General features: G+C 31.8%; 3 protein-coding genes across 3 annotated transcripts; 1 reads left to right on the top strand and 2 right to left on the bottom strand.

Moving 5' to 3' along the window:
* The first annotated feature begins 11,294 nt into the window (after positions 1 to 11,294).
* LOC120088775 (putative respiratory burst oxidase homolog protein H) lies at positions 11,295 to 18,893 on the top strand. Its single transcript, XM_039046212.1, has 13 exons — positions 11,295 to 11,565; positions 11,659 to 11,824; positions 12,970 to 13,132; positions 13,421 to 14,188; positions 14,526 to 14,621; positions 14,792 to 14,910; positions 14,991 to 15,093; positions 16,074 to 16,147; positions 16,240 to 16,405; positions 16,525 to 16,662; positions 17,146 to 17,271; positions 18,432 to 18,510; positions 18,625 to 18,893. The coding sequence occupies exons 1-13, from the start codon at positions 11,376 to 11,378 to the stop codon at positions 18,726 to 18,728; spliced, it is 2,292 nt and encodes a 763-aa protein (XP_038902140.1). The 5' UTR covers positions 11,295 to 11,375; the 3' UTR covers positions 18,729 to 18,893.
* Positions 18,894 to 20,079: 1,186 nt separating this feature from the next.
* Positions 20,080 to 21,773, bottom strand: LOC120089363 (WUSCHEL-related homeobox 3-like). Its single transcript, XM_039046803.1, has 2 exons — positions 21,187 to 21,773; positions 20,080 to 20,552 (listed from the first exon to the last, which is right to left on the bottom strand). Exons 1-2 carry the CDS (start codon positions 21,535 to 21,537, stop codon positions 20,346 to 20,348), a joined length of 558 nt encoding a protein of 185 aa, XP_038902731.1. The 5' UTR covers positions 21,538 to 21,773; the 3' UTR covers positions 20,080 to 20,345.
* A 10,514-nt stretch (positions 21,774 to 32,287) lies between these two features.
* Positions 32,288 to 34,728, bottom strand: LOC120088818 (embryo-specific protein ATS3A-like). The gene is made up of 2 exons (XM_039046260.1): positions 34,533 to 34,728; positions 32,288 to 32,900 (listed from the first exon to the last, which is right to left on the bottom strand). Exons 1-2 carry the CDS (start codon positions 34,629 to 34,631, stop codon positions 32,454 to 32,456), a joined length of 546 nt encoding a protein of 181 aa, XP_038902188.1. The 5' UTR covers positions 34,632 to 34,728; the 3' UTR covers positions 32,288 to 32,453.
* Positions 34,729 to 64,233: the final 29,505 nt, after the last annotated feature.

Below are 64,233 nucleotides of genomic sequence, written 5' to 3'. Positions count from 1 at the left end.
AGGGTAAATCCAAATGATACAACAAATCTCACTTAAAAATATAAACTCGCTAACTAATAAATTGTTCTTTTTAGTATTTTAATTACTGAATGGTGTATTATATTATTTGTTGTTAGGAAGGGAAAAAAACAACTCTCATTATATATACGTTGCCTACATCGTATATCTTGATTTATATATCATATAACATAATGCCACGATAAGTAGAAAAAATCAACTGTAAAAATTAAAAACCAAGACCCTACAATCTCAGTACTATATTATCTTTATTAGGACAATTCTCTCAAGACTTTTTTTCATTTCTCTGAATATATTAACTCACTCAGCACATTTGCATTTACGAGATTCTCTCTGATATGATATCTTCCAAATTCTTATACAAATCTGTCAAATATACATTCTTTCCACTAAAATAATATGAATCTGTTAGTACCTATAAATAATTAGTAAGTTTAAAATTAACTATTAACATTCTTAAAATAAAACAAACAACTCTGAAAAACAAATATATTCATATACTTCGCTAAACCTATTGATTCGATACTATTAATTTAAAATAAAAATCTACTACCGAAAAGTTATTATAAATATCGATTTAAATTGTAATTTAACATTTTAATCATATTTAATCACTTCTTTTTAGTTTAATAACGTGTGTGGTTGGAGATTTAAACATTTGACATCTTGATCGATAATATATATTTACCATTTGAGTTATGTTTAGACTGACATTATTTAATAATTTTTTAAAACAAAACATAACACTTTTTTTCTTTCTTCCTTTCTTTTTTTTTATTTTTTTATTTTAAGAAAGCAACAACAATCCAACCAACTACAAAATTACACTAAGAGAAACCAACAAAGTAAACTCTCCAGATTATATATGGAAAAGAAAAAAAAAACTTGCTCTTCTAATGCCTTAAACTACAAAAATAGGACACTTTAAATCTACAAATAAAAGGTTGGTAACTATATTTGTAAAGTTTTTGTCCAAAATAGTAGAGTTGAACTAAAGAAAGGTTAGATTTCAAATATTTTAATATTAGATTCACAAAACAAAGGTATAAAAAGTGGGCTTTTATCTTTGATCCAGCCCAAATAAGGCCCATTGTTAACCAAACTCATGTAGCCCAATGTAACATTTGTCTCGTTCATCCTCCCTAGAATCGTAAATTAGGGAATGAAATTATATTTAGTTATTCCACCGGATACTAGTTTAATATAAACCTTTAATTAATTTTTAACTTGTTTTATATTAAAATTTTTGTATAATTTTATTTTATAAAAAAATAATTGAGTTTATAACATGAAATAGTATAATTGTTATTGTGTTTATCATTTTTAACATAATATGCATTTTAAAATTTTGAGTTCAAAATTTGGATACACTAAACATAGAAAAGTTGTTTTTCGAAATTTGCACTGTTTGGATCATAAAATTCGAAAACATTTTTGGAAACATAATTCAGACGGCTAACAACTTTCAACTTTGTGAATCTTGAAAACATAAAACAGAATCTGAGTTGTCTATCAAAAAGTCTTTAGTAACCACAAAATTTGTGATTTAAATCTCTCTGTCCCATTGTACTAAAAAAATTCGAAAAACGATTGTGTCGTTGTTGATCAGTCGACAACCTTTCATCGACTATCAAATATATGATATTTTTATTACTCATAATTAGGACGATCAAATTTGTCGACATATTGATATTTCTCATTCTTATGAGTTCAACATTAACATAAGAAGTAAATCCTCATCGGATTGCCATTTTGGGCACCAAATGTAGCTTTGTTCGCAAAACCATCTGGTACACAACTTTTTTCAACGTTCTTAACCTTGGGTCCGTTTTTCAACGTTTTCGCCCGCCGGAAAGTTTGCGCACAAAAATTAGGGTCCGGGGCTAGCCCCGCAAGGTTCGATGCCATTTGGGGCACCAAATGAGCTCCGTTCGCAAAATCTGTCTGATACACGGTCTTTTTTAAATCTCCCTGGTCTTTTTTGCGTTTCGCCCGCCGCAAACTTCGCACACAAATTGGGCCCCGGGGCAGCCCCGCCGGGCCCGATAGCCATTTGGGGCACAAATATGAACTTCGTTCACAATACCATCTGGTGCATGACTTTTTTTCATCTTTCTTAACCCCTGGGTTCGTTTTCGCATTTTCGATCTGCCCGGAAAATTCGCACACAAATTTTGCCCTAGGCAGCCCCGCTGGACCCGATAGCCATTTAGGCACCAAATGAGCTCCGTCCAAAAAAATTGTCTGGCGCACGGCTTTTTTTCATCGTTCTTAAACCCTGAGTCCGTTTTCGCGTTTTTCGCCTGCCGAGAAGTTCGCACACAAAAATCGGGCCCCAGTATAGCCCCGCCAAGCGGCCGATAGCCATTTAGGGCACTAAATGAGCTCCGTTCGCAAAATCTTCTGACGCACGGCATTTTTTTTATAGTTCTTAACCCTAGGTCTGTTTTTCGCATTTTTCGCCCGCTGGAAAGTTGCGCACAAAAATTGGGCCTCGAGGCAGCCCCGCTAGGCCATATAGCCATTTAGAGCACCAAATGAGCATCATTCGCACAACCGTCTGGCGCACGACTTTTTTTTCATCGTTCTTAACCACTAGCTCCGTTTCGTATTTTCGCACACCGGATGTGAGTGCAAAAAAATCAAGCTTCGGGCCAACCCCGTCAGACCCGATAGCCATTTGGGGCACAAAATGACCTTCGTTCGCAAAATCGTCTAGCGCACGGCTTTTTTTTATCGTTCTTAACCCCTAGGTCCATTTTCGCATTTTCGCCCGCCGGAAAGTTCACGCACAAAAATTGGGCCTCAGGGCACCAACGCCGGGCCCGATAGCTATTTGGGCACCAAATGAGCATCATTCACAAAACCATCTGGCGCACGACTTTCTTTCATCGTTCTTAACCCCTAGGTCCGTTTCCGCCTTTTCGCCCGCCGAAAAGTGAATGCACAAAAATTGGGCCCCGGGGCAGCCCCGTCAGACCGATAGCCATTTGGGGCACCAAATGAGCTCCGTTGGTAAAACCGTCTGGCGCACGGCCTTTTTTCATCAATTTTAACCATTGAATTCATTTTCACGTTTTCGCCCTCCGGAAAGTTCGCGAACAAAAATTGGGCCCCAGGGCACCCCCGCTGGGCTGATAGCCATTTGGGGCACCAAATGACCTCCATTCGCAAAACCAACTGGCACACGAGTTTATTCATCGTTCTTAACCACTGGGTCCGTTTTCATCTGCCGAAAAGTTCGCGCAAAAAAATTAGGCCCAGGGCAGCCCTCCCGAGCACGATAGGCATTTCGGGCACCAAATGCGCTTCGTTCGCAAAACCAACTAGCACACGGATTTTTTTCATCGTTTCTCAACCCCTGGGTCCGTTTTCGCGCGCCTTCGGAAAGTTCGAGCACTAAAATTAGGCCCCGGGGCAACCTCGCTGGGCCCGATAGCCATTCGGAGCACCAAATGAGCTTCACTCACAAAATGTCTGGTTTACAACTTTTTTTCATCGTTCTTGGCCCTTCGGTCCGTTTTCGTCTGTCAAAAAGTTCGTGCACAAAACTTTGGCCCTAAGGCAGCCCCGCCGGGCTAGATAGCCATTTGGGGCACCAAATGAGCTCCATTGGCAAAATCGTCTAGCCCATGGCTTTTTTCATCATTCTTAACCCCTAGGTCCGTTTTCGTGTTTTTGCTCTCAAAAAGTTTGCGCACAAAAATTGGGCACAAGGCAGCCCTATCGGGTCGGATAGCCATTTGGGGCACCAAATGAGCTCCGTTCGCAAAACCGTCTGGCACGCGGCTTCTTTTCATCACTCTTAACCTTTGGGTCCGTTTTCGCCAGCCGAAAAGTTCGCACACAAAAATTGGGTCCCAGGGCAGCCCCGCCGTGCCGATAGCCACGAGTCTAGCCTTAAAGGTTTGCACCTTTCCATCTATACCTCTCTTTCGTTATAAATCCACTTACAATCAATAGGTCTTACCCCCATCAGGTGGATCAACAAGCTCCCAGATGTTATTGAAGTACATAGACTTCATTTCTTGGTTCATGGCCTTAACCCATTCGTCTTTGTCAACATCCTCCATTGCTTTGCTAAAATACAACAGATCCTCAATCCCATCATTGGTAATGACGTTATGGGCTTCAGTCAACAAACCCATGTAGCGATCCAGTGGGTTCATAACCCTCTAACTACATCGAGGCAATCTCAACTCTGAGCTGGTTGACTAGACGTTCCGACCTCAACAACTCTTGTTGATCTGTCGACCTGTTCAACAACTTTTGTTGAACCCTCAGCAGTCTCAGTCTCACTAGAGATCTCATGTAAAACAAGCTTACTTCATGGCTTATTATCCCTCATTTGCTCTTGTACCAAAAAGATAGCATTAGTGGAAACAAACACTTTGTTCTCACTCGAATCATAGAAGTATCCTCCTCTTGTTTCCTTGTGGTAGCCTACAAATAGGCAAACCTTCGAACGCAGTTCCAACTTCTTTGGGTTAGTCGCTAGCACATGTTCCAAAATACCCCAAATCCTAAAGTGGCATAAACTACCTTTACGACCTCTGCATAACTCAAAAGGTGTTTCAGAAACACTTTTTGAGGGAACATTGTTCAGGATATAACATGCAATCTGCACTACATAACCCTGAAATGAGTCTGGAAGATGAGCATAACTCATCATAGACCGAACCATGTCCAACAAGGTCCTATTTCTCCTTTCTGATACACCATTCTGCTGAGGTGTACTAGGGACTGAGAGTTGGGATGCAATCCCATGTTCTATCATATATTTCTAGAATTGAAGGTCCATATACTCTCCACAACGATCAGATCATAGTGTTTTTATCTTCTTGCCTAAAAGTTTTCAACTTCAGCCTTATACTCCTTGAACTTGTCAAGGACTTCAGACTTACGTTGCATTAGAAAGAGATACCCAAACCTTGAATAATCAATCATCTATGAAAGAGATGAAATATTCATACCCTCCTCAAGCTCTAACATTCATCGGACCACAGAGGTCTGAATGTACAAGCTCCAAGGCTTCTTTGGGTCTGTAACCTTTTCCAGTAAAAGGTCGTTTGGTCATCTTACCTTCGAGGCATAATTCACATACCGACAAGGAGTTTTCTTCTAACCTCTTTAGAAGTTCACTTTGCACCAACTTCTCAATCCTATTGAGGTTGATGTGACCTAACCTAAGATGCCAAAGATGGGCATTTTCCTTTGGAGAAACCTTTGGTCTTTTAGCTGTTGTTGTCATACTGAACATTTCAGTGTTAAATAAGGCTTTTATGACTAACGACCTTAGTACATATAAGTTATTTTCCATTGAACCATAACCAATCTCCATTCCATTTTTGAAAATAAACACTTTATTCTCAGAAAAGGAGACAGTATAGCCTTGTTCAATGAGACAAGAATCCGAGATTAAGTTCCTCTTAATATGAGGAACTACAAAAACATTATCCAGTAACAGATAACGTTTCTTGTTAACAAATAACTTCAACCTGCCTACAGCAACAACTGAAATAACCTCACCAGTACCAACTCGAAGAGTCATTTCACCCTGTGGCAACGTTGCCTAAGAACTGAATCCTTGGTAAGAGGAACTGACATGATTGGTAGCACCTGAATCGAGGATCCAGGCAGAATCATCATTCTCTACCAGACATGTCTCCAAGACCAATAAATCATATTTACTATCTTGTCTCCTCTTTTGGAGAGGAGTAGGATGGAGATCGTTTGCCACGAAATTCGTTTCACACGAAACTCGTTAGGTTTTAAGCAAATACCCATTGTAAAACAAAACAACATCCAATAAGGTTTTAGCAAAACTAACATGAACACCTTGTGACATCTAGTTTTGCAATGACGCTTCAAATGTTTAGGACAAAAGCCGTCGAAGGGAGGTCAGTTATCCCTCCTCTAAATTGAGAAGTTCTCAACCAGTCATTAATACCAGAACAACTCTTGTTCCTATGTCGAGTTGAGTATAACACCACCAACAAGGCTACCTTGGTATAGTGTGAAAATCCAAAGGGTGGGCTCTATTCAGACTTGGTATGAGGTAGACGAAGGAGGAAACACCGATCGTGTACACGACTGGGCAAGTGGGAGATGGCGGAGACCTATCGTATAGGTTGATGCCCAATCGTTTAGATAAAGCTAAGCGATCGTCTAGCAAAAGCTCTGTGATCGTTTAGCTCGGTCTGTCGCCTACATACTCTACACAATCGTTTACTTTGGGGCAAGAATTCGTCTAGTAAGACTATGCGATCATTCAGTAAATATTGCACGATCGTTTAGCTCGCCAGTGCACGATCGTTTAGCTTGTCCAGTCGTCGTTTAGTAAATCGGTATTTACTTGACGACTACGTGAGTTTCTTTTGTGTGCGAGAGAAAACTCAAAAACCTTTTTCAATCGTTTGTAAAACCTTCTTTTTAAAATAGGAAAACAACTTTCCTTTTAAACTCACAGTTACCATGAATCCAATAACCACCCACTCAATTGGTTATTAAAGAAAAATGAATTCATTATCCAATAATTAATATTATTATAAATATAAATGATAACCAACTTATCTTACTATATTTATAACCTATAATTTTAATATTTCATCTCATGAAACATATAAACCATAATTCTTTTTCTATTCCATGGTATTTAATGTAAATCTCATTTACATCAATCCTCCACTAGATGTATCTCATACATCATCCCGATTATATCATATATAATCAAAATACCTCTTGTCAATTTGAACATTTCAAATCAACACCAAGAACTGATCCTCAACTGAATCCATTGAGCTACCAAGTGGACCACATGGACCTGTAGCTCAAAGCTCCAACGGTACGTGAATAATTGAATAAACTTTTTAGTCACGAGATCCACCATCTGTTAACTACCAGGCACTCCACTAAAGACCGAGAACTAACTCTCCTTACCACAGATATATTATGTGTCCATCTTAACCAATCAGTAGTGCGACAACCCTTCACAGATTTCTCGTAAATACAGCTGGGCCAATAACAGTTATGCCCCTATAGTTACATCTGTCTCCTTAAGTACCACCGATCCCTCTAATGAACATAAGTCATAGTCTACTATGACTAAGTCTTCTCTTCCAAAGAGAAGTTGTGGCCACTATGTTCAAGCCCCAGAATCATCCCTTAAGGGAGCAATCTCTCTACTTATCCCTACTTCGGAAAATGAGTGAATTTCATCTTGTGGATTGAGTTCCCAGCTCCCAGATCAGACAAGTCCCCAAAAAGGTAGGCATGTTGAGTTGGCAATCTGGCCACTCTCACCCATACTAATCAAAGGACTGCCCTCAAAGGCAAGATTCAAAACACTCAAGATTGAGGTCGTGTCACCTAAGGTCGTTTAGGTGAGATGTAAGTCTCTAGTTATCAACGGCGTATATTACAGAGTCTAGTATCTCGTGGTCCTGGTCTTATAAACTCTTTGTGTAGGACACCCCGCTCGCACGTCTCCATATGAATGGTCAAGATCTACTATCTGTAATAGTTTACAACACTTGTGAATCTCTATAAAGTGGGTCGTATCCGTAGTGTCACCAGAATCAGGTATCCCACCTTAATCCTTATACTACAGACCTATTTAGGTTATCACTTAAGGTATGATCAACTTGTATATCACATATATATGCTTCAGTTCATATTAAGAATAACCAAGAAGCTTTGTTTTATTGGATATGAAGTAAATGCTAGAATTAAATAACACATATTTTTATTCATAAAACAATGTGTATTTTAAAACAACGAGACTTCGAGAGAATGAGGACATCAATCCAACAATAGCCATTTGAGGCAACCAAATGAGCTCCATCCGCAAAACCGTCTAGCGCACGACTTTTTCATCGTTCTTAACCCTGGTCCGTTTTCGGCGTTTTCGCACCGCCGAAAGTTTGCGCACAAAAATTGGCCCGAGGCAGCCCCGTAGGGCTGATAGCCTTTGGGCACAAATGAGCTCCGTTTGCAAAAACCGTCTAGCGCACGGCTTTTTTTCATCGTTCTTAACCCTGGTCCTTTTTCGATTTTCGCCCGCCGAAAAGTTTTCACACAAAAATTGGGCCACGGGGCAGCCCCGCTGGGCCTGATAGGCCATTTGGCGGCACCAATTTAGCTATGTTCGCAAAACCGTCTAGCACACGACTTTTTTTCATCGTTTTTAACTCTTGGGTCTGTTTTCGCGTTTGCCGCTGGAAAGTTTACAACAAATTGGGCCCCGAGGCAGCCCCGTCAGGCCGATAGCCATTTGGGCACCAAATGAGCCTTCATTTCCCAAAACTGTTGGCGTACAGCTTTTTGTCATCGTTCTTAACCCTGGGTCCGCTTTTCGCGTTTTCACCAACTGGAAAGTTTCGCTACAAAAATTTGGGCTCAGGGTAGCTCCACCGGGCTCGATAGCCATTTGGGACATCAAATGATTTCCGTACGCAAAACCGTGTGGTGCACGATTTCTTTCATCGTTCTTAACCCTGGGTCTGCTTTCGCATTTTCGCTCGCCGGAAAGTCGCGCACAAAAATTAGGGCCCTAAGCAGCCCCTCGAGCCCAATAGCATTTGGGACACCAATGAGCTCCGTTCATAAAAACCATCTGCGTGGACGATTTTTTTTTCATCTCTTTAACCCCTTGAGACATTTTCACGTTTTTCGCTGCCGGAAAGTTTGCGCACAAAATTGGGCCTTAGGGCAGTCCCACCGGGTCCGATAGCCATTTGGGGAACCAAATGATCTCCATTACAAAACTGTCTGGCGCACGGCTTTTTTTTTCATCATTCTTAACCCTTGGGTCCACTTTTGCGTTTTTGCCCGCAGAAGTTCTTCACAAAAAAATGGGCCTCGGGTAGCCTCGCCAGGCCCGATAGCCATTTAGAGCCCCAAATGAGCTGTTGTTCGCAAAACCGTCTAGGGCACGACTTTTTTTCATCGTTCTTAACCCCTGGGTTCGTTTTCATCCGTCGAAAGTTTCGCGCAATTTAGGCCACGGGGCATCCCTGTCCGGGCCCGATAGCCATTTGTGGCACCAAATGAGCTTCGTTCGTAAATAGTCTGGCGCACGACTTTTTTTGTCATTCTTACCCCTGGGTGCCGTTTTCGCATTTTTTACCCGCCCGAAAAGTTCGCGCCAACGAGATTGGGCCCTCAGGCAGCCCCACTGGGCCCAATAACCATTTAGGGCACCAAATTTGCTCCGTTCGCAAAACCGTCTGGCACACTGCTTTTTTTCATCTCTTTTTTAACCCCTGACTCCATTTTTACGTTTTCAACCGTCAGAAAGTTCGCATACAAAAATTGAGCCCTGGGGCCGGGGCCCGATAGCCATTTGAGGCACCAAATGAGCTACGTTCGTAAAACCGTTGGAGCACGACTTTTTTCATTGTTCTTAACATTGGGTCTTTTTGCATTTTCGCACGCCAGAAAGTTCTGCGCACAAAATTAGATCCCGGGGCAGCCCCACAAGCTGCCTGATAGCCATTTGGTGCACCAAATGTGGCTTCGTTCGCAAAATGTCTGGCACACGGTTTTTTTCATCTTTCTTAACCTCTGGGTCCGTTTCCACGTTTTTGCTCGCCAGAAAGTTCGCGCACAAAAATTGGACCTCGGGGTAGCTCCGTAGGGCCTGATAGTTATTTATGGGCACCAAATGAGCTCCGTTCGCAAAACTGTCTAGCGCAGACTATTTTTCATCGTTCTTAACCCTTGGGTCCATTTTCACATTTTCGCCCGCCGGAAAGTTCGCTCACAAAAATTGGGCCCCGGGGTAGCCCTGCTGGGCCTGATAGCCATTTGGGGCACCAAATGAGCTCCATTCGCAAAATCTGTCTGGCGCCCAGCTTTTTTTCATCGTTCTTAACCCTTGGGTCCGTGTTCGAATTTTCATCGCTAGAAGTTCGCGCACAAAATTGGCCGGCAGCCCCGCCGGGCCTGATAGCCATTTGAGGTACCAAATGAGCTCCGATTCGCAAAAACCGTTCTGGCGCACAGCTTTTTTTCATTGTTCTCAAACCCTGGATCCGTTTTCGCGTTTTTCCTGCTGGAAAGTTCGCGCACAAAAATTGGGCCTCAGTAGGCACCAATGAGCTCCGTTCGCAAACCATTTAGCGCCACGGCTTTTTTTCATCGTTCTTAACCTTTGGGTCCGTTTTCGCGTTTTCACCCGCTGGAAAGTTTGTGTACAAAAATTGGGCCCAGGGCGGTCCCATGGGGGTCGGTTGCCATTTGGGGTACCAAATGAGCTCCGTTTGCAAAACCGTCTTACGCACGACTGTTTTTCATCGTTCTTAACCCCTGGGTCCATTTTCGCGTTTTCACCTGCCGAAAAGTTCGCGCATAAAAATTAGGTCTTATGAACCTATAGATTGAAGCTAACAAAGAGACCTTATGAATCTATAGATTATGGCTCCAATAATACTTGATTAATTCATTAAACTCTTTAATCAAATTAATCAACCTTCATTAACAACTGATTACTCCATTATAGATCAAAAGTTGCACTCTTCGCACTATAGATATAATTCTATCCGTTGGAAATAACCAATCAAAAGTGCATTGACCCTTCATAAATTGCACAAAGTACATCTCGGTCAAAAATACCATTTTACCCCTATAGTTACGTTTAACTCTTAAGTACCATTAATCTCTCTAATGAAAAATTCAAATAAATCAATCTTGAATTGACTCTATAGTAGTAAGAATGTCATATTGAGAAAACTCAAGAAGTGTATGCAATTTAGGAATGAGATGTTGAATGTCTTTAGGAAATATCTATGATCTAAATTAGGGTTAATTGACCAATTTAGGTTAATTGGCTAATTAGGGCTTAGCTTTAATGGACTATGGAACAAATGAGTTACATGAAATCAATCAAGTCTATGATAGAATTAGGTTAATCTACACAAATTCCTAACATTATTTTTCCATTAAAATTCTTACATAATTTCTTTGACACTATCTCTCATTAATCTCGTTACCAAAATCCCATATCAATTTTTGTTTTACTTTTACTTCGTTTCTTAAAATCAACAACCCAAACAAAAAACCGACAAGAATGGAGATAGAATGTGTTTATCGAATACAAAGGGGAATGTTGCTTTGCTTAGTTGCAACTGCTACCCATACAACTAAAAGTTACAATGCTCACAACCAAAAGAATACATTCTTCTCTTAAAATTTTGCTGTCCTTTAATAATTTCATCAATCAAGAACTAAGCAAGTAAGCAATATTCCTAGAAAACAATCCAAGTTTGGTATAACAATTATTATGATTTAAGCTCACATTTAACGCTTCAATTCATCATCATCTTCCAACACTTTGAAACTGAAGCCCTGATATCAAAATGGCGAAAGAAAATCCAGTAGCACAGCCTTCTCCACCCATTGTTGGGAATAAAACAGAGCATAAACACTTTAACATTTTGAGCTTTCTGAATGGTTCCATTGCCAAATCATGGAAGGAAGTTGAGAAGCAATTTCACAAGCAAGCGGGCAATGGAAAACTTTTTAAGGACAAATTTGGAGCCTGCATTGGTGAAAAATGAAATTCTTTATTTCTTTCTTTGATTAATCTCCATTTATTTACCAATATTGTAGAATTTTCTGTTTGTTGTCTCTGTTCTTTAGGCCTGGATGAGAACTCCAAATTTTTTGCCGATGAATTGTTTGATGTATTGTCAAAGAGAAAAAGGATTTACCATGAGGAAGGAATTACTCTGCAACAATTGAAAGAGTTTTGGGAAGAATTGAGAAAAGATGATCAGGACACCAGGCTTCAGATTTTCTTGGACTTGTAAGCTTTCTCTTATGTAAATCTTTCTTGAATTCTCCCCAAATCGGCCATAATATTTTGAATGTCATTATAGTATGAAAATTTGTAATTTGAGAGTGATTTTAAAATAGTTAAAATATTTTTTGCTATATTTAAGATAGGATTGGTAGCGAGGTGGGGCAGGGCTGTGAGGGCATTCCCCATCCCATCTTGAGAAATTAATTACTCCTCATTCCCTCCTCTATCCTTGCCAATTGAAGGCAGGGATGTAATTTGGAAATTAATCTCCAACTCCTATCCAATTAAACTTTTGAGTGTTAAAGTGTTTGGAATTTCATTTGGGGTATGTAATTTAGTAGGAATTTTAAAATGGTTGAAATTAATTTTACTATGTCTAAGATTGTTAGTTGCAAACTATGTCTTACATTGGTTAGGAAAATTAGAGATCCATGATACATAAATGAGATAGAAGTTCCGTTTCCCTAACCATTGTAGAGATGGGTGGAAGTTTTGTTGCCCTGGTCAATTAGTATATCAAAGCCATGGTCTAAAACTAGTGGTGAATGAGACCCTCAGCGATTTCAAACAAAAGTAGTAAGTCTTGTGGATGAATTCTCAAATCAGACAAAAAGTGTTTAAGATGTGGCAAACAAGTGCTCTCTCAAATTAGGTGGGTTTGGATGGAGAATAGATTTATCATATCAGATAGACTAGTAAGAGTATATCTTTTCTCAAGGGGAGGAGATTAAGGATGCGACTGGTGGTCTACACCAAACACAAAAATGATCAGAGGCTCTATTTGATTTTGCTCTAGACATTGATAAGAACGGTCATTGTAGGCAGTTGAGAGTGGACGGATGGGGGGATTTAAGGTGCTACTTTGTTTGAGGGGAGGATTGTTAGGTGCAAAAAAGTTCCACATTGATTTGGTAAAGGGAGGATCGGGTTTAACGTTATTTTCATATAACTAAAATTGATTTTGAATAACTAAGAACATGTTTTGGGATATTTTTTAATATAATAAAAATGATTTTAATCCTTTCAAAGTCACTCCCTTCTTCTTCTATTTCTTTTGATAAACACTTATTTGAGTCCAAATGAGAAAAAAATGTTAGCTTTTGGATTTAGAGAAGATTTTAAGTCCTCGAAAACAAATTTGTTTTAAGGTGTGACAAGAATGATGACAATAAGATCTCAAAGGAAGAGGTGAAGACCGTACTGAAGTGGACTGCTTCTGCAAACAATTTGAAAAATATTGAAAACCAAATTGAATACTACGCATCTCTGATCGTAAAAGAGCTGGATCCAGACGGCAATGGGTTTATTGAGGTACTATAATGAAAATAGTAAAAATAATAATGAAATAATAACGGTTAACTTTCATTTTTGTTTCACTGTTTCTAAACTCTTAGATTTGTTTCATTTTAGTTTCTGAAGTTTTAACCTATCTATTTTTTTTATTTGAGAGTTCAATTTTAACACTAGTAGAAGTTTGAAGGCTAATCTTTATAATTGATTATTTGAGGTGTAATTACAACTAAAGAATAGTTTTTGCAATTGCCTACACTTTTATTTTTCACTTATAAATTGATCCGAAAGAATTGATGCCTTCAACAGATTGAGCACTTGGAACTTTTAGTCAAAGAACTGTGGAATTCTGAAGAAGCCAAAATGTTGCGGAGGCAAGATGCATCAGCCAGCACTTTTGTGAGAGAAACAATAGAAATTATCAAAGAGAACAGGAACAAAATCTGGGTTTTGACACTGTGGTTAGCCATAAATTTGGGTCTGTTTATTTGGAAATTCATGGAATACAAGGAGAAACAGGCATTTGAACTGATGGGTTACTGCATTGGTACTGCAAAGGGATCAGCTGAGACTCTGAAATTCAATATGGGTCTGATTCTGCTTCTTGTTTGCAGAGGCACTTTAACCAAACTTAGATCCACATTTCTCAGCTCAATATTCCCTTTTGATGATCATATTTTCTTTCACATGGTGGTTGGATTAGCCATTTCATTGGCCACTTTTATTCATATGATTATGCATTTAGGATGTGGGTTTCCAATATTGTCCACATGCCTAAGCTACAAACTCAAGGAAATTCTTGGGCCAAGTTTTGAGTCCAAGCAAGGAAGTTATTTTGATTTGGTTTTAAGTGTTCCTGGTGTTACTGGAATCCTCATGGTCATTATAATGACCTACTCCTTCACACTGGCAATTCCTTCACTTAGGAAGAGTAAGAAGGATTTACAGAAATCCTTTCACCATTTGATAGGTTTCAATGCCTTTTGGTATGCACATCATTTGCTTTTTCTGGTCTATGTCTTACTGATTCTTCATGGCTACTTCAAATCCCTAGCTTGGGACTGGTTGAACAGAACGGTATGTATATCACTCCCTCGTCCTCTTAATCTAAACTTATTATATCTTCATTAAATCTTATTTCTTTTAGTTTAGTGATCTCAAAAGAAGAAATATATGTCAAGTACCATAGAGTTAAGCACACTTTGACAAATTTAAAATGGACATATATGTTGGTTAAATGACGAAGTTCTAAATAATATAAATCACTCTAAATTTGGCTTGTTTAAGAGCTCAATATTACAATTGTTAAATTACACATTTATTTCCTATACTTTCACGTAAGTGTTAAACCAAGTCTCTCAATATTAAAAAGTATCTAATAAATCTCAAAACTTTATAATCTCTTTGTATGCAGACGTGGATGTATATTGCATTTCCAATACTTCTATATGCAAGTGAGCGACTTGATACAATATGCAACGAACGAAAACATGAAGTCAAAGTAAAAAAAGTATGAAGACAATCTTCTCTTAGAAGTTCATTGGAAACTATTAGATAATATGAGGCTCTATCTTAAAATCAATGGACTACGAGAAGAGTAACCTGTGTATCATTTCAATGTAAGATCCTAAAAAATATGACTTTTTTTTTCCTGCGTTTGTGTTTTCTCGGATTGTGCAGGCAGTAGTATATAGTAGAAATGCTCTAGTAGCACTATATTTCACAAAACCTGAAGGATTCAAGTACGAAAGTGGAAGTTATGTGTATGTGAAGTGCAAGGATATATCAAAATTTGAATGGTACTAATATAAGTTGGAAGTTTAATTTGATTGAGTTGAATAATTGGGATGTTTTTTTTTCACTGGATGATACTGTGCAGGCATCCGTTTTCTATCACTTCTGCCCCTGGAGATGACTATTTAAGTCTTCATATACGTAAAGCAGGAGATTGGACAGAAGAGCTCGTGAATAGATTTGAAAAGGTACATTTACATTTATTTCTTCTTTGTTAACAATTACATTCCAAATTCGGACTTAGCGTGTGTTAAAAGAGGATATAATGCTTTATCCAGTTGGAGGTATAGACAGTATAACACTAATTCTTCTACAAGGTTCTTGGAGGCAATATGTATCCTACATTACTTACTCTCTTGCAATATCTTGGAGTTGCTGATATATTAAATGTATGTATTTTTTAAGTTCCACGTTAGCTAGATAAGAGGAAGATTCATGGTATATGAGTAAGGACAACGATCTCCCATGATATGATACATTTTGGGTGAAACAAAAAACAAAATCATGAATGCTTATGACCAGAGTGAATAATATCATTCCATTGTATAGACAAAGACTTGTATATTGTCTGTGACAAGTGGTATCAGAACCATGCCCTTTACACTTAGTCGTGTTGATGTGCCTTGATGACATAATCACTGTAATCCATGATGGAGCTAATCATATAGGAATGAGCTTTGGTGAAGAGGAGCTGGCTTGGTTAAAAATGTTTGCTCAAAAGTAAACATATATGGATGACTATTTGAGGAGAGACTTTTCTAGTCCTGCATTCGAGGGGAAGATTGTTTGAATACGAGTGAAGTTTTAGAATATTTATGGTAAATAAGTGAAGACAACTATTTTTGATAAGATAAGATTTTTTTGAATGAAACCAAAAGTAAAGTCATGATAGTAAAGTGAGATAATATTATATCATTATGGAGATAGGTACAAATTTATTGTCCATGACAATGTTAAGGATATTTTATATTGACATACGAGGCACGTGAACAAAGCTACCAAAAAATGAGAAAAGTAAATGAGATTTTGAGAGAATGATTAAAGGGTCTTCTCTTAAAAGTGTTTATTTTTTGTACTTTCTTAATACAAGTTCTCTGTCTTATGTTTTTATCTCCTCCTTTGGGTTACTATCCATTTGTACACACTAAATTCAGTGGAAATAATGCAGGCATGTGAAGATGAAGAGAAAACAAAAAGAGGTGGAATAATTAGACAAGTAAGCAAAAATGTCTGGGGATCAAGGTGAGTAAAAAGAAAACTATGTGTGTGTTCTAAGAGAAACGAAATTCCATAAATGCTTAATGTAATGAAATTGGCTGGTTTTGTATTTGCAGTGATAAATATCCTCAAATTTTGATCAAAGGACCATATGGAGCCCCATCACAAAATTACAAGAAGTATGACATTCTCTTGCTCATAGGCTTTGGAGTTGGGGCTACTCCAATGATCAGCATTTTGAAAGATGTATTATACCACATCAAAACAAATGCCCCTCAAAATGTAGGCAGAAACAGATCCTACTATTAACAATAAAAGCATTTTTTAGAGAAGTTTTTTCATATGCTTTAACAAGTTTTATATATATTGGGTTCGAACGTCATTTCAAACTTATCTTGCAGGCAGGAAAGAATTCACCACATACCAACCCTGCTCCAAAGGTCCCAAAGAAAGCATATTTCTATTGGGTGACAAAAACACAAGAATCATTTGAATGGTTTAAAGGGGTCATGAATGACGTGGCAGAATACGATAATAGAGTACGTTGGAGATCATCATTAAGAGGGTGTTTGGGATAAGGAGTGGAATAGTGAGGAGTAAGAAGTTATGAAATCTACGGAGTTGTGAACTCCTAAGACCCACAGACTAAGAAATTGATAAGATATAAAATTGATGTTTTTAATAGTGGGATCTACCAACTCCTTAGGCCAAACAAGGAGTAGAGTTCACAAAATCTTGCATCCTTACTCCTACTTTCCAATTCCTTGAACCAAACACACCCTAATTAATAGGGTGTTTGGAATAGCTTACAAAGAATCTAAAATAATTATTAATTTTTTCAAAGATAGTTTTGTTAACATAAAAAGAGATGATTTTGTTTTATTTTTTTTAACACAACTTTTCCACAAACACACTATAAACAAACCAAGAAGAAAAAAGAAAAAAAAAATGTCACTGAATTTTTATATTTTCTATTTTAACTGATATATATATATATATATATATATATTAACCATTTTCAGAAAGAGAAAGTGATTGAAATGCACAACCATTTAAGTTGCATACAAAAGGAAGGAGATGCAAGATCCATCTTCCTTACCATTTTGCAAAATATACAAAGTGAAACTGATATCATCTCTGGAAGCCGGGTAATTTTCAACTGCAAACTTTTCTTTCTTCTTTTTAATAAATAAAAAATAAAGATTATTAGTCATGTTTGTATCATAATATAGGTTTCTAAAATTTAAAATATGTATAATGCATCGTGAAATTTCAATTTTATGTTTAATAGAAATTCTTAAACATGCAAAACATTGAATATTGGTCTTGAGACTATCAACTTTGTGTTAACATGTTTTTTTTTCTTTTTCATATTGAATGTATTTTTAAAGTCAAACGTATCTAAGATTGAATTATGTATTTATAATTAGTGAATTCTGAGAAATGTAATTTAAAAATTGAAAGTTGGAAGATTTATTAAACACAAAATTTAAAGTTTAGAGAGTTATAACTTACACTTTTTGAAGTTGGTTACTTATTTGACACAAATTAAGTCATAACCGTTTTGTTTAAAATTTTTCTTTTTCCTTTTCTTTTTAAATTATGCTTAGTTCTTGTTTATTTTACTATTACTAGTATTTTGCACACTTTTCATCCTACTTAAAATTACATTTGTATTACAAGCCAAATTTAAAAAACAAATTAAGTTTCTAAAAATTACTATCATGTTTAGTAAATATTTGGTTTTTTATTTTTGAAAATTATGTTTATTTTCTTATAATTTCTTACTTATAGTTTTTAAATTTTCTAGGTAAATATTTGAATTATTAGCCAATTTCCAAAAACAAAAACAAGACTTTTAAAAACTACGTACCCCTTTGGAAACCATTTAGTTTTTTGTTTTTTGTTTTTAAAAATTAAGTCTATAGACACTATTTCCACCTCTAATTAACTTCTTTTATTATTTATTTTTTACCAAATGGTTTAAAAAATCAAGCCAAATTTTAGTTTTTGTTTTTGAAATTTGGCTAAAAATACAAATATTATACTTAAAGATGCAAATCGTTGTAAGAAATATGGATGAAATAGACTTAATTTTAGAAAAATAAAAACAAAAAATCAAATGGTTACCAAACGATGCCTAAATTAGTCAGAATAGTATAACTAGAAAAAGTAATTATAAATATAATTAATTTTCCAAAGTAATAGGAATAAAAAAATTAATTATTATTAAATGAAGGAATTTAAGAATTAAACTTGGGATTTAACCATTTTAATTTGAGTTAAAACTCATTACTATTTGTGACAGATAAGGGCTCGCTATGGCAAACCGGACTGGGAAAAGGTTTTCTCAGATTTGAAAACTAAACACGAAAATTGTAACATAGGTGAGAATTAATTAAAATAATACCTAATCTAAACTCAAATAAAATTAAATTAAATTAACTTCATTTTATTATTATTCAAAATAACATATAATTTTTTACTTTGATGCTTTGCAGGTGTATTTTACTGTGGCCCACCTTCTTTTAACATATTACCTAATATTTGCAGAAAATATAGCCATGGTTCTACAAAATTTCACTTCCACAAGGAAAACATTTAGCAACTTCAATTCTCTCACCCAAAAAAAAAAAAAAATATATCAAATTATTATCCAATGTCTCCCAATAAAAACAAATTTCAACTTATTAATAATAATACTAATAATAAAAAGTGTGCATGCATGTATGTGTGTATATAAAATAGAATATAGACAACTTTTTTCTAAGTGACTTGTGCGGCCGTACGCGTAAAATCAATCATTTTCTACAAGTAAATACGAGAATCATATTTTAAATTAAACTTCTCCCAAGTGACCATTAGTAGAAAAATGTAAATAATAGAGAATCGACACAAAAATATATATAATTCATTGACAGTGTGTTAATTACGTCTACGAACAGAGGAAGAGAGCAGCTTATTATTGGAGAGGATAATTCAAATTATAAATCAGAGACGCTTCTAAAGTTAGAGAGTTTATATAGCGTGTTTCTCTAAACTGTAGGGTCAAAATTACAAACAATATAAATATGATAAATACGAATGCAACTTAGGTTGTTTGAAGCGTTAGATATCATATTTAAAGTATTCTAACATCTTCAATTTCAGTTTTAAGAGACCAAAATAGTTACTTTTTGTAAAGCCATGTTATTATTTGTAAATGGAAGGCATGTTTTTATTTGTAAAGACACATTGACTTTAAGCTTAGCCCTCTGAAAGATTCTAAGTCTACTTCAATAGACATAGACAGGCCTTAGCTAAGCTCTCTGTTGCTGTTTTCTACACCCTTCATTTATCACTTTTCTCAAATCTCACTCAATCACTTCTTCACAGCTCTTATATATATTTTTTTATTTATGTTGAGGATCTTTCTTGTTCGGACTGAAAAAAAAAGGTTCTTTTGCTATTAATTAATTTCTAAATATTGAAGGTTTTCTAACTGCCCAATGAAGTTGTTTAGTTAGTTTGGTTGACATGATATATTTTATTACAGGTATACTTTATGTGGAATGGTTTTTTTAAACCAAAGTTAAAAAAGTGCCTTTTGTTAGGTTTAGAAGTACTAATGATCAACTGTATTTGAAATTAACATAAGATTGTTTAAAATGTGCATCGATGCACAATTATCGAGGTTCGTGTTTGAACTTATCGATTAAAAGAAGTATAGTAGTGAAGAGTCGTTCACTTGATTAAAGAGATTGCTCAAAAAGTAATAGATAGTTTATTAATTGAGTGGAACCTTGATGGTCCTTTGTTCGAGGAATTTATGGGTGAAAATACAAAATCAAACTTATACCTTAACTCTCTTAGAAATAAAAACAATTTTATTATTAATTTAAATAAAATTTAGAAATTCTTTGATTTATAAAAATATCCATATATTCATAAAATTAAATTTTCAATTTATGCGCATTTATATTTTAATCCTTAGAAAAGGCCACACCATACACAAATGACAAAGACACCATAGAGAGAAATACAGAAATTTGTTAAAAGGCGGGGGGCAGAATGTGAATAAATGGAAAAAGTGAAACGGCAAATCGGATTTTTTTTCTCCCATAATTTTTACAATATTGATTATGACACCCAATTTTAAAACCCTACGTACTCACTACTTACCCTACGCCTACGCCCTACCCTATTTTTTCCCTTTAATTTTTATTTTATTTATTATTTTTCATTAATTCATCCATCCGCCGTTTCCACTCGTGCCTTCTTCTTCCTTCATCCAACTCGCTCTCACCGGAAACAGCTCCAACGTCCTTAAAGTCCCATTACGACATGTCGTCTCTCCATCTTCTTCCGCCACCGTCGTGCCCTCATCGCCACCAAACCACGTCGTCCTACCACCCTCCACCTCCGTCGCCGGCTCCTCTTCACCCTCCTTCTGCTTAAACAAAAACTCGTTAATTCACTACACCCAACTAAAAAAATAGCATTCACATAATAAATACAATAAATAAATATTTATATATTCTCATCAAAATTTTGAATTTTTACCTTAGATAGCACAATTCAAACCCAACCAAAAAAAAACCCCATATTTATACTATATTTTATATTAGTATTAGAAAAATACTTGGTGCTGCGTACTTAATCACAAGATTTCAATGAAAAATTTATTTTAAAAAAAGATATATATATATATATAGACATAAATATTTGTTTAATATTGGGTGCAACTTGACTTCACTCCAGTATTACCCTTTATTATGGTCTATGGAATGAAGTTTTATTCCACCCTACTGGTAACATGGAACAAATCAACTAGTTCGGTCAATATTCAATGAGATTGTATCACGTGTATAATTTTTTAAAAATGACTTTTTTTAAAAAAATTTGTGTGAGTAAAAGAAATAGGAAGTATAATCTAATCATTCCCACTCACATTTATTGTATTAAAAAAAATATTAATCCTTAGAAAGATGAGGTATAATTACAATAATTAGGCTTATATTGGATAAAGTAAAAAAGAAAAAGAAAGAAATTAGGATGCAGGATAAGATAGGAAAGGGAAGTACCTGATGAGAAGGAGATGGAAACGGGAGTAGTTGCGGCACATGCTGGGGAAGGAAGTAGTGAAAGAACTGAGTATGCTCATCAAAACGGTGACGTTTCATCAAAAAATGATGTTGTTGAAGCTGTTTATAGAGCTTCCTTCTTAGCTTTTGGCGATCTCTAGCCTTGTGATTTTGAAACCAATAGAACACATTTTTGCCTTCGATTTTACCATAGAAAGAAAGATGAGAAGTAATATGCTGAATTTGAGTGGCATTGGGAGTTTTAAGCCCATTTCTATAAATTTCCTCCAAAATCATCACTTGTTCTGGTGTTGGACACCATCTTGAAGGAGTAATACCTGATGGGGACATAATTTTTTTTTTTTTTTTTATTTGTGGAATTTGGAGGGGATGGGTTGGGAGTTTGTGTGTGTATATATAGAAAGATTTGTTGACAAAAAAAAAATCCAATGGATAAAAGAGGGGGAGAGGGACAAGGAGGAAGGATGATGATAAAAGTTTAAAAATATATATAAAGGAAAGGGCTAAAAAGTCATAAATTTTAGAGGAAAAGAAAAAAGGGAGTGATGAAGGAGTGTCATGCTATGTTTCCTTTGGAGGGGCATTCATCTCTAGATTTCAGCCCCTACGTACATACAACAGAACAGACGTTATAAAAGCCAAATATATTATTTTTATAAAATTACTCCATAAAAAAATATTGATATAATATTAAATTTACTCGTTTTAAGTTTTTGGATCTTTCCTCATTCACTCTTTTCAGCCTAACAATAAAAACTAAATAGATTATGTTTCTTCTAAGCAATTCTATCTCAAACTAATTAGTATTAGCATGGGCAATTCATCAATCTATATCTATAGTAACTTTTTTTGTTCATTTTTTCAAACTTGGATTTCAATTTTTTGGACCAGATGACCGTTTATGAGTGTCATGAATTTTGATACCATATTAATTAAAGTTGAGGTTTCAACTCATAACTAATTAACAATGTAATTTTAGAATCCTAATACAGTTTTTCATTTAAGTATCTTGTATGGAAAAAATAACTTATTTACCTTATAAGGAGTATAAGGTGTCTTTACTTTTTTTTCAAATAGAATCTTCACAAAAGATGAAGAAATTTGGATAAATACATTTTAGAAAGTATAATACTCAAGTGCAACTACACATATACATAACTTTTATAAAATTATATAAAATTATTTTTTTACAAAAAAAAAGTTTTACCTACAACAACTTGTAATTGGACACTTGAATTGAACTGCACAAAACAACTTTGATTACACCTAAGCACCTTTTTAAGAGAAGGGAAGGGAAAATATATATAGAGAGAGAAAGGAGGGATAAAGAGCAAAAAGTGAAAAGATATAAGTAATATAAAGCTATAGAGAGAAAATGTTATACTTGTGTCTTGTGATCGATATATATATATATATATATATATAATTAAAAAAATCGTACACATCGGTTCATGTTAACTAATAATTTTTATATGCATACAAGACTTTTTTTAAAATGCAAGAATTAGTATACACGAAACAGATTTGTGAGAAGAAAGAGAGTAATTAACAAAACTTCATTAAACTAGAGCTGTTTTTTAATTTATACGTACGTACTTCTCTGTTTTTAAAAAATAAAAAATAAAAAACTGAGATAATTTATCAATTTTAAATTGATTTACTCATAAAAATTTAAGAAGTATTTGGGATATTAAATTGAGTTTTAAAATAAATAAATTGGAATTAGAAACTTTGTATTTGAGGTGTGAAAAAAAGGAAAAACAAAGAGGGAGTAAGAAGATGATTATGTCATCATCACCTCGTAATATGACCACGACGACGACTACTACTTTCTCAAACGGAATCAACAAGACGGTCAGTCGCTTTGGACTTCCCCCTTTTCCTCTACTGTCAATCACTCAACCTCTTCACCAATCAAAACACGCCAACTCAGATACCTTGCCAATTCATCATTTATTCATATTCCACCTCATCATATCTTTTATTTTATTTTTTTCCCCACTGGAAAACGTCGCGTATTAGATATGGATAAAGCGGTGCATCGCAAAGTTCATAAATGCGGTGGGGGTCAACAGTTAAACAGCGATCTCTGTCTGTCGAATAATCTCAATCGTCCGTTTGTCGCCACTTCACGACGATCGTCAAACTTAAAATTTGTGTGGTGGCCTGCCCCTTTTTTTTTTTAACTCCATAAAAGGACGGTAAATATTTTTTGAACACTGCAAAAAGAAGTAGAAGCAAAACGACATCGCAGAGTACATTATCTTTCTCTTCTTCTTCTTCTTTTCCTTTTTCTTTCTTTTTTCTTTTTACTGCGGATTTTTTTTTTTTTTTTTAATTTTCTTTTTTCAAACAGACATTGGTCGGCCTGGCTTCTGGAAAACGACAAAGACAGAAATTCAAATCAATTAGGGCAGAACGGTAATTTCACTCTACTGAACTCTAGACAATGATCCTGGTCGAATTGCGTGGGTCCGGGCCCGGGCCCGCTCATCCGATTCCGTGGGCCCCGCAAAACCTACCCTTTTGTATGTCTCACAAGGTGGATTAAATGTGCGTGTTTTTTCGAAGTTCAAATATATATGGTTTTTTCAAATATTTTTTTTCCCTCATTTTTTCCATCTTATTTTAAAATTTTGTGTACTTTTAAAAAATAAATATGAAAATAACATAAAAATTGAAACTCCAAACTTTTGGGAAAAAAAACCATAGACCAAAAATTTTTCACTATGTAAAAATTAATTACAATCACACAGAAATCTCTCATCAACCCTAATTACATAATTACTCTTTGAAAACTTTTGACTACTCACAAATTTTTTTTCCACTATCAACTAAAGAATACAAAAAAAAAAAAAAAAAAAAAAAAAAAACTAGAGTTAACATACTTAAGTTGGTAAAATTTGAAATAAAAAACATAGACTTTTTTTATAATGCTTAGAGCATATTGTTTTTTTTAAAATTTTTCGATAGGATACAACTGAATTTCTAATAAAAAAAAAAACCCAACGAGTTAAAAGTACAATAACTAAAATGAACATTTTGAAAGTGTGGAAACCAAAATGAATAAAATTTATGGTATAAGAACCAAAGTAGTAATCAGACATTTGTATTAATAAAATAGGCCTAAATTATAATTTTAGTCCCTATAATAAAGAGAAGTTAAATTTAATTCCTATAAGTTTAAAAGTTAAAATTTAGCGGTCCTTACCATTCGATAAACTTTTTCATAATAGCTCCTACTATTTAAGAGAATTTTATCGAATCGTAGAAATTAAATTCCAATGATAAACATAGTATTAAAAAAAATTCTAATGATAAATCAAAGATTATAGTTACTAAAAAATCACCAATCTCCCAATTATAAGTGAATTTAACCATCAGTTTAAAAGGGATTTTAAAAATAGATTCCTAAATGAGAATTAATTTAATGAAGAAAAAAAAAGATTAAGAGAGAGATGAAGAATTAAAATACGACGACGTATGGTCTAATCAAAATGAAGCGGGGGTCGTGTGTTTTGCATGGAACTGAATTGCGTGATTGGACGGTTCCTTATGTCAATCAGGCTGTGGTCATCTCTTTCTGACCACTACCAATCCCCCTACACCGTCATCATTTCATAATTATATAGTCTTCTATTCTTTTTTTATTTATAATTATATTATTCCAATAAAAAAAATTGAGCGAATGAATGTAGCAATTTAAACTTTGTACTTTTGCTATGCCATATTTATCAAACGGTAATAAAAATTAGTATAGTTGAAATGAGATTTCATTAATAAATGAATCTTAATAGGCTTGAATCACAAACACAATTAGATTAATTTTTATCACGTTTATCTAAAATCATGAATTTGTCACAACAATAAATGTGACAAATTGATAATTTTCATATTGTTACAGTAACAATATCTGTGATGATAACGATAACTGTAATGGTAAAGATATTGGATCTCATGGAAATTTTCAACCACGATCTGATTTAACACTTTTTGTTCCTTAATCATATTACACGATTTTATTACAAATACCAAGGAGAGTCCCACATCTCATTACGATTATGGAAAGCGGGTAAACAACAATGAACGTAATCAACTAGGGCCCTCTTTTTATATTACTATTAATGAATTACTTTTTAACTAGTGTAAAAATGGTTTTAGTGTATTAATATACACCCTACATTTTGTCTCATTTGAGAGAAACCTCGTGAAACTTATTATAAGTGAATTCATTAAACCCATAAACTTTTAGAAATGTATTAATTTAAACTTTTAGTCATAACTTTATTTGATAATCGTTAATACATTTCCTCTGATCATCTATTTTGTAAAATCGATAATTGAATAAGTCTACACACGTTTTAAGATCCAAGCATTGATGAATTTCAAAGATAATTATAATAAAACGTCTTAATTGAATTGCTTATGAAAATTTAGGAGTTTAGCTAACTTGAATCATAAGTTTCACATATATTAATATAAAGGAGGTTGTAAATTGATACAATTATAAAAATTCATAATTTAAATTAATATGATTATCAGTTTAATGTTTTAATCGACACATCCCAAAATTTAGAGTATAAATTAATATTTATCGAAAATAATAATATATTTGACCCAATTGAGAAACTACCAATATTAAATATTTTTTTATTAAATTAATATATGTTATGAAGTTTGAAAATGTGCACGTTGATAAATTCTCCAGTGTGGTGAATAAAATTAATAAAAATCCAAAGAGGGAAATTAAAACCAACATATCGTACAAAGTATTTACGTAACATGTCATGTCATGTTAGATTGAGAAGAACAAGAGAGAGAGAGACCTGATCAACATTTTGTTAATAATATGTGTGACCTAATTTGTAGCTTATATTATCTTCACCACAATGTCTAAATTAAAAAATATAGGGAATATTTTATTTTTAATTCCTAGATTTTGGGTCTAATTTCTATTTAGTTTTTAAAATGTTACACATTAAGTCATTAAGATTTGAGTTTAGTTTAAATTTCGTTTTTAAGTTTCAAAATGTTATAATTTTATCCTTAATATTTGAATTTTGTTTCATCTTGGTCCCTAAATTTCAAAATTTACACGATCACCTTAAATTTTATCCTTAATATGATATTACCAATAACGATGTAGGTAATTAATTTGTTCTCAGAAGTTCACAATCACCTTAAGTGGTTTTTTGCGGTTGGTCACCATTTGATTTTTGGTTTTTTTTTTTTTTTTTTTTTTGAAAATTAAGCATATAAACATCCCTTCCACATCCAGATTCATTGGATTAGTATTTTTTTTTTTTTTTACCAATGTTTTAAAAAGTTTGAATGGTCAAGAATTCAATGCTTTTACGTCTGAATGGTGCATCCATGGGTTTAGACGTTTTATTGTCTATATTTTAGGAGTGTTTTAAAAATCAAAGCCAATATTTAAAAACTACAAAAAAAAATATTTTTGAAACTTTTAATTTTTTCTTTGGAAATTATCTAATTATTCAAATATTTACGTAGAAAATATAAAACCAGCGAGAAAGAAATTTAGAAAAAACAAGCATAGATTTCAAAAACTAAATAATTATCAAATGAAGACTTAATAACAAGATTACGCATAGTAAAAAAGTTAACATATAAAATCTATCGGAATATAACTAAGTTGATAAGACATCCATTATTATTTAAAAAGTCAATGTGACTTTATATTCATACCCTAGAATCAAGGTTTAATGTGTGAACGTCGATGAAAATATCAAGTTCTTAATTTTACAGTAAATTCAATGAAAATATCAATAAATTGTCGGTTTCAATAGATATTTTTGAAAAAGCTATAAAAAATTAAATTAATAAATAATCATTTTATGGTTTTCAAACAAGTTAACATGTTTATTGTTGATATTATATTTATAATAATAATATATAATGCTTATTCTTCGTATTTCGTAGATTTTTATGCGATATAATAAAAATATCGATCCACCTAATATATGGATGTGTCGAAGAAAATTGAATACTACGTGTGGAATTGATTAATTGAAAATGAAAAATAATAAGAAGAAAGAAATGGGATTAAGAAATAAAAAGTATGAAAAAGCAATAAAGTTGAGGTGGGCATGCAAGGAGTGATTGATTGGGCAGGACGGAAAAACAAGCGGGTCAGATCAATCAAACAGAGCCGTACTTCGGTCATGCCAAACCCATGCTTACCGCTCCCTATACCATTAGCCTCTACCTCTCTAAACCTTCAATCACACCTACTTTAGGATACATAAACTAATTATGTTTTTTATATATATCTTATATAAAATTCAACTTTTATTCAATTACTTCTTTATTCTCTTTAAAAAAAAATTATTTATACCCTATTTGATAGAGATCTTAAAAATAGATATGGTTGAATTTCATGTTTTTAAATATGTGGTTGATAATAGATTTAGAAATTAAATTATCATTTAAATAATTATTGTAAATACAATACTATATATTTATAAACGATGAAATTAGTTGAAGTTACTCATTAATATTTAGTTGACAGTAAACTGTTATTAGTTTATTTATGAATGTTATTTATATTTAAAAAAAATCGTATAATTATTATTTTATAATATTATATAATTTATAAAATATTGCATTTCACTTATTTTAATTTTAACAAAAACTATACAAATTTACAATATCAAATTCAATATTTTTATTAATTTTTTTAATNAAAAAAAAAATGAGTTGCGTTTATTACCTGACATACTATATTTCTAAATATTTTTATCTGTATCTAATATAATTTTAAATTTTAAATTAAAAATTTGGATAGAATGTTGTTTTCAGAATTGATATTATTTGGATTGAAGTAGTTTTTAGAAACAGAATCTGGGTTATCTGTCAAACACATATTAGTTGAAGTCGGTGCATTTGAAAATGTAAAACAAAATCCAAATTCTATACCAAACAGGCCCTTAAAGTTTGTGGAGTCTTCATACTTTTCAAGATCTCTTGTTCTAAAGATTGTAAGAATACATGAGATTTCATCTTTTTAGATGTTAAATTCTCAACATATCTCTTTAAGATGTGTGTCTTTGGGTTTATTATTTTTATTTTTTCTTTTAGTCAAATCTCCATTTGAGTTTTACAGACTCTAATATTATATTAGATAAGTATGATATTAAAGCAAGAGATTTAGAACTCGAATTCCTATAAAGTCATGTACTATGGGATTCTCTTAGAATCTTTGTATGATATATGAGTTGTTATTGAAATCGATAAACAAAGAAAACAAAAAACATAAAGAGTAAAGTAATCGACATGCAGATTTACGTGGTTCACTAATAATGTGTTAATTACATCCATGCATAGAAGGAAGTGCAGTTTATGTTAGAGAGAAAATATCAGATTACATATTCATATGCGTCATTAGATTTAGACAACTTATATAGCGCACTTCTATGATTTATAGGGCCAAAATCATAAGTAACGTAAATAACATATATACGAATACAACTTAGGTTGTATGGAGCATCATATAACAAATTCAATGCATTCCAACATGAGTTATTCATTGTTTCATTGCCAATGATTTTGAGATGGAATCCATTTTTATCTACTAGGTATTTCTTCATTTAATTGATTGTCATATTATGTGAGATCTAACAATATTGAATAGTTTTACCCTATCTATGTTGCTACGACGGTCCAAGAACACGCTCATTCTTCAGCTATAGAGAGACTTTTGAATTGCAAGATACCATTATGAGCTTAATATATATGACTGTTATTCCGTGAAATAACTCGAATTTCAAATCATTCACTTGCTTTAACTACTCATGCTATGGATGTGGGAGCATCAACTCCATTCCTATGGGCCTTTGAGGAGGGCAAGAAATTGTTGAAATTTTATGAAAGTCATCTACTTGCAAAGTCGATGGAGTTCCACGCTTCGCAACGTGTTTAATGATACATCTATATAATAGTCTACACATAGGTCCAAAAAAGGACGCACTACGCATGGCCTCTTTTCCGTGGATGAGATTAGGATGAAAGGGCTTGCTTTCATTTGCATTTAGTGAAGAAGAATGAGGTTGTGAAAGTTTTCTTTTTTCTTTTTCCTTTTGGGTGAACATAACGAGTAGGTAGCACAAAAATACTATAAAATTTTCGTATAATAGAAGCTAACTTTTTTCCCCCATTTTATAAGTTCAAGTTTAATGTCAAGAAATGAATTACAATTTATCTTAAGTAAAGCAGATTAAATTAGTTGGGTAGATTAGAAGTCCTCGATATTCCAGGTCAATTAATCAATTTTTAAGAATAATATAGGAGAAGTTGTAAATACAACAATTAAACTCAAAGTATTAGTAAATATAGTACACCATAAAAAAAATTTACAAATATAGCAAAATTTAGATCCAACTCTCATAGTCTTATCGATAATAAACCATATTGCTAATAGGAGTCCATGAATGATAAAATCTATCACTAATAGGAGTGTATCAACAATAGAATGTATTATTATAGATTTTATTATATTTGAAATTCCTTAAAAATAGTTCTCTACACTTAATTAATAACTCTAAAATATTCCATTGCAATTATTCTTAGGATTGATTGGATCACGGATATTGTTCAATGAATAAGGATATTAAATATCTGAAATAATAAATGTCTGTATTTGAATGTGTAGTATAACTAATGTCTGGAAGTTAAAGGTTCGTGTTTGTTTTTGTTGATTAATTTTGTACATAAAAACTAAAATTAGATGATTAAATATAAACTTTTGAAATAATATTAATAATTATTTAATATTTAAAATATTAATCAATAATGTTAGGGGTTTGGGAGAGGAGAGATTAAATTTTTCTGACGCAGCGTTTTTTCTCTCTCATGCACATGTCCAAAGAACAAGAAGAAATTCATCCAATAATTAATACCTTGTAAAAACACACATCTTACAAAAGGTTAAATTTTTCTCATGCGGTTTGAGGGTGTGTTTATAATACATTTTTAAGTATTTAATTTAAAAAATAAGTTATTTTAGATAAAAAAAATTGAGTATTTGACAACCATTTAAAATAGATTTTAAAGTGCATTTTAAATAATTTTTATAAAAAATATTTAAATATAAATTAACGTTTTGAAAAACATTTTTTTTCTCTAGTCCATCTAAATATGTCCTAATTTAATTGCATCAGTTTATCCATTGTAATTTCATACATTAATTCAACATATCCACTCATAAATTTCAAAGCTTGTACTAATTTCACATTGCATGATATGAACTAAATAGCTTGAGTGACTCTAAATAGACCATTAAGATATTATGAAATTAAAGTTACAAAAGTACACTACAATAGTGTTAATACCAAGCGCTAAATTAGAGTGTTGAAGGCGATTTTGGATTGAAGAGTGTAATTGACATTTGGTATAAATAGTAACGAAAAAAATCAAGAAGAAACAAAATACGGACTAAAAGTGGCAACTAAAGACCAAAATAGGCTTAAGAAGGTCCAAACCAATGTGCTGGACCTCGACCATGGCCGAGACCAAACCTTGCCAAATGCCCAATAGGACATGCTTTTCACATGTCCCGGTCCAAGAGATCACTCTAGGCTCATAATATAATGTAAGTAAGATGCTTGTCCTCGGCCAACATCATTATAACTTTCTCTATAAATACATCATTATAACTTCATATAAGATAACTTGAGTCATACTTTCAAACTCTCTAGCTTCCACAATCTCACTCATTGACTTATGTACCAGAGTCTATGTCATAAGCACCACATCAGTATGCAGTTTTTTCTTTCACTCTGAAGTTCTAAAGTCTGAAGCTCTTAAGTTTTGAAATTTTGAAGGTCGAAGCTTTCGATATCTAAGAACTGAAGATCGAGAGACACTCAAAATCTAAAGAACTAAACTCTGAAGCTCTCAAGATCTGAAGATCGAAGATTTAGGAGACTAAGACTTTGCCCACCAAAGACTTCGAAACTGAAGCTACAAAAAAATTTAGAAGACTTAAAATTCTTGTAATATTCGAGATTATATCAAAAGAATATACTATAGATGATACTTTTTTATACAACAAATTAATATAAATACAAAGTTAAAGTTCAACCAATCAAATTTCTCCCAAAATCTCGTCCAACAAATACAAGTTTGATTTTAATTAAAAGTTGATATGGTTTAAATATGTATAATTTTATTTTAAAATGGACAGAAAATAAGGGAGACAAAGGGAATTAATGATCAGTCACATCTAGGTACCAATACAACAAAAGTAGTAAATATTCTGAATGCAACTTTCCATCATCGTTTCACCAAATCTCTGTAATCGTCTGTCTGTTTTTCTCTGTTCTCGTTTTTGACAAAAACCATTTCCTTGTTTTCTTACATTGAATTGAAGTTGATAATAAATACCCATCCACTTCCATTATTTCCCCCCTCATCTGTTTTCTATTTATTGTGATGCTATTTTCAAAAGTTCCCAACTTCCCATTTAAATTTATTGATTTTATTAAGTTTTATTGATGAAGACATGAAAGATTAGGGAACTGAAATCATGATTAGTACTAGCTCAAATCGTTTAAAGTGAATAATATTATATCACGGAAGATAGAGAATGTTTTGTTATTTTTATCTATTGATAATGATATCAAAATTATGGTCTAAACATAGATGTATGGTTGAGATCCTCAATATTGATAACAAAAGTAATGAGTCATGTAGATAAAACTCTAGATCGACAAAAAGTGATTGGCCATACAACAATTGAGTAGAGAGTTCTATCAATTCAGATGGATTTGGATGAATAGTAGATCTATTGAGTTGGGTAGATTGATAGAAGGAGATTAAGTGTGCGACAAGTTGGTCAACACCATCAAATATATTCCACAAAAATATTTCATAGTTGTGCTATATCTAGCTTTGCTCTAGACATTGATAAGAGCAAATTCTCAAGAGGGTTAGGAGCGGATGGATGGGAGGAGACTCATTATTCGATGTTATATTTTGTTTGAGAGGAGAATTGTTAGATGAAAAAAATAATTATATGGCAATTATATGATACCATTTTGGAGTTGTTCCAAAACAAAGTCATAAGGTTTACTCAGTTGTCTTTATCAATAGAATGTATTTGTGATCTCGAAGTTAGAGGGTCGATTAAAAAAAAAAAAAAACCAATAGGTACATTATTTATTTAAAATAAAATTGTTGGATATGGAGATTGTAAGAAATTGGTAAATCTATTCAACAATGGTAAATTAAACTTTTCTATTGCGTTTGATGCCAAAAGGAGTGACTTCACCCGGGCACGTGTCAAATCCATGCCAAACGTGCCGAGGCAATACCCGTCGGAAATAGAAATAATTTGAGCTAAGATGTGGGCCCTCCAGCGACCGGACTTGGACGAATCCCGGCCGCCAGTCGTCGGCGCCGACAAGTTTAAGGTAGAGATAACAAATTGGTGACGTCACGCATTTTCCGGTCACTTGGAACTGGTCCACCATACAAGCTTGAAACGGCTTTCTCGACATGTCGTCCAGAACTTGAGGTTGTAAAGGATCCACCCTTCTCACTTGCTTCGAATTCAAACGTCTTACGACAATATCGTTCGAATTCGTGTCGCCGAATCTCAGGCTGACGTGGTTCGATGTGTCGGCACCTTTCGTGCAAGTTGTTTCCACGGTGACGGCGTACATACAATTTTTCTGTATTTTCAATTATTATAAGAAAAGAAGGTCAAATTACAATTATGGTTCCAAAATTAGAGCTAAAAAAAGGAGTTTCATAATTTTGGAAGTATTAATTTAGGTCAGAGTTTTAATTTGATTTTTATGATTTTAATCTTGTTTCAATTTCATCTCTATAGTCTAAGATACCTATAGTTTAGTTGAATTACACACATCATCTTTGTTGTGCGCATGTATATAGACAAAAATAAAAAAAAATGAAAGAGTTATATTATTAATAAATATAAAAAATGAGATAACTCTAAAAGTTTTGATATTAATTTTCACTTTACATTTAGAATAAAAATCATTCCAAATTTAAAACAAAAATTGAGACTTAAAACAACGTAACGACTTATATTTTCATTCTAGGTTAGTATCACAAAATCTTAGGTCTCAAATTTTTTTGGTCCAAAATTCAAAATGATTTCCATCCTTATAAAAAAAGTGCTGAAATGTTTATAAAATGTCAAAAGTAAAATTTAAAAATTTTGAAAGAATAAGAGTACTTTTTTAAACCAAGTTCAAAGTTAATCAAGAATGTTTTCCTTAAATTCACCATCGGACTCAAATGCTTAAACTTGTAGATAAAGAAAAATTTAATTATATATCACCAATTATTTCCCTTCACTTGTGGACTTGAAATATGAAGAAGGCCCAGCAAATAAAAATCAGGACATCTTTAACCAACTTGCTCTAATATCATCTTAAATCATCAATTAACACAAATGCTTAAACTTGTGGGTAAAAGATATATTTAATTATATATCAATAACAATTTTTAATAATTTTCTTTAGTACAGTCGAAGCTTTTCAAAGACTACAGCCTTTCCGCTTTTTCCCTCAATTTATCAGCTTTTGTTTCTTCTCTTTGGGCTTTCCTCTAACTTTCTACCATGTCTGTTTTGCCCTTAATATTGGCTTCTTTTGCCCTTGTATCTATTGATTATTTTAATGAATAGGATGAGATATGATGAGGGTATTAGGATGTGTCAACAGATATTTTGGTGCGCCTACTGATCTACGTACATATATTTTTTGAAAAAAAAAATTGGAAATAGGGAGATTTGGACTACATAATTTGTGGTTACTAACATACTCGTATACCAAATTGAACATAACAATGTTTTTAATAATTTAGCAAAAGAAAAAAATGAGATGAATATTTTTAACTGACTACATTAATGGATAATACTAGAATTGAGAGCTAAAGGAAGAAACGAATTTGTCCAAAGACAATCCAACACAATGAAGAGAATTTGAAACATTTAACCAAACGTCAAAACAAATTAAAACTAAAGCCCAAACTCGAAAAACCAAATTGAAATTGGACTAAATTAAAACTTATAAACTATAGCTATCAAGTTAAAAACGAATGTTCAAATTATAGGAGCCAAATCTATAATATGACGCAACCAACTAAATGAGAATTTAAAAAGAAAACATCAATTCATATTTTAAATTTTTAATAATTAAAATATTAAACTAATTATATCATTTTAAACAATAGTATATATTAATAAAATTTATAAAATCTTCCGTAAACGAAATAAATTGTTATTCATGTATCAATTTTAATAGTTGATTTTAGTTGTTAAAAAAATCGATTACCTTATCATCGGGAACGAAACAATGAGTGGTGGACAATAAAGAAAATAGAAGAAGAAGAAGAACGTAAAACGTCGACGATGTTCCGCCGGAATCAGCCATGGGAAGGCTCTCTGATGTTAGGAATGGGAGAAGGCAGAAGCAAATAGATTATGGTTAAATTGTGTAATATTGTTAGATAAAGAAGAGAGAAGTAGCTAGATTGGTGCCATTCTTTTCTTGGGAACATAGAAAAGTGGAGATATTCCCCATTTTATGCTTTTTCAATCCCAAATTTCTCTTTATTACAGCAAAGCATCTTTTCATTACCTTAAATTACTGATTTATTCTTATTTAATAGATTGGTGGATGTATTAATACTATTTTTAATCACTTACTATTCTACATGTAATTCTTCAACTACCTTATTAAAAAAGAAAATACAAATTTGAAGTTATTAGTAGTCTTTTATAATAGTTTGATATTTGTAGAAGTATTTTATGTACATAGAGAAAAGTTCTAGGGTGCAAGAAAAGAAAATGAAAAAGAAATCCAACTAAATCAACTTAAACTTTTGTTGGCTCAAGTTGAAATCAAATTGGCTTTCTGGCTCAAGTTAAAGTATCTAAAAATCGAATATATATAGAAATACTAAGCTGAATAAACCTGAACCAACCATTAGTATATATTCATATTAAAATATATGTTTTATATCATGAGTTCTGAATTAATATAGATTGTAATAATTGTGGTTCTCTCCAACGGTTCAATACAACCTAGTGACCCATTAATCAAGCGACTAACTTTTCAACCGAACTGTTGGTTTTCATTTTGAGAAGTTCAGTTATGTAAATGTGATGATTTGATTAAGTTTTTAAGTTTTTTTTTTTTTTTTTTTTTTTAATTTTTCTTTATGCATTTAGTGATTCATATTTGGTTTGACTCTCAAAACAATCTAACTCGAAGAACTGGCTACATTCTTAGAGCAAATCAGAACAAATTTATATATAAAAATATTTTTGAAAAAAATGTAATTGTATTTTTCTCGAAATAATATAGAAAACAACCAATTTTATAAAAAGTATTTAAAAGATAAAACACATCTTTTAGAAACATTTTTTTCACGGTAATCCAATCAAGCTGTAAATCACATATTACAAATTTAAGTTTTAGTAGTTTAGAGTTGAGAGCACAAAATTGTCTTTCAACAAAATCAAAATGTAATTGTGTATAATTTATTTATCATAATGTTGTAATTAGTTTATCAAGAACAATATTAATTGTAGACAATGGGCCTCAACAAAGCCCAATATATTAGGCCCATTTTCTGCCATTGAAGAGTACATGAATTCATGATTCATCGGACAGCCGTTTGAATAGAAACCTCATAGCAATGGAGGTTTTTTCTTTTTTTCTTTTTTTTTTTTTTTGGTATTTTAATAATAATTATTATTTTTGGAAAGGTATTACAACAAAGATAAAGGATCTCAAACCTTGAGATAAAAATACAATCAAATTGAGTCTTACTATTGTTGACAATTTTGAAGAGATTTATTTGATTTGCACATAGTTCAACCGTAAATATATTGAAGTAGGAAAAAATTGACCGACAAATTAAAAAATTTTAGACATCAATGTGTTGTTACAGCTCTTACAATATCTAAGATATAGCACATGCTTGAGTCAAACTATAGTTTTTAGAACGTATAAAGAGTTTAAATAATTTAAAGAAGTTGAAGTTGAACTTAACTCTCTAGAAATTGCAATAATGTATTTTTCTTCCACAACAACTATTAATATTCAATAAATCAATCCGAATATTTGAATTGATTAAGAAACTATTAAATCTCTTAATGTCTAATTTAACCTACTCTAAGTATTTGTTACGCTAAAAAAAGAAAGAAAAATTTCCATATTTCAAATTAAAATGAATAATCCTTATCAAATAATGAACCTAAGTTAATCATGAAATATTTGGATTGAGATCTAGATCATTTATTTAAATTTTTATTCTAAAAGTAAATAAAATGTTAATATAAAAAATTTATTTACCATACCGATTGAATTAGGTGAATTGAGTAACAACCTCTACCTCTAACCTTTTGATAAATTATGTCAACCTATATTTAATGAAATTGAAACTTTTTAAGTGGTTAATCCAACAATATTTTGTGTTATACTTGATTTGATTTGATTGGTAGAAATTAATGAGCTTGGTGACTTCTTCGAAAATTGGACATATGGTAAAATTTGCAACATTTATTATTTGTTTACATTTTAATTTGAAATGTGAGAGCTCTATTTTCTAATTTTTTATTTTATTTTATTTGCTAAAAGGTATTTTGAAATACCTTAACGATTAGACACCATTTATTATTATTATTATCATCATCATTTCCCTTCTCCATACCTAAACAGATCGAACTCGCGACCTGTGGAAGGCATTGAGTCTGCCTAACTCTGCTTTCCACCAAGCCAACAAGCTACGACTTGTTTTGGTGCTTCATAGCCTACAATGAAATTATTTTATCTAAATTTTGTAATTATTATTTTTTTTAAAGATTTATAGTTCATTAAATAAAAAGGTTTTACGTACTAAAAAATATAAATATAAAGTTGTAAATTTTTAACTTTTAGGTTGGGATAGGTTTAGGTATTTAAATTCTAAAACATTACTCATAAGTGTTTAATGTTTTGATAATTTTAAAAATGTATTCATTTGTTAAATTGAATTTTATGTATAATAAGCCTCTAATTTTTTAATTTTATGTATTTAATACATTCGTAAATATTGATATTATTTTAATATGTCAATAGTATATTAAATACAAGATTGAATATTTAAAGGCATATCAAATACTTTTTATATTTGACCTTTGGAAACAAAATTAGAAGTTCCACAACTTATTAAAGATGATTTTTAAAATTCATTGGCCTAACTATTAAACATAGTTCTACAAGCCCAGATAAGTATAGTTTGTTGGGTTTATACCCTAAACCCTCGTAGTTATTTAATGATTATTTAATTTAATTATTAAATATGCAATATTAAATTATCTATTGCAGTAAAAATCTAAGGTTATTAAATGTAATCTTGAATAGTATGTAATTGACATACATGTTGATCATGTTTAAGTAATAACCTAAAGGGTCTATAGTATATGGACAAAGTTGGCTACCTTATTCTGATAACACTATAGATATGACCCACTTTGTAATTGTTACAAATGGTTTGTCAAATCCTTCATGTGGAGACATGTGAGTGAGGGTATCTTACCTAAAGAGTTTGTACAAGATTGGACTAAAAAAGTATTTAATCTTTCTTTGCAAATCCGTTAATTGAAGAGATTAATATTTCACAAGATGATCATATATGACTCAATCTTAATCCTGAGGGAGTTATAGAATCTTGTCTGTAAGGGTTCTTCCTTTGATTTATATGAGTAAGAGTGGTATGAGTCATCGACTCAATATGCCTACCATCTCGGGGGCTTGACCAAATAGGAAGCTGGAAACGTAATTTCACAAGATAGAATTCACTTATTTGCATATAGAGAAAATAGATGAATAGTTTCCTTAAGTGAGGATTTCAGGATTTGAACGAGTGACCCCACCCTCTCATTGGCCTGAGAGGGACTTGGTTTATGGTTAGATCATAAACAATATATTTATTAGAGGATCAGTAGTACTTAAAGGAAAAATAGGCAATTACAGGAGTAAAACAAACTTTGACCCAGCTGTATTTACGAACAACTCATGAAAGATCGACTTATTTGTGATAGTTATATCCATGGGTGCAACTTGTTTTACAGTGCATAAGAGTGCAATTATAGGTCTATAGTGGTTTGCCCTATAATTAATTAATGGAGATTAATAAATTAAAGAATTTAGTTAATTATTCTTATTAGTGGAGCTTATAATACATAGGTCTACGAGGTCCCCTTGATAACTTACAACGGACCAACATGGATCAAAGGTATTGAAAGAATAATTTGAAATGTTCAAATTTATGTATTAAATTAAGGAAACATATTTAATTTTATTAGAAACAATTAATATAAGTATTAATGAAGTTAGGTACATTATTACATAGTTAATTTGAATGAAATTTGAATTAAAATTATATAATATGAGAGAATTAATGTATTTGAACATGATTCAAATACATTATCCATTTAATATGAATGAGATTCAAATTAAAACTATAGAATATGTGAGCATTAATGCGTTTGAATATGATTCAAATAATTAATTATTTTAATATAAGATATTAAAATTGATTAATTAAAGTAACCTTATTAGGTCCTATAAATAGGACCAAGAAAAACCCTGAAGGAATGTTTGGTGCACAAGTTTGGAATCTTAAGTTTGAGAATATTAAGTTTGGGGGTTAGACTAAGAGGTTTAGGTAGCCTAGGTTTAAGAAAACTGTGTTTGGAGTGCAAGTTCTGGAAGTCTGAGTTTAAGAAGCTCGTGTTTGAAGTGCAAGCTTAGAAAATCTGAGAATGAAGTGCAGATTTATAAATATGGAGTTTGTGAAATATTTTCATGTATTTAATCGGTGATTAGATTTTAGATTAGTTTAAACTTGTTATCTTAATTATTTTAATATAGTTAAATTTAAAATAAACTAAAAAAAATGTAGAAGAATATTTGTTTTTCTTTTAAAAAAATAGAGATGTGATTAAATTTATAATTTTATTTATTTTATTATTTTAATAATTTGGTATTTCGATTTTACTAAGTTTTGAGATAAAACTTCAGACTTTTGTTACTTTAAACTAATTTGAAAATGATCCCCATCCAATTCCAACCCTTAAATGTGTTTTCACGTATTTTGCTCTACCTCTCTTAAAAAACATAGAGAATAGTTCTCTTAAATTTTTTTCTTTTATAATTCTTTATTTTCTTTCAAGAAGGCTCCTGAAAGATCATTGTCAGAGATATAGGGAGGAAGATCTTGTGGAAGAGACTCATCAATTGAATAAAAAATTGTTGGTAACCGTTCAACAAATGTCAATTTCTAGATATGCTTATCCCTTTTTCTTTTTTTCTTTTTTTAATTCTATTAAGAACCAAATCATGAGATTCCATCATTTCCGTTACGGGATTGAAGCATTTGATTTCTTCATAACTCTTTTAGCATTATACACTCAGCCACGAGGGTAGAGATTTGAATCATAAATCATATTCGCGATTAATGGGTCACATTATATACTTGCCCATCATGCATCTATATTTACAATATTGCCTACACGTTTTATTTCAATCCAGAGGCAGTTGAACCAATGACTAAAACAAAATAGTATTTTTGAAGAGGATCGAATGGGTTTTTCTTTGATAAATGCCTAAACGAAAAATTACATATTTTTTATAAATAAAATACCAGACAGGTATACCCTAATTGCTAAATCTATAAAATTATGAGGTATTTCAATTAACAAATTATTTAAATAATATATCGATTTGGTTCTTGGTCCACATTGAAATTAAACATCTTTGCTTCTTTCATTTTATCTTTTTCTAAATAACAAACATGCATGCACCATAATAGTTAAAATATTAAAAGGGAGTTGAGATTAGAGTTTGACTAGATTGCTTCTATAAAAAAAATTAATTTTAACGAATAATTTTTGTTATCTCCAAAAAGAAATTAAGATGTCAGATTTTATACTAAAAAATCAAAAGAAACCAATTGAGTGGCTTGATTTAGTGTGACTTCTCGATTTTTTTTTTTTTTAACAATATGTAGATTATGAAAATCAAATATCCAATTTCGAAATTAATAGTATGTACAAAATAGTAACTCAATTGAACTATGTTCCTTTAATACTAACTTTCCATTTTTTTTTTTACTCTAAAATTGAAGTGTATATTTATTGTTTCTTACATTTTTCTAGAAAAAAACATTTTTTTAATTACAATTTAAGTTTGAAATTTGGCACCTTTCATTTTTTTTAATTATTATTTTTGTAGAAAAAGGTATTTTAAAATACCTCAAATATTGGGTCGTAACTTAATTCCCTTTCTTCTATCTACCGAAACGAATCGAACCTGTGACGAATGATAGCACTGACGCCTCACTTAGCCAACAGGCTACGAAATGTTTCGGTACTTCAAAATCTATTCCAAAATTTGAATTATTTTTTTAGTACAATTTTTTGCTCTTATTTTCTATTTTATAAAAGTATCTTGTTTTTAATTTAGATATTATTGAATTAAAATTTGTAGGCCTCCTTTGATAACCATTTGACTTTTAAATTTTGTTTTTGAAAATTAAGCCTATTTCATCTACATTTCTTATAATGATTTACATTTTTCTTAAGTATAATGATTGAATTCTTAGCTAAATTCTAAAAACAAAAAACAATACTTTGAAAGCTACTTTTATTGTTCTTAAATTTTGGCTTGATTTTTTAAATTATTGACAAAAGGTAGATGACAAATGAAAAAATTTGAAAGTGGAAGTAGTGTCCACATGCTTAATTTTTAAAAACAAAAATAAAGCGATTACCAAATGAGGCCTTAGTTTTTCAAATTTTAACTTCGTATAGATACCTATACTTTTAAATATAACTAAATAAGTCTTAAGACACTACACTTTTTGTAACGACCCGACCCCCTAGGATTTAAGTTAGGTCGTTACTAAATACATGCATGCATAAAACTCAAAACGACACTCAGTTATGGTGTAAGTTCAAAAGTCTTTCATTAAATTCAAATACTAAATCAATAGTAGGGTACCCGTAAATCATAATGGATAATAAATAAGTCTGAAAAACGATTCTTAAATGTAAGTTTTAAACATCAAAACTAAAAATTACGAGAAACATGAAAAGAACTCTAAATCTCATGATGCGAAAGCATAAAAACTAGTCCCAGTGGCTCGATCACGAATTCCGCTTGTCCATCGCCGGTGCATCTCTACCCTTACCTGAAATAACAACATGAGAAAAAATAAGTATAAAATACTCAGTAAGTAACCGGCTGGGCATCTATGTCCTCTAGATACCCACCTCTGGTGAACACATATAAACTGCTCTAGTTCTCATGGGACTCATACATGCATGAAAAACTTATTTCTATCCTACTGTAGTTAAGTATGTCCACTACCTCTAAGTCCCGTAGGACCTACAACCTCTAGTGAATCCCAAAGGAAACACAATCTCTTACATACACATGGTTATGCATACACCTCTTTCGTATATACATAACCCACTTAATGTGTACCTCTTTCGTACACATGGTTACGTATACACCTATTTTGTATACACATAATCCACTTAATATGTACCTCTTTCGTACATCTAGTTATGTATACATCTCTTTCGTATACACATAACCCACTGAGTATGTACATCTCTTTCGTATACACATAACCCACCGAGTATGTACCTTTTTTGTACACCCCAGATCCTCTCTATAAAGGTAGGGATGAGTACCTCTTTCGTACACATGGTTAGGCATACACCTCTTTTGTATACACATAACCCAGTGAGTATGTACCTCTTTCGTACACCCCAGTACCCTCTGGGTATGTATCACTTTCATACACACCAGCCCTAGTACATCTCTTTCATGTACTAGTGCCTTTGGACGTGCATCACTTTCATGCAGTCACATAGTCTGGAAAGGAAAAGAGATTGTATGTAATTTCATATTACATATAACATTCACCTAATCATGAATCCTCTAAAATCTCATGATCAAGGTCAGGCTAGTTAACCTCAACATACGTAATTAATCTAGTATTAATGGATCCACTCTAGTACACCACTTTCACGCACTAACTCATGTAACAATCAAACATTTGAAATTTCATAATACATTATATACTCACGTACTTTCATAATAAATCACATCAATAAGGACATCAACAAAATGCTCCAACTTTTACCTAACTTTAAGACGTTTCCATAGTGGTGTCGCTTAAATCATAATTTAGGGTCATGCCCAATCGTCCTTTTAATTTATTTCATAAAATTCTAAATCATACTCATACATTAACTCATAAAATTCTAAATCATACTCATTCATTAACGTGCTTCAGTCATATTATCACATGCTCATATATCTTTTCTAAACAGTCTATTAAATCTCAGAACAGTCAAAATTATCCTTGTAACTAGTCTTACAATCCTCAACGTCAACAGATCAAATACAACTATATGGAATCACATACCATCTCATGCTAGCATTCAAGTATCTATGTACATAAATAAATAATTCATATATCGTACCAAAATATACTTTGATCATATTATACTATCAGTCTATCATGCTATCATCCTGCCAGAACATTCATTTATCATGCTAGCATACATCTAATGTCTGGCCCGTGGGCAGTTCCAGTAGTAAGATTACTTACCTCTAATCACAAACTCTAGAAACTAGAAGCTCAACCTCTTCCTTGCCCAATGGAACTTTGAATCAAATAAACATGCAAAATAACTTTAATCCTTGTTGGTGGTTGTTCGAAATTTGAAACTATTAAGAAGTGGGTAACTCAAATCTAATGTCGAATATGCAAAATAACTTTAATCGTTGTTGGTTGTTATTCGAAATTTGGAACCATTTAGAAGTAGGTAACTCAAAGGGGAAAAACGTGATGCTGCTTAAAGTTGCTATTTTTTGTTACATGTTTTTTTAGAAAATATTATTTATTACAATTTAAAAAGGTATTTTATAATATATTGAACTCGTAACATTATTTGCTGTAATTACTATTCTCTCTCAAGCGAAATGGATCGAACCTGCAACGAGGGGAAAGCACCGACGCCCCACTTAGCCAACAAGCTACCATTTCAAACTTTATACCGAAGGTTTTTCCGTACCAACTTCTTCTACCTATACCATGGAAGTACCTAAAAGTGAATGTATTTTTGGCCTTATTTAATATCATTTTTAAAAGTATAATTTCTGACCTTATTTTATATTTCATAAAAGTATAACTTATTTTTAATTTATATTTTATTAAAATAAATTTTTTAGTTTATCAATTTTTAAGTTGGTAGGGGTACCTATACTTTCAAATATGACTAATAAGTAACAAGACACTATACTTTTAATTTATTAATTTTAAATTTGACTGTTGTGTTTGATATAACATGGATGAAGGTTAATCAATTCCAAAAGTTAGTTTAACCTTCTAATAATCTATTAAATATAAAATTAAACATTCAAGAATATATATGATTCAAATATAAATTTTGTGATGGTAGCAAAAATGTAATTACATTTTTGAAACATAGATGATTACATTGATCTTTAGAATTATAGTTAATTACACCTTTTAGTAAGTCCTACAAATTATATTGTATAAGCCAACATAAATAAACCTCAACTTATTTATGTATCTTACACTCAACAAGGAGGTCAAAATTTTGAATCATAAATTCTTGTGTGACGATTTCATAGATCATCGTATATACTTGTCTATTGTGCATCCATATTTAACATACTCTCGACATTTTTTATTTTAATTTCAGGACATTTAGACAAATGACTAAAACAAAATAAGTGTTTTTGAAGAATGATTAAATGTGTTTTTCTTCAAAAAATCACATATTATTTTAAATAAAATATTGGACAAAAATACCCCTACACTCCTTAAAATAGAATTATTTTGATACTTAGATTCCAATTCCAAAATTTTGTATTAGGACTGTTTTGAGGCTATTAATTTCATCTATCAGCTGGGTGTAGAAGATTTGGGATTTTGCAAATTAGTCCTTTGAGTTTATTTCTTTCTCTTTTATTCCCATGTATTGTAATTTATTAGGTATATAGTATTGCTAAAAGTGTGAGGCTAAATAGCTTGACAAATGTAAGTTAGGAGTCTGTCTGCTAAAAACTTTTCAAAATTTTCCCTTGTAGTTTAATCAAAATTTAGGATAAATTTTCGTAAGTATATCAATTTACACCATCCTTCAGGTTTCGTTAGACCAATATTGTGTAAAACTTATAATTTAAGTCAATTAAATTTCTAAATTATCTTAGGTTAATCAATTTAGACCAATTATGATTATCTTTGAAGATCATCCATACATTGATTTTAAAAAATATGTAGACTTCTTTAAATGTTGATTGTCCAAAATGGACGATTAAAAATAAGTGCTTGAACGATTTTCAAATGAAATTATTATTAAAAATATAAATTAAATCAAAAGGTATTATAGAATACCTCAAATATTTAACCGTAACCATGATGATTTGGTTTGTTGTTTCTTTCTTTGTACCAATCGGATCGAACCTGTGACGGATGAAATAAACTGAGCTGGCTCAGCCATCCAACTTAACCAACAAGCTACGAATTGATTTGGTACTTTGGAAATCATAATTAACTATTTTCTTACCTTATTTTCTAATTTATCAACGTATTTTTATTTATATATTATTACATTAAAAGTTTTAGTTTTACCACTTTTAGGATTGAATAGATATACGTTTAGCAAAAAAGAGTTCAATTCAATTGATAAGGATCAAGAGTTCCGTATTTCTAAAATATATATACGTTATATTTTCAAACATAGACTAATGAGTTACTATATACGTTATATTTTCAAACATAGACTAATGATTAATAAAACATCAACTTTGTATTTAATAGATGTATGAATTTTAAAATTTTATTATGTCGACAATCTATTAAGTACAAAGTTGAATATTTACACCATATTAAATTGAAATTGAAAAATTATGATAGATAGTTAAAATACAATATTTTTGAATTATAGCTAATTCTATTATTGTTTAAAAATAAGGTTGTTTTCAAATATAGAATGAGTCAACTTATTTACAAATATAACAAATTTACCATTTAAATTATTAGCACATTATCTCTAAGATTTTTATTTTTTTTTATTTTTTTATGTTTTACATTTTGTGTATCACATTATCTTTAGATTCTATACTTTTTGTTGGGTTGTTTTCAAATATAGAAAAATGAGTCAATTTAGTTATAAATATAGTAAAATTTTACTATCTATTGGTGATAGATAGAAGTCTATCACGGTCTATCATTGATAGACAATAACATTTTATTATACTTAAAAATATTTTTAATAGTTGAATAAGATATAGATCATTTGATTTGAATCTAGAAAGATGAGAACCTTTTACTTTTTTTAACGTCATAAACTAGCAACGATTTTTTTTTTTTCTATTTATGTTACACTATTGTGGCAAAATTTAATTTTCTCATTTAGTTAAACTGAATCTTTCATATTTCTATTTCTATGTATCAAGAATTAGAGCAAGTTTTTCGAGGTAAAACTTAACTTTACATTTCTGAACATTTTAAAACGTCCTTGTCCATTTTTTTTTTCCTTTATTGTTATGAGGAGCTTATTTATCAAAGTTCATTTTTCAATTTCAAAAGTATTGATTGCTTATATTATAGATTTCCAAATGCTAAATCTTTATATATAAAGTTTTTCAGCTCAATGGTGTTGCCATTTCTTCTAAAATCATTCATTAATCCAAAAACTTAAGGTGATGGGTTATAATAATTTAATTGTATCATTACTTCAATACTCTCATCACATGTGGCTTTGAAAATTTATAGAATTTTCAACAAAAGTTCGAATACGATACTTTTTGTTCTGATACTATGTTAAATCACCAATCAACTCAAAAACATAAATATTCAAATATATGTATTAATTAAATTAAAGAAACATATATTTATTGTATTAGAAACCATTAATATAAGCACTAATGTATATAGATACATTATCATATAGTTAATTTGAATGAAATTCTTGAGAATCCTACATTGGAAAAATCAAGGGAACTCACAATCAAACATGGTATCAGAGCCCATAAAGCCCAAACGGGTAATGTTGTTCCAATAAGAAGAAATTGTGATCCGACCAAGATTGGTGAACCCAAAAGAGGCATCATCTTAAAGGGATATGTTGAGAATCCCACATTGGAAAAATCAAGGTAAATTTTTTTAATATGTTTATACTTTTTTTTAAAAAAATTTACTGATTTTAATTCTATTAAGAATCAAAGGATGTGATTCCACCGATTCCGTTGTGGGATCGAAATACTCAATCTCTTCATAGCTCAACTAATTTAAGCATAATACACTCAACCACATAGGTAGAGATTTGAATCATGGATCATATCTACTATTAATGGGTCACATTATATAATTGGCCATCACAGTCAGTATTCATCTCATATCTACGAATATAATGTGACCAATTAATGTGACCATCTCACATTATTGCCGCACTATAATGTGACCAATTTAACTTAAAATTAAACCTAATTTAATTTAAATAAGTTAAATAAACAAATAATCAAATTAAGTTTTGTTAATTTTTAAATTAGATAATATTTCTCTACAAAATGTAAGAAATAATAAATATACACTATAGTTAATAATAAATATACACTATAGTTTTAGAGTGCAACAAAAAAAATTAAAAAGTTAGTTTCAAATGAACATAATTCAACTAGCATAGTACTAGGAATATAAATTGGTCAGATCCAATTAAGCATAATACACTCAACCACATAGTCAATATTCATCTCATATCTATGAATAATTGGTCACATTATAGTGCGACAAGAGGATTTAACTCCCCTCACGTATTATTTTAAAACCATAACAAATTGAATAGAAATCTCTCTTCCTCTCACAACAGAAAGTATAAAGAAGAGTTCTTCACCAAGAATCAAAAGCTCCCACAAGCTTCCTTATTCCCAAGAGGATAACAGAGAAGACTGGTGATCGTGTCTTACTCGTTTTTCGATTGTGCTGTCATTTACAGTGGATTGGGAGAAGATTCGAAGAATAGGTTCTACAAAGGTATTTCTCTTTTCTTTAATTTTGTAGAACTAATGTTTAGCCTAATTCTTTTGTTTATGTCATATAGTTTTTCCTGTAACATGTAATTTTTCCTGTAACACAATTAGGGCAAAGTGACAAATCACTTTCGCATTGGGATTCAATGCCTTCATAGGGATTGGTCGAATCCGATGATGCTTTGAAATTGGATTGTGGAGAATTTCAAACAGGACGAGATTGCCACAATTATTCTGATTTGGTGGAGAATCTGGACGTGCAGAAACCATTGGCAAAAAACATTGTTTTGGATTTGTTGACCGATATTGTTCAAGTGTGCAAGCTGATCGGCCGGGCAGTGCAAGAAACAAATTTTTATTACGAACATCTGGCTGTCCCAAAGTTTAGGAGCCTATCAAATCATGAGTTTTGGAAGCCGCCCCCTGCGGGATGGAAGATGAATATTGACACTTCTTTGAGTGATGAGTTTGGTGTAGGTGGTGTGGGTCGGGTGGTTCACTAGTCTATTGGATATTTGATTGGAATGAAAGCGATTAAGGAAGGGTTGAGTTCTCTGCTTTCCAGATTCGGGATCTTGATCCCTTTATTAATTATTGAGTTGGATTTTTTCAAGGTGATTACTTCGTTGAAGGATATCGATTGTGATCTTGCTACAATTAAAAGTGTGACCTTGTCGGAAGTTAGTTGAACTCTTAGGAACATTTCTTCTCATATGTTCTAAGAACTGTAATTGGGAAGTGCACTCGCTGGCTAGATCGGTTTGGTCCCTTTTTTATATTCTTTTGTGTTTTAGGGAGTCTGAGGAATCAAATTCCATAGTGGAAGCGTGTGAACGTGTGTGCTTTCGAAATCCATTTTGAAAATCAAGGAAAAATAGATAAGCATACAATATCCATGATAAACATAAAACTCATGAACATGTTGTACAAAGTATAAAGAGATTAGAAGAACTAACCTTTGAAGACCGTCTTCAAAGTAATTCTTCTTTGCAACTCACGAACAACCATGAACTCCTCTGCAAAGACTTCCTCCTCGAACTCAACGTATAAGAACATCAACAAGACATCACCCTTGGACCTTCCTTACTATTCTCCAGCAAGAATTGAGATGGTGGGATCTTGTTGTTTGGAGAATAGAAAGCTAACTTTTTTTAGAGATAAAGAGAATGATATGTTGAGAGGAAATTGAGTGAGATGCTTGTCCAGAAGAACTATTCTTTTGTCTCTTTAACCTCACGAAACTCTTCTTCTGTCTCTTTAACCTCACAGAACTCTTCTTCTATGAATTAGACATGTGCAGGGAGAGATAACTCCCCTCAATCTCCCATTACCTCTCTTGCTAATTGCAGAGGAGTTAACTTTTATATTAAATTAAATTAAATCTTATTTAATTAAAATAATATTAATTAATCTAATTAATTAATATCAATTAACTAAATATCAATATTAATTAACATCGCATTTAGATCATATTCAGATGTATTTCCTCTCATATACTATAGTTTTAATATGAATCTCATTCACATTAAACTTAATCTATAGTTTTAATATGAATCTCATTCATATTAAATTTACCCTATAGTTTAAAGGAAACTCGACATGAGCAGATCCTTGAGCAGAACTGGATCGTCTAAATTTCATTAAGTATTAAAAACATAATTTACAGTAAACATACAATAGATATGCATTTATAATAAACTACAACATGCTTTTTACAAGAAAACAAGTTCAAGAGATATCACCTTTGAAGAACCTTTCTTCACGAATCCCTCAAATAATCATGAACGGAACTCCTTCCTCGCGAATCTCCCTTCTTCTCGCTCGGACACTACCAGTCGAGAACCTTCTGTATTCTCTTCTGGGATTAAAGAATTCAAGTAGGAGTTGTGGGTTTTGCTTGAATCCTTGGTAGAGGGAAGAAGAAGGAGAGGATAAGATTTTTCTTAAAGAACTCTTCTCTTAGATTGAGAACACTTGTAGAAGATGATCTCTCTAACCAATTTTAAAAACACATTAGTTATTGAGAGAATATGGGAAGGAAGTTATAACTTCTTCCCTTTTATTAATTTTAAATAAATTAATAAAATAGAATATATAATAACTACTTTATTATATATACATTATATGTTATATCAAATATAACATATAGCCTATAGTTTTATATTGCATCAAATACAACATAAATTATAATTTTTATTCTCTCTCAACTATACATGACATTTAATATAAATCACATTTATATTAAATCCACTTATATGAATCTCGTTCATATAAATGATATTTGAATCATATCCAAATATTTTATTCCTCTCAATGTAAATCATATTTATATTTAATTACATGAATCTTATTCATATAATTGGTATTTGAATCATATTCAAATTCCTCTCATAATATATCAAATACATTATAATTAATTATATCATATATAATTAATTCCCCCAATTAATTTGAACACTTCAAATTAATCCAAAGATTAAATCCCTGCTGTGCTATAATGGGAGCCTTATGGATTTGTAGATTGAAGCTCCAACGGTACTCGGATAAATAATTAAACTCTTTAATTAAATTACCCAACATCCGTTAACTGCTGGTCACTCCACTAAAAATCGACAGCTGCACTCTTCGCACTACAGATATATTTCTGTGTCCATTGGATATAATCAATCAATAGTGCGATGACCCTTCACAAATTACTTGTAAGTACAACTGGGCCAAAATACCGTTTTACCTCTGTAGTTACATCTAACTCATTAAGTACCATGATTCCTCTAATGAATAATAAGTCATAGTCCCATTAGGAGCAAGTCCTCTCGGGCCAAGAGAGGGTGTGACTACTATGTTTGTGACTTGGAATCAACCCTTAAGGGAGCAATTTATCTACTTGCCTTTACATCGGGGAAGGAGTGAATTCCATCTTGTATAGCTGAGTTCTCAGCTCCCCAGTCAGACGAATCCCCAAAATGGTATGTTGAGTTGGCAACTTGGTCACTCTCACCCATACAAATCAAAAGACCGCCTTCATGAGCAGGAGTTCACAAGTCACTCAAGATTCAGGTCATATCACCTATGGTCATCCTAGATAAATGTAAGTCTCTAGTATTAACGGTATTATATAAAGAGACTAAACATTTCGTGGTCCGGTCTTATACAAACCCTTTGTATAGGATACCCCCGCTCGCATGACTCCACATGAATGATCAAAATCAAATCATTTGTAGCACTTTACAACACTTGTAATACTTACAAGGTAGGTTGTATCCGTAGTATCACGAGGATATGGTACCCAACCTTAGTCATCTACTATAGACCATTTAGATTATTATTTAAACAAGATCCACTTGTATGTCTCTACTTGTTTAAATTACATGAAATAACCTCGGATCTTAGTTTTTTGGATTGGGTATATGCTTATAAAATAATACTTATTTTATTAACAACAATATGTTTATACAGAGTTTACAAACTACAAGATTACAAGGAGATTTAGGACACCATTCCCAATATAGTTATAATATGAATCTCATTCATATTATTTATTTGAATCTTATTCAAATACATTGTTGTCTCATATAATCTATAATTTTAATATGAGTCATATTTATATTAATTTTAACTTAAAGTTTTATATGAATCTCATTCATATAATTAATATTTGAATCTTACTAAAAAATTTATCTCTCTTATATAATAAAGTATAATTTTGAATCTTATTCAAAATTAACTTTATATTATAATGTCTCTATATACATTATATTAATTGTATCTTAAATAATTAATTCTCTTATTTAATTTGAACAATTCAATTAATTTAAAAGTAGTTGACTCTTGTTTTTACCATTAGTGAGCTAGCAAAAGGACCTTGTGGACTTATAGATTAGAAAGTCCAACAATACGAGATTAATTAATTAAACTCTTTAATTAATTCATTAATTGCAGATCATTCCATTAAAAACCCACCGTTACACGATTCGCACTGTAGATATATTTTGTGTCCATGGATATAACCAATCAAAAGTAAGTCGACTTTTCACGAATCACTCGTAACTACAGTTAGGTCAAATTACCATTTTACTCCTGTAGTTATATCTAACTCCTTAAGTACCACCAATCCCTCTAATGAACAAACAATTTATAGTTCAACTATAAACTAATCCCTCTCGTATCAGTGAGAGGGTGGGGTCTCATTATTCAAGATTCGAAATCAGCCTTTAAAGGAGAAATTCATCTATTTACCCTAAAAACGGGAAAGAGTAATTTCATCTTGTGTAGCTGTGTTTTCAGCTTTCTACTCGAATCTCCAAAATAATAGGTTTATTGAGTCGAAGAATATGGCCTTTTCTCACCCATACAGATAAAAGAAATACCCTCATAGACAGGAGTTCATAACTCACTAAGGATTAAGGTCGAGTTACCTTTGATCATCCTATGAAATGTTAATCTCTTCAATCAATGGTGTTATAAAGAGAGACTAATCATTTTGTTGTCCGGTCATATACAAACTCTTTATATAGGATACCCCCACTCGCACGTCTCCATATGAACGATTAGGATCAAATCATTTGTAACACTTTACGACTATTGTAACAATTACAAAGTGGGTCGTATCCGTAATGCCACTAGGATAAGACACCCAATCTTATCCATATACTACAGAATATTTAGGTTATTACTTAAACATAGTCTACTTGTTTAAGTTACATAAAATAACATTGGATCTTAACATTGGATCTTTCTTTAATTGATTATTGCATATGTAAAATAATCAACCAACAAATAACATATAACTATAAGGATTTAGGGCATACATCCCAACAATCTCTTAGCATAAAGTTGGTGGGACAAAAGCTACTGAGATATGTATCCTAGTCCATACTCTATACCCAACATGCTCGATTCAAATATCAACAATCTCCTACTTGCATTAAAGTCGGTGGGACAAAAGCTGGTAAAACATGTATTCTAGGGCATATTCTATACCCAACATGCTCTCCCACTTGCCCTAGCGCACTAGAGACATGTCCCGTAGTCCTAGATATTCTAGGAGATCCTCTCACACTTTAGCCTAGAGAATCTTTTTATATAATTCAATTTTTTATGTAAACAAAAACCATCTAATCACCACCAAGATGTTTCTCTCATTCTGTTTTATTCCTACAACTCAGTGTTTATAAATCTCCTAAGACTTAGTCTTTGCACAACATTACCTCATAAAGTGGATAGACTAATTTAAATATGAAACAACTTTCAAATATTTGAGGATATAACAAAACTATGCAAATAATTGCTTCATAAACAAACTTATCACTTTATAGTCCAATCTATACCAACTAGGATAAAACATGGATTTCTCTAAATCTTGTATGAGACAATGTATCCCGTAAAAAATCAAATCTTAAACTTTATACACCTACATCCTTTATTCATAAGTTTTAATTTTCAAACTCAATGTTCATACCATTGACTTAATTGATTTAACTAACAAAATGTATATTAAATGTTAATTAAGTCTCATGTTAGATTTACATCTACTCAACACTTGAGGTGTCTTAGGGAACTTTTCCCTTAGATATATCAATATCTTTGTAGAATGGTACACTACCATTCCATCTAAAGCTATTGCATCCAACATTAAATAACAATTTTGTAAATGTGAGATGCATGAGACAAACTTAACATCATGTCTTTAACATCTTTATTTGGACTTTTAATATACAAAACATTTCAAATCAACTATCTGGAATTAGTTATATATTCAGACTTTCATACTGATCTCTACTTCATTCATAATGAGTAAATATCGATATAAAACAGATAAATACCCACTTTTCATTTTCTTGTCATCGTTCAAAGTCATGGGTTATGATACTATATTAAACCAGTATTCTAAAAGATCCTAATAGTGAAATTCATTTCTCAAATGAATGTCATAATTTTGTAAACTTTTTTTCTCAACCATTGAAAATTTGCCTTTTTTTTTTTTAGATGCATTGATCTCCTTTTCATAAAAGAAGTTATTTATTTTTACATATCTCATATGCAACATTGAATCAAATAATGCATAAAGACTTTATTAAAATAACTAATGAGAAAATTGACTCATGGTCCATTTTCACTGCTAGTTCTAGCGCTGGTTTTCACCTTACGCCAAGAGTCTTACTTTGAATATATCTATCTCCAAGTTCTACATTTTCATATATTCTTTTATAAATCTATTCATATCCTTTGAGTTTGGCCCCATCAATGAAAATCTACAAAAATAACTGAGATTAAATACACTACTTTATCCTATTTTTTTTTACTTTGACATAATCTCTTTTTGTCAACTACTTTCAATTATTGTCATCCATTATGAAAACTTTGACTTCCATTAAGCCATAGCAGATGTTGAGTCATCTCATAACTCTCTCACTACTTTGAAGTTTATAAGTTTTAATCTTGTCATCTAATATGAGAGTATAGATTTCAAGTAAGTTTTTGTAAAGGTTAAGTTATCTCATTACTCTTCCACTACGATGAAGGCTTATCTAGTTGATAACTAGAAATTAACATTCAAATGAAAATAAATGGTTAACAACACTTGTTAACTATTATGTGGTTTTACTTGGAATTAGTTAATCAACACCATTCAACTCTTTTTCAGATCCCCAACCTTTCATTTTTACTTTTGCAAATAAAACTAGCATTTGTCACACAAGTACATTATTTAGTTTGGGTTGTACAAAAGACCATAAATAAACTCCTCAAGAACTACCTACATTTAGGTCTACTTTCGAACATTTATTTCTCAAGAGGTTGTTTTGACACAAGTATCTCAACTTACCCAAATATCGAAATGTCGTAAATCATTTTTACAACACTTTCATAATCCAAAATTGTTTCTCAAAAATTTTTGGAGGAAATAATGTTCAAAATTGCAATCTCTATTGCATGTCCTTGATGAGTTTGACACTAGTGTAATGTTTATATTTCACAAAGTACTTAACATGTACTAAGTTTAGTAAGACCAAATTTCTCCTCTTACAGCACAATTTTATCCAAATTGTACCTAATGCAAGAAGTTGACATCTTATCCCATTTCTATCAATTAGGCATAGTACAATAAATTTCCTGTACTAAGCATTATGATCTTATCATAATGTCACAATAGATTTACCTAAATGACTTGAACTTTAGTATAGTTTCTTTTGAACATTTCAAAGAAAATAAGACTTTAAGTTGCAGTAGATTAAGATACTTTCATTCATAAATACTCATAAATCATATTAATGACTTATTTATGAAGTCAGACTTACTCTTTCAATCACAATACCATTTGGATAAAAAAACGAAAGTCCGATAGATTCTTTGGCAAGGTAGTCTTATATAATAAGGTTTAATGACATGCTTGCATGGAAAACAAAACTTTTAACAGGTAATAGTAATTTTAGCTCTAACCCAAAAAGAATTACCCATAATTTTCATTTAACTGCAAAAAGACAAGTATCAATTTAGGAGGAAAAAAAGCATATCTACACATGTAGGTAATGCTACAAGATCGTGCAACAAGTTTTTGTGGCATTCACAACAAGTTTGCTACACGATCATTGTAGAGAGTTCGTTGAAAGGTGGTTCGGTTCGAGCGGTTCAAGGCATGGTTCACTTGTTTCGAACTAGATGACTCTTACTCTTGTAATAGTTAGCATTTTAAGTTTCCTTTTAGGTGTCCTATCCCGGTCCATTAACTTTTTATATTAAATATACATATGATGTATGTCTTTTTTATTATATGTCATATTGTATGTCATATAGTTTTAAAACCCACCATAGGTTATGCATTCATATTCATGCATCATTTTATATTATAAGTGTTTAGTCATATTCCTTCACTGAAGTAAGACATTCTTGACTAAATACTAATACCAGAATAACTCTTTATTCTTTTAGTCATTTAGTTATCGTTTTTGGTCAAAAACTTACTAACACTTAGTAACTCTGGTAAGTGTGATCGTCCATTTTCAGGTTTCAGAGAACGGTATCAACAAACCCTCGAATTGGAAGTCAATGTTGAAGAGAAACTAAGAAACCCTATTCATTTTTTTTTTAAGTTTGTGGTGTTATGATCCCTATGTTACAACCCTTCGAATAAGTGGCCGCCTAAAAGCAACATGCAAGTGGAACATAGAAATCTCAAGGTGCAACTTAACGGAAGAGACCGCAGGATATGTTGACAAATTTTCTTCACCCACTTACTATGAACTACTTTCTCTATTCACCTTGTTATTGACCCATACAAACACTTTCCGAATGGAGTAGTCGGGGTAAAAGTGACATAAAGCCGAGTATGGATCTCACAATGTGAACTCTTAAGGACATCGGGGCATATATATATATATATATATATATATAATATATATCATATATACTACCGTACATATTATTAATCACCCACTAAAGTGTTCTATTTGTTTTGGGTAAATATTTACAATTATATTCCGACTAAAATAACATAAGTCTAGGTATTTATCCAAGTATAATGTTTATATTTGGATTTGACCTACGATGTCTAAGTGATAGACCATTTTATTACCTCACATTGCTCATGCATGCTTATAAAACTAGGTTAACAACGCTCAAGAATCGGCTAAAATCCCCAGGTAGCAGGTGTTTCGTAAACTGTCAACTTAAGTACTTCCAACCTTAGACAGAATTTTAGCCCGAGTGAGTTTGTAACCATAATTTTACAAGATAACAACCTATTTTAACTAATTAAAACAAATTATTATTTATTAACCCTAGGTGAGCATGAAATTTATTTTTGTTATAGATTTTAAATGTCTAATCCATTTTATAATGCTTTATAAAAATATAGACATGCTTTCAATCCATAACATACATCAAACATTTCATACTTTAATATGACCAATTATATTAAACATGAAACCTTACACATGCATACTATACATTATAACATTTATAATATACTTTCAATGCATGCTACATGCTTATCCTATGGTGTGATTATAAATCTACATGGCATACAATATGCACACAGTAGATAAATTAGTTAAACCACACATTCACAACGATAATTAAATAAACCACACTAAAAATGGACCAATTTCGGCATCTTAAGCTAGCGAAAAGCTAAATTAATCACAGTAATAAACTAAAAACAGTCTTGAACTGGACTAGAACCCTCCGAAGCAGCTCAAACTGCTAGAAAATCCCTTGAACCGGCTCCAAAACACCAAAACCAGCCTAAGCCGCTCAAAAGCCAGTCAAACCAGCTCGAACTGGACTGGTCAGACCTTCTGGACCGATTGAGCCAACAGCAGCCGAGCGGGCGTTCAAGTGGACGAGTTGGACGTGGGTCGGATCTCCGATTTGAGCTGGCACGCGAGTGGAACTCTTCACGAACTGGATCGGGTCGAATCTCGAGTCGGGTTTGGAGCTGCTACACATGCCAGGCGTCAGCTTGCGGGTCTGGAGCTGCTCTCAGGTCTGGAAGGCCAATTTCTTCAAATTTTGATGTTGTCCTCTCTGCCGGAATCCAACAATTACAACCTAGGATCAACTCTAATGACTCTAGAAAATTTTCAGACCCTTCATGACACATTAAAGCCCATAAAATATCAGAAAATTACAATAATTATTACAAATCGGAAGAGAATTTGGATGCCAAAAACCGAAATTATCCATTTTAGCTTTCAATCATACATTACATGAACAATTACCCACCATATGCTAAATTAATGTAAAATGAGGTTCTAATCATGCTCTGATACCAATTGTAAGAGATACGAACTTGATAGCAGAAGCTAGTTGGACCAAAAACACTCTAATTACGTTAATTTCATGGAAAAATATGCAAGAACAAATTAAACCTAATTAGGGTTTAGGGCTTAACCTTTGAAGAATCCCTAAAATGTTTCAATCTTTTGCAAATTGCTTCAAGTATCCTTGATGTAGACAATTACAAAAGCTTCTCAACTACACTCTTAGCCTTAGATTGGGTGGTGGAACCCAAATTGAGAGCAAATTGGAGGAGAGTTTGAATTTGGAGACATAAATTGAGAGAAAAAAAGTTTTTTTTTCACAATTTAAAAATTTGTATGAAGTTTAAAAATAACTATTTATAAAATAAGGAATTTTTTTAAAAAATATTTTTTTAATAAATAATGACAAAAATAGGGTGGGGGGAAAGTATTCCCAAAAATAGGTGTTTAAATCGTGTACGGGGTATACGATTACACCTTAATCGTGTACCGGGTACACGATAAGCCCTAAATCGTGTACCGGGTACACGAGTACCTGGTCACCTGGCACAGCCAGTCTAGCATGGTGGTCATGCAAGTTTGACTGAGGGAATCGTGTACCGAGTACACGAATACCCTAAGTCGTGTATTAGGTACACGACTTCCTCGCATTAAAAACTCCGTCCACCCCTTCTTCTTCCTCACCGAAACGGCCCCTTCTTCTTCACAGATCACCACTTCTTCTTCCTCACCGAAACCAACGATTTCTTCCTCTCACTGATTTTTGCTTTTGATTACTTCTTCTATTTTGCTTTCTATACTTTCCAAAATCTCGTTGATTTTCCTCATTGAGGCCTCCATTTCACCGAAATCTTCCAAAATTTTGATTTTGCTCGATTTTCAGTCCTCCATTTGATCATCACCGAATCCTCCATTGTAGCGGTCGTGTTGCTCGATTTTCATACCTTTTTGGCTGCCGATTTTTGCTCGTTTCTGTGGTATATTTATTTCTCTAGTTGGGTTGATCTGTATTTTTATGTATGTTTTTGGGTTGAGTTTATTTTAAACTTAGTTTATGTATAGTTTATGTATGATTTAGTTTATGTATGATTTAGTTTATGTAAAGTTTATGTATGATTTAGTTTATGTATGATTTATTTTATGTATAATTTACGTATGATTTAGTTTATGTATAGTTTATGTATGATTTATTTTATGTATAGTTTATGTATGTTTTTGGGCTGATTCAGGTTATATATGTTTTTGGGCTGATCTTATATCTTTTTATTTGTTTGGATTGATTTAAATTTAGAAATCTTATATGTATTGTTGGGCTGATTTTATATGTATATTTTGTACATCTTAAATCTTAGATCTTATATTTGTTTATTTGTTTGGGATGATTTAAATATATAATTTATAAATCTTAGATTTGGTCTGATTTAAATGTATAATATTTAGATCTTACATGTTAAATTTAGAAATTAGAGTTTGTTGAGTTGACATATTAACATATTTTTTGTCAACTATAACAGTTGAAAAAAATATAATAAATATGTCGATGAAAATTTAGTAATTCTTGAACCTGGAAATGATGGAGATAGTGACATTGACGTTGAAGTTGATGAATAATTTGGAAACGACAGTAGTGGTGAACATGATCTTGAGTTGGTACCGTCGGAAATGTTCATCCACATAGATTGGGAAATGACAAATTCAACGTGTGAACTAGGGTCTACTTTGGAAGAAAGGAATGTAGAAGTAGATAACTCTAGTTTAATACAAGAAGGAATGTTGTTTAATACCAAAGAAGATTCATAGCTTGCTGTAAAAAAATATTATATGACAGAACACTACGAAATTGTCGTAGTGGAATAAAATCAGGATCTTTGGTATGTTAAATGTAAATCATGGAGTGACAGTTGTGATTGGAGGCTACGGACATGTTGGCGCAAGACTCAAGGGATGTTCGAAATCACAAAACTTCAAGGAGAACACTCATGTTTGTTTTCAGAATTGACACAGGATCATTCACAGCTGGATTCAAATTTCATGAGTATCGAAATTCAAAATTTGGTTAAAGTTGATCCTAGACTATCTGTGGCCCTACTTCAAGAAGCCATTGAAAAACAATATGACTATAATGTCAATTATAGACGGGTGTAGCAAGCCAAGGAAGAGCGTTAATTGCTGTGTTTGGCGATTGGGAGAAATCATATTCGGAACTTCCGTATTAGCTGAGTGCTGTTGTTCATTACAATCCAGGAACACGAACAGATTGGTTTTTCCTTTCCTCCGATGTGCCAGGTACGACTATTTTTGGATGAGTTTTTTGGTCTTTTAGTCCTACAAAAGAAGAGTTCAACCATTATAGGCCATTAATCCAGATTGATGGAACTCATCTCTACGGGAAGTATAAGGGGAAATTATTGACAGCCTTATCTATTGATGCAAACGGACATATATTTTCCCTTGCTTTTGCTATCGTAGAAGGTGAGAATTCGTCCAGTTGGTCATGATTTTTGTGGGTATTGCGTGAATATGTTACTCAAAGAGAGGGTATTTTCTTGATTTTTGATAGACATAAGGGCATTCTTGTTGCAATTAATAATGAAGAAATTGGTTGGGTTCAATGTGTCAGCAAACATTGGTAAACATAGAAGGTATTATTCAATAAACAAGACGACTTAATGTTGTTGACACCGATCGAAGACGTATTCGTTGTAGACGATAGCGACAACGAGGTGAACCTAATTTAGAGGGACACAAAGACAACCCTATGAGGAGTAAGGGCTAGGGGGTCGTTTTTAAATCTCACATTGTATCATTTTCAAATTGTAAATATTCTTTAATATCATGGTGTTTTTTTTTTTAATATGAGTTCAAGATGTTTTTATTGTAGATTAAATATATAATTAAGTTTAATAATGAAAGAATTAAGTTTAATAATTAAAAAAAAATATATAAGTAATAAGGAAGGAATTAAGTTATATAATTAAGTTTAACAATTAACTTTAAAAAAAAAAGAAAAAAAATTATAAGCGAATCGTGTACCGGGTACACGAGTTCGCTTGACCGGTCAACCAGTCAGCCGACGTGGTCAGCTAACTGGATTAAATGGTACTCGTGTACCGGGTACACGAGTATGCCACATGATAATCATATACCGGGTACACGATTTCATTATATTAGTTTTGTCAATACTTTCCCAAAACATGGGAATACTTTCTCCCAACCCTATTTTTGTCATTATTTATTAAAAAAAACATTATTTCAAAAAAAAAAAAAAATTCTAAAATGAGATTATGAAAATAAAATTAATCACAAATTGACACCTTGCTAAATACTGGAATTATAGGTTTTTAATATAATAATTAAAAAATTGAAAGTGAAAAAAATTGGATTTCCCGCCTTTCTCTCTTTTTTTTTTAATTATTTAAAAAATGAATTTAAATAAAAAATAATAATTAAAAATCAAATTTTATGTTAAATNTTTCTCTCTTTTTTTTTTAATTATTTAAAAAATGAATTTAAATAAAAAATAATAATTAAAAATCAAATTTTATGTTAAATAAAATTAATATTGATTAATTTTATTTAAATAATTAATTAAACAAGTTTAATTAAATTTAATTCAATATCCAATATTAAATTAATAAAAAAACCTATTCCATAAAATGAATCCTTATTCATATAATATTTAAATCAAATTTAAATATTTATAAATTTCCAAATTTGTTTAATTGAATAATTAAATGTTGATTATATCAAAAAAAATAATCCAAACTCTAATCCGAATTTGAACATTTCAAATTTACAAGCTAGTAGAGGGATCTAATAGACCTACAGATCATAAGCTCCAACGATCCGAGATTAATTGGCTAAACTCTTTTAACCGAATTAACCAACATTCGTTAATTATCGGGACACTCCACTAAAGCTCAGTAGTGACACTCTCCCATCTGTAGATATATTTTTGTCTACTTTGATTTAACCATAATCAGTAAGTTGATCTTTCAAAGGTTGTTTGTATTTACAGTTGGGTTAAAAATACCGTTTTACCCCTATAATACATCTTGCTCCTTAAGTCTACATTAATCCACTAATGAACAATTGGTTTATGGTCCCACCAATAAACGAAGTCTCTCTTAGCCATAGAAAGAGCGGGACCCCTTGTTCAAGACTAAGAAACAGTACTTAAAGAACAACCTATCTGCTAACTTTGAAAGCGGGTAGGAGCAAATTCCATCTTGCAAGATTGTCCCCAGCTATCTACCCGGTCTTACCCCTAAAATGGAAGGCTTATTGAGCGACGATGATGAACCACTTTCACCCATGCAGATTAAAGGATAATCCCAAATAAATAGAAATTCATAGTTAATTCAGAATTGAAATCGAGTTACCTTAGGTCATCATATTGAAATAGTCAGTTTTAACAGTGAATAACGTTATAAAGAAAAATGACTTTTTCGTAGTCCAGTCCTATTTAAACATATTTTTCATAGGTTGCCCCGACTTGCAGGTCTCTGCATGAGTGATTTAGGATCACATCATTTGTATCATATATAATGTGGGTCGCATTCATAGTGTTTCCAAGTTAAGATTACCCAACTCTAACTTTATACTTATAGACTGTTTTGGCTATATACTCAAACTTGATCCATTTTTATGTTTTTACATAAAGTTCAAGTATTCATGTTATAGCTAGTGGAATGGAGAGGTTCCATTGCGGAAGCAGGGATCCTTCCTAAGTTTATTTTCATAGAACAATCGAAAGGGAAAATTGGGTTAGAGTTTATTTACCCTTGAAGAACCGAAGCCTTCACAAAATCCCCTCTCCAAAAAAATCACGAACAATAAACCACGAACGGTAAAACTAAGGGGCACCACCACAAGAACTACCTCTGTATTCTCCTTAGAATGGGAATTCTTAGGAGTTGTGTGAGCTCTAAGATTTTGGAAGAGGGAAAACAAGATTTGTGAGAGAGGAGAATTCTTTCTGTAGAACACACTAGGAATAAAAAAATTACAGAACAGTTTCTGTAACTCTATATTTTTATCGTGAAGAAGAAGAAGAAGATCAATAACCTATTTCCTTCCCTTTACTTATGAAATTAAAATTAAATTAAAAAAATATTATATATATATAACTAAGTTATTATATATATAACTATATGTTATATCATATATGACACATAACTTATAGTTATATTGTATCAAATACAATATAACTTATAGTTTTAATTCTCTCATTAATGCATGGTATTTAATATAAATCCAATTTATTTTAAATTTAATTACATGAATCTAATTCACATAATTAATATTTGAACCATATTCAAATATTTATTTCCTCTCAAATAAACTTTATATTATAATGTATCGAATACATTATAATAATTATATCATATATAATTAAGTCAAATTAATTATATCACATATAATTAATTCCCTCAATTAATTTGAATAATTCAAATTAATCCAAAATTAATCCCCAATAATCCCTATTGAGTTACAGAGGGGACCTTATGGACTTATAGATTGAAGTTCCAATGGTACTTGAGTCATTAATTAAACTCTTTTAATTAAATTATTCAACATCTATTAACTGTCAGTCACATCACTAAAGACTAATAGCTGCATTCTTTACACTACAAATATATTTTTGTGTCCATTAAATATAACCAGTCAACAATGTGATGACCCTTCACAAATTGCTCATAAGTACAGTTGGGTCAAAATTACCATTTTACTCCTGTAGTTACATCTAACTTCTTAACTACCACTGATCCCTTTAATGAACATTAAGTCATAGTCTAATTATGACCAAATCCCTCTCGGGTTAAGAGAGGGTGTGGCGCCACATTGTTCAAACCCTGGAATAAGCTCTTAAGGGAGCAATTTATCTACTTACCCTGACATCGAGGAAGAAATCAATTCTGTCTTGTGTACCTGTGTTCCCAACTCCCCAATCAGACGAATTTCAAAATGGTAGGCTTATTGAATTGACGATCTGGTCACTTTTACCCATACAAATTAAAGGACCGCCTTTATAGGCTTGTTCACAACTTACTTAGGATTCAGGTCATGTCACCTATGGTCATCTTGGTGAAATGTAAATCTCTATTATTAACGGTGTTATATAATGAGATCAATCATTTCGTGGTTGGGTCTTATACAAACTCCTTTGTATAGAATACCCCCGCTCACATGTCTCCACATGAATGATCAGGATTAGATCATTTATAGTACTTTCTAACAATTGTAACATCTATAAAGCAGGTTGTATTCGTAGTGTCACTAGAATAAAGTATTCAACCTTATCCATCTACTACAGACCATTTAGATTATCACTTAAACATGATCCACCTGTATGTCTCTACATACATGTTTAAGCTACAGAAGATAACATTGAATGTTAGTTTATTGGTTTGTGGGTTAATGCTACTAAATGTTGAATAAAACATCTCATATTTTATTAAATAAATAAATTGTTTGTAGATTACAACTACAAACTACATGACCCACGAGATTTAAGGATTCAACCCCAACAATAGCTAGGGGTTTGTTTAGTTTATTGGATTTAGGTTATATTCAAGTGTAATTTACATATTCAATAACAATTTTATTGAATAAACCTCAACAACAATTTTATTGTAGAATAGAATAAGTTTAAAGACTACAAACTGCAAGTTTAAAACATACAACCAAACAAATACAATATACAAGATAAACATAAAACTCATAAGCATGTTGTAGAAAGGATAGAGAGATTAAAAGGACTAACCTTTGGAGATCGTCTTTAAGTAATTCTTCTCTGCAACTCACGAACAACCACAAATTTCTTTACACAGACTTCTCCCTTAAACTCAACATACAGGAACAAGACACTACCACAAGGTCTTCCTTACTATTCTCCAGCAAGAATCGAGATGGTGGGATCTCGTTGTTTGGAGAAGGGAAAACAATTTTTTGAGAGATAGAGAGAGATTGATATGTTGAAATGAAATTGAGTGAGATGTTTGTCCATGTTGTGAAATCGCAATTAAAGAACACAAAAAGGAACATAGAGTAGGAAAAAATCGAATACAGATATACGTGGTTCACTAACAGTGTGTTAGCTACGTCCACGGGCAGAGGGAGAACAATATTATTTCGAGAGAATGTTT

This window comes from Benincasa hispida, chromosome 10 (assembly GCF_009727055.1).
Source record: "Benincasa hispida cultivar B227 chromosome 10, ASM972705v1, whole genome shotgun sequence".
NCBI lineage: Eukaryota > Viridiplantae > Streptophyta > Magnoliopsida > Cucurbitales > Cucurbitaceae > Benincasa > Benincasa hispida.
This window is presented reverse-complemented; position numbering and strand designations above follow the sequence as displayed.

Bases quoted from the DNA above. Each gene is read 5' to 3' on its own strand.
- LOC120088775 (XM_039046212.1), top strand. From the start codon at position 11,376: ATGGCGAAAGAAAATCCAGTAGCACAGCCTTCTCCACCCATTGTTGGG. The intron at 11,566-11,658 runs GTGAAAAATGAA...TCTGTTCTTTAG, and splicing joins CAAATTTGGAGCCTGCATTG to GCCTGGATGAGAACTCCAAA. The intron at 11,825-12,969 runs GTAAGCTTTCTC...ATTTGTTTTAAG, and splicing joins CTTCAGATTTTCTTGGACTT to GTGTGACAAGAATGATGACA.
- LOC120089363 (XM_039046803.1), bottom strand. From the start codon at position 21,537: ATGTCCCCATCAGGTATTACTCCTTCAAGATGGTGTCCAACACCAGAA. The intron at 20,553-21,186 runs GTACTTCCCTTT...TTGTTTAAGCAG, and splicing joins TTCCATCTCCTTCTCATCAG to AAGGAGGGTGAAGAGGAGCC.
- LOC120088818 (XM_039046260.1), bottom strand. From the start codon at position 34,631: ATGGCTGATTCCGGCGGAACATCGTCGACGTTTTACGTTCTTCTTCTT. The intron at 32,901-34,532 runs GTAATCGATTTT...TTGAAAATACAG, and splicing joins GTTTCGTTCCCGATGATAAG to AAAAATTGTATGTACGCCGT.